The 72,089-nt window shown below is 36.6% G+C and overlaps 1 pseudogene; it reads right to left on the bottom strand.

The window, feature by feature from the left end:
* Positions 1-31,169: 31,169 nt before the first annotated feature.
* On the bottom strand, positions 31,170-32,055 carry LOC101693950 (annotated as a pseudogene).
* Positions 32,056-72,089: the final 40,034 nt, after the last annotated feature.

The following is a 72,089-nucleotide window of genomic DNA, read 5'->3' as shown; positions in this document are numbered from 1 at the left end:
GTTGATTTGTTCTATTGTGTTTTTGGTTTCTATTTTATTGATTTCTGCTCTGATCTTTATGATTTCTCTTCTCCTGCTGGGCTTAGGGTTTCTTTCTTGTTCTTTCTCCAGCTCCTTTAGGTGTAGGGTTATGTTGTGTACCTGAGACCTTTCTTGTTTCTTGAGAAAGGCTTGTACCGCTATATATTTTCCTCTCAGGACTGCTGTTGTTGTGTCCCACAGATTTTGAACCGTTGTATTTTCATTATCATTTGTTTCCATGATTTTTTTTCAATTCTTCTTTAATTTCCCGGTTGACCCATTCATTCTTTGGAAGGATGCTGTTTAGTCTCCATGTATTTGGGTTCTTTTCAAACTTCCTTTTGTGGTTGAGTTCTAGCTTTAGAGAATTGTGGTCTGAAAATATGCAGGGAATGATCCCAATCTTTTGATACCGGTTGAGTCCTGATTTAGGACCAAGGATGTGATCTATTCTGGAGAATGTTCCATGTGCACTAGAGAAGAATGTATATTCTGTTCCTTTGGGATGAAATGTTCTGAATATATCTGTGATGTCCATCTGGTCCAGTGTGTCGTTTAAGGCCTTTATTTCCTTGCTGACCTTTTGCTTGGATGATCTGTCCATTTCAGTGAGGGGAGTGTTAAAGTCCCCTACTATTATTGTATTATTGTTGATGTGTTTCTTTGATTTTGTTATTGATTGGTTTATATAGTTGGCTGCTCCCACGTTGGGGGCATAGATATTTAAAATTGTTAGATCTTCTTGTTGGACAGACCCTTTGAGTATGATATAGTGTCCTTCCTCATCTCTTATTATAGTCTTTGGCTTAAAATCTAATTGATCTGATATAAGGATTGCCACTCATGCTTTCTTCTGATGTCCATTAGCATGGTAAATTCTTTTCCACCCCCTCACTTTAAATCTGGAGGTGTCTTCGGGCTTAAGATGAGTTTCTTGGAGACAACATATAGATGGTTTTGTTTTTTTATCCATTCTGATACCCTGTGTCTTTTGACAGGGGCATTTAGTCCATTAACATTCAGGGTAACTATTGAGAGATATGAATTTAGTGCCATTGTATTGTCTGTAAGGTGACTGTTACTGTATATGGTCTCTGTTCCTTTCTGATCTACCACTTGTAGGCTCTCTCTTTGCTTAGAGGACCCCTTTCAACATTTCCTGTAGAGCTGGTTTGGTGTTTGCAAATTCTTTCAGTTTTTGTTTGTCCTGGAAGCTTTTAATCTCTCCTTCTATTTTCAATTATAGCCTAGCTGGATATAGTATTCTTGGCTGCATGTTTTTCTCATTTAGTGCTCTGAAAATATCATGCCAGCTCTTTCTGGCCTGCCAGGTCTCTGTGGATAAGTCAGCTGCCAATCTAATATTTTTACCATTGTATATTACAGACTTCTTTTCCCAGACTGCTTTCAGGATTTTCTCTTTGTCACTGAGACTTGTGAATTTTACTATTAGGTGACAGGGTGTGGGCCTATTCTTATTGATTTTGAGGTGCATTCTCTGAACCTCCTGAATTTTGATGCCCCTTCCCTTTGCCATATTGGGGAAATTCTCCCCAATAATTCTCTCCAGTATACCTTCTGCTCCCCTCTCTCTTTCTTCTTCTTCTGGAATCCCAATTATTCTAATGTTGTTTTGTCTTATGGTGTCACTTATCTCTCGAATAAGTAGCTGTTTGTACCTCTTTTGCTCAGCTTCTTTATTCTCTGTCATTTGGTCTTCTATAGCAGTAATTCTTTCTTCTGCCTCATTTATCCTAGCAGTGAGAGCCTCCATTTTTGATTGCACCTCATTAATACCTTTTTTGATTTCAACTTGGTTAGATTTTAGTTCTTTTATTTCTCCAGAAAGGGCTTTTATATCTCTCAAGAGGGTTTTTCTAATATCTTCCTTGCCTTTTTCGAGCCTGGCTAGAACCTTGAGAATTGTCATTCTGAACTCTAGGTCTGACATATTACCAATGTCTGTATTGATTAGGTCCCTAGCCTTCGGTACTGCCTCTTGTTCTTTTTCTTGTGTTGAATTTTTCCGTCTTGTCATTTTCTCCAGATAAGAGTATATGAAGGAGCAAGTAAAATACTAAAAGGGTGGCAACAACCCCAGGAAAATATGCTTTAACCAAATTAGAAGATATCCCAAATCGTGAGGGGTGAGAAAGGGGATAAAAAGTGGTTCAAAAAGGAAGAAAGAAAAAAAAAGGTAAAAGAAAAAAAAGAAAAGAAAAGAAAAGAATTTTAAAAAAAGAAAACAAATAAGAAAAATATAAAAAAGAATAAATATATATATTAGATAAACTAGTTAATAAATGTTTAAAAAAAGGTAAAAGTTTAAAAAATATTTTACCAGAAGGCGAGAAAAAAAACATAAAATGAAAAAGAAAAAAAAATAAATTAACTGCAAGACTAAAAAAAATCACAGGAAAAAAGCCATGAGTTCCGTGCTTTGCTTTCTCCTCCTCTGGAATTCTGCTGCTCTCCTTGGTATTGAAACTGCACTCCTTGGTAGGTGAACTTGGTCTCGGCTGGATTTCTTGATCTTCTGTGGGAAGGGCCTGTTGTAGTGATTCTCAAGTGTCTTTGCCTCAGGCGGAATTGCACCGCTCTTATCAGGGGCTGGGGTGAGTAATCCGCTTGGGTTTGCTTTCAGGAGCTTTTGTTTCCTGAGCGCTTTCTGTAGAGTTCCGGAGGACGGGAATACAAATGGCGGCCTCCTGGTCTCTGGCCCGGAGGAGCCGAGAGCCCAGGGCCCCACTCCTCAGTGCGCCCTCAGAGAACAGCGCCCAGTTACTCCCGTCTGCCTGACCTCTGGCTGCGCTCCGAGCTCACCGAGCCTGCGACCGGTTCAAGGTAACACTGAGCTGTGAGCTTACTGTCAGCTCTGTCTCTGTAGCCGGCTTTCCCGTTCCAATACCCACAAGCTCTGCGACACTCAGACACCCCCGATCCTTCTGTGACCCTGCGGGACCTGAGGCCACGCTGACCCCGTGTGGGCTTCGCCCCGGTTTAGCCTCTGGAGCGATGTCCCTCAGTGGAACAGACTTTTAAATGTCCTGATTTTGTGCGCCGTTGCTCCGCCGCTTGCCAGGAGCCGGCCCCTCCCCCCACGGTCTATCTTCCCGTCGCTTTGGATTCACTTCTCTGCCGTTCCTACCTTTCAGAAAGTGGTTGTTTTTCTGTTTCCAGAATTGCTGTTCTTCTTCTCTTCGATCTGCCGATGGATTTTCAGGTGTTTGCAATCTTTAGATAAGTTATCTAGCTGATCTACTGCTAGCTGATGTAGTCTCAGCCTGCTACTTCTCCGCCATCTTGACTCCTCCCCCTCTCACTACACTTTAAAGGAAGTTGTGGTTATCCTCACTTTGAAGCTTAGTGTCTTCATCTGCAAAAGAGGTATAACCAATAACTATTTCCAAAGATTGTTACAAAAATAAAATGTTTTGGAAGGGGTGATGAACCATGAGAGACCATGGATTCTGAAAAACAATCTGAGGGTTTTAAAGGGGCGGGGGATGTGAGGTTAGGGGAGCCTGGTGGTGGGTATTATGGAGGGCACGTATTGCATGAAACACTGGGTGTGGTGCATAAAGAATGAATTTTGTTACACTGAAAAGAAATTAAATTAAAAATATAAATAAAATGTTGTAAAGATCAAATTAGCAATCTTTCAGTCAATGGTCTCTGCTACCATTAATATTCATTCACTTAATCTATTTTTTTAATACTTTCTTCAAGTCAGAGATTCTATTAAGTTTGTTCTATAAGGTAGTAAAGAAGACATACCCATTTCCTCCCTTTATGGAGTTCACAGTCTACTGCAGGATTTATAGTCATAATCATCATCATGTTTTTCATCACTGTCATTGTTATTGTTATTGTTGGTATTATTATTGTTAAAGCTATGTATTAAAAGGATTTAATAGAAGACTGAGAGGAGTAGGACTAAATGCTTCTTATTAGCAGGGTAGTCCAAGCAAAGATAAGGAAAAGTTAACATATTAATTTCAATTCATAGAGGGGTCATGGTAAAAAGTACCTATAGCTAAAAGGAGAGTATGGCGAGAGGGGGGATAAAGAAAAGGGCAAGAAAACAAAACATGTTCTGAAGTATATAAATCATTTTCACAAAGTCACAGAGATTTCTTTCTTGATACATAAAACCTTTTTGATAGGATATAATAGATAATGGGGAAAATAATACATGTGAATTCTCTCTAGCACCTTTATCAACATTTTCTTGGTTCTGGCCTCACTGGAGCTGTGTGTCTAGGGCTGACCCACCTCTTCAGGTTTCAGAAACAAGTTCCATCCTGCTGTGGCTATAAGAGTACTAATTCTACATGAACTGGCTTTCACTTCTCAGTACCTAAATCTCTCTCACACATGAACTATGAATGGCAGACAAAAAAAAAAAAAAATATATATATATATATATATATATATATATATATATATATATATATCTCACCCCCACAACTGCTTGACCCAGTGCTGGAGAAATAAAAGGTAATGCATACTTAGATTGAATATCTGCCTACCCCAATATACACACAGGAACCCTTTGCTTGCATTGACAAATCCCTTAATTAGAAGATGGGATTCACTCTCAATTAGAGAAACCGATTGAAGTGCTTCCTTTGAAGATAAAACCATTGAAAAGGGTGCAGCAACTTGGTAGTGAAAAAGACAATTAGGCGTATCACCTGGAGCCTCCCTGCATTTTTCAGGAGTGAATGCCCAAACAAAACAATTATTTCACTAAAAAGGTACTTTGCCATGGCTCAGAGTGAGAAGGGGATGAATCAACACTGATAAGGATTTAACAAATGTCCTCTGAGATTAACCCCCACTATAAAAAAGATAATCATTCCTAAACACAGTACTTTGGTATACTTTTCCTGAAACCCCACTGAATTTCTATTAAAGAAGATGAAGATCTTACTTAGAACACAGGCAGAAGCAAGCACTTTTCTTTCTTTTTTCTTTAAAGATTTTATTTATTTATTTGACAGACAGAGATCACAAGTAGGCAGAGAGGCAGGGAGAGAGAGAGAGTGGGGAAGAAGCAGGCTCCCTGCTGAGCAGAGAGCCCAATGCGGGACTGGATCCAAGGACCCTGGGATCATGACCCGAGCTGAAGGCAGTGGCTTAACCGACTGAGCCACACAGGCACCCAAAGCAAGCACTTTACTACATCTAAGACTTTATCTATGACTTTACTGCATCTAAGAATATCTACTGATTTACTCAGGTAGGCAGCTATTTTTTGTCATTTCATTCATCCATCCATCCATTCATTCATTCAATGAGTAGCACTTTTTTGTGCCCAACTCTATACTAAGCACACAATTACATTCAAATAGGCAAAAGAATAATCTACTGTACTCCAGCAGCTCATTAGCAACACACTTGGGAATATAGTCCTTTAGACAATCAGAGAAAAATTTAAGTCCATGTGTTAGAAAACTTGTAATGGAGAGTTGGAGAGAGTATATGTGTGCATGTATGTGTACACATTCATGCACATAGGAAAGTCTAAGTATGAGAAAAGTTAGAACATACAGGGCACTTAATAATGCGTTAGCAAAGAACATAATCTAGGCCTTAAAAATGGTATAGGCTTTGAATTTGGTTGCTTGTAGAAGACATCAAATGAGCCAGTTAAAAAGCTGAAAATTCAATTTACATAATTAGACCCTTTTTGTCTATATGATGTCAAATGTACAATGTGATATTTTCACTGAATTAGATTACTTATCTTAATGCACAAGATAATCCCACTTTTTGACCACATCTAATAGATTACAAATGCATATTTTCATCTATAAGTTATTTGTTATGTAGGGCATCCTTGTATATAGGTATAATTTGCTCGCTCACGCTTTACAAAGATCTGTTGTCCAGAATAAATAATTTTTCAATTGCTTTTTTGTTATCTGGTATTTCAAAAAAAAAATAACTTCCATTGCAAAAGAGGAAATAAGGCTTAAAATTGCAATCCAAAAGGAGAGAGAATGTAGGATTTTAAGTACATTCTCATGTGCAGATAAAACCAGCTCAAAGACCTGGAGATTTCACCAATGACCCATCTCAGTGAAGAGGTTTTCCACACTGAGTAGCTCAGGTTTTCTTTAGGCTTAGTAAACCTACATGATGTGGTCCAAATTCTGGACACCAGCAACAAACTACAAGATTTTCCTTCATTCATCAGACCTGACTAACATTTTTAAAGTAATTTAAATTAAACATTTTTTTCAAATATATGGTTTGCTTGAATTTCATTTTTTACTCTGTTATTTAGGTATTATAGACAGGCATACAGGCATCTATAAGATAGAATAAATCAAACATCAGAGGAAAAACAACAGAGGAAAAAATTCAATTCAAGCAAATCATGCATTGGCAAGTTGTATAATCGAAATATATCCAGAAAAATATTTTAGTTATGTTTGATGAATAGGAAAAAAAGTAAGATATAGTTTGTGGATGGTCCATGGAATGTTATATGTCTGTTTTCAGGGGGGGCAAATCAAACATCTTAGAAATTTAAGCATATTGAAGTTATGAAGAAAGTACCAACTCATTTGATAGTTTGTTCATTTTTGTGGATACATACTAGAATTTGAAAATAAAATGTAAATGCCAGAGAAGTTTCTACACATATAATTATTTATGATCAAAAATTACCAGAAAGCCAAGAAAGTTTACTTTGCATTTACTTTTAATATAGTCAACACAAATAACACTTTTCTGTTGAAAATATATCCTGCTGCTATTTATAAGATGCCTTGCTATTAAAAAATCAGTTCTACCTATTGCATGATTGCAAATTTCGGAACACAAGAGATTCCCTTGAGAGCTGTTTATTAACATCTGATTTACAACTTACTTTCTAGTCAAAAGAAAAAGTTTGGCTTTTTTTTTTTCCCCCTGGGGAAAACCCTAACTTTAACAAAGTTTTGTGAACTCATGTCATTGATATTTATTCCTTCTTCTGCAACACTGATTCAGCTGGAGATGTCTATAGTACATAAACAATCTTTACACTGTTGGAGGCTTAATTTTATTTTTCTAGTTGATTTTAACTGTTGTTATCTGAACTCTACACACAGCAATCTGACTCCAAGGCTCTAGATTTTGCAAAATGTGCTCACCCCAGAGGTGCTCTTGGTATAAAATTCCTCCTTCAAATTCTTCACCTATTCAGTTACTAGCCCTTGGCTCTTAGTTTCTTTAAAAATCCTTTTTCCCCCTTTAATCATTTCCTCCACCTCCACTCAGGCTGAGTTGATTATCATTCATCTGGTTCTCTTCACTCTAGGTATACATATATCATTTATTTTTTTATTTTATTTTTTAAGTAGGCTCCTTTCCCAGCAGGGCCCAAGATCATGACTCTGAGATCAAGACCCAAGCTGAAATCAAGAATTGGATGCTTAACCAACTGAACTATAAGGTACCCTCATGTATGCATATATCATTTTTATAGTGTCATATCCTAAGTAAAAAAGGCTAAAATAATAGGCAAAAAGAACTCTAAAAATCCCCTCCTCAGGAGGATGCCCTCCCTGAAAACAGACATATAACATTCCATGGACCATCCACAAACTATATCTTATTTTTTTTTCCTATTCATCAAACATAACTAAAATATTTTTTTCTGGATATATTTTGATTATACAACTTGCCAATGCATGATTTGCTTGAATTGAATTTTTTCCTCTGTTGTGTAGTTAATAAGGACAGTATTTAGAAATTAAGATATGATTAACTCTTTGTGATGTCTAAGGGTGGGTGTAGACATGAAAGGGCTCATACTTAAAGGAGCTTCTATAAATAGACTTAAGGTGTAAAAGAGGAGTGAGTCATATCAGACAGCAAAATAACTGTGTTATTCTCTTTTGGGAGCCCAATAAACTGCATTGGTAATTGGGAGAAGAGGGATAATGACAGTAACTGCATAGAAATCTCTGGAAAGGAGACAGTACCTACAAACTTCCTAACCCAAAGTCTCCCTGATGTAGCCAAACTGGTCTTCTTCTTTCCTGGCACCTAAAGGTCAAGGTTGAATTCTTCCATAAATTCAAATATTAATATCATACAAGATATAATCACTTGTCTCTGCCGCTTTGAAGTTCCTGAAGCCCTCACGGTCTCAGTTATTTGCCTTTGCTACTAGTAATGACATATATGCAGCAATTAGGATAGAGAATATGGGAAAGAAATGTTTTCTTTTTCATCTTCTCTCTCTTTTCTCTTTCTCCATGTGTATTAGGATACACTTTGTCAATCACACTTTGGAGGGGTTTGTCCCATGTGGTAGAGCATATTAATTCACAACGGAGTGAAATTACTGATTTTTTTGAAGAATGTTTCCCTCCCCTCTTCTCATTCAACTTTTCCTTCTGTGGTCTTATGGAGACTTGAAATTTTCTATTACATTGAATTTACTGAAAAAAAAAGTATTTTATAGTTACCCCATATCTAAAAACTCTAATTTTATTCCATATAGCTTTAAGACAGTAAGGACTTTGGTGTAGGACCTCATTTAATCATATTTACTCCAAAGTGGATTTTAAATATAAACAGTATTTTACAAAACTCACAAGAAGATGGAATTTTCCAAATGTGTCTCTGGGGATTATACATAATTATTATTTCTGTTTCATTTTATAACCATTTCAGTGAAAAAGTACAAAATAAAGGCCTATTTCTTGGGTAAATAATGTTGTTTTGAGACCTTAAGTATTGGCAAAGAATAATGCTACTTCATATTAACCTGTGTCATTTTTTTACCCTCTCTAATTGATATATACCAATTAGATTCTTGAAAACTGTTAATTTTCTATATTATATGACAATCCTCAATTCCAAATTCTCAGTACAATCTTTATTATCCTTAATAACACCATAGAGAATTTATTTATTGAAAGCTCACTGATGGTGACCTTGGCTCTGTGCAAGGTGGTAAATATCATATATCATTATGTATATACAAATGAAACAACTGAAGTACAGAATGCTTAAGACACTTGGAGGAAGTCACAAGCCTACCTGGCATTTGAACCCCAGAAAAAAGCCTGACATCAGTTGGGAAATAGTACCACAGCTACCCAAATTTCTAAAGTCACCTAATCCTGATGCTGTATGGTTGCTGCTTTTGCAAGACTGAGTTAACAGCTTCTCTTAGGATCATTAAACCACTACCCCTTAAAATAAGAAAATAAGGATTTGGACTACAAACCTGGAACTTAGCACTTGTATCAATACTATGCAAAAACTGACATTAAATTATATTTTTAAAGTCAGATATTTGACCACTTGTTATTCAGCAGACAATATCAAAGAGTAAATATTCACTTAGAACATCACTGAAATTCTGCAAAAGAGTATGGCAGGATCTTCCTTAAATAAGTTGCATATCTGATTACAGCCCAAACCTACTAGGCTATATCAGTCACAAGTCCCACTTCTATTCATCACCCATCTTGGAAAAGCACTGAGAACCTCCAGACATTATTTGACATTAATAGAAGTATTTCTCCAGGACATTGGCAGATGATTTATGTACTGACTCTGACAGTGACAGTAAGTGTTTCCCAGATCAAAGCAGTCTCCTTCCATAACATCTATACCAACTTACTCAGTCCTACTAAAGTTTCAGAAATATCATGAACACTTAAACTTATTTTTATAAGTTCAATTAGGAGTTCTGTTAGTAAATACTGACAAAAGATGTTGCTGATAGGGTACCTCCCAAAGAGCCAAAGTATAAAAAAGGACATATATCATGCCACTGTAAAGATTCATTGAAAATAAGATAATTTAAGTAAAAAACTTGGTGATATACAGATAACTAGCTTGACTATTTTTTAAAATACTTTAGATATTGACTTTTCTAAGTCAATAAAATTTTATTTTACCTGTAATTTTGATGATAGTATAGATTAAAGTGCCAAACTGAGTACTATAGTACTTGATTTGATACTATCAAGCCACATAATCCCACTCTCAAAGTTTACCTAAATGTTTAAGGTTTTCAAGCCAAAGATTTTCCCTTAAATAGCCTTTAACTGAGATATCATATCAAATGAAGATACTAAATTCATATTGTCCCCCATTGTACATGGAATAACTCATCAAGAAATACTTTAAAATCAACAGATTAATGGATAAAGAAGGTATGATATCTATATACAATGGAATGGAATACTATGCAGCCATCAAACGAGATCGGGCGCATTCGGGGTGGTATGGCCGTAGACTCTATGCAGCCATCAAAAATTGAAATCTTGCCATTTGCAAGGATGTGGATGGAACTAGAAGGTATTATGCTAAGTGAAGTAAATCAATCAGAGAAAGACAATTATCATATGATCCTTCTGATATGAGGAATTTGAGAGGTAGGAAGAGGCAGATGGGACTGGTGAAGGACACAAACCATAAGAGACTCAGGAAACAAACTGAGGGTTGCTGGAGGGGAGGTATGTTGGAGGGATAGGGTGGGTGGGTGATGGACACTGGAAAGGGTATGTGCTATGGTAAATGCTGTGAAATGTGTAAGACTGATGATTCACAAACCTGTACTCCTAAAACAAATAATACATTATATGTTAATAAAAATATTTTAAAACAATCAAGAATTATATCAAGGAAATAATTTATATTTCATATAAAATAATGTAAGATATACTAGTGGAGAGAAAAACAGTAGCATGATTTAGATATATCCAACTCTCCATATTATCTATCATATGTCAAAAAATTCTGGTGTCTATTTGCCTCAACACTGAAAAATCATTTCTAAATCTTAATTATAAATACCTCATAGTTTTATGTGATCAATAATTGACACTTCTTTTACACTATAGAGTTCTGAACCAATTGAGAGCTAAAGAAGCAATAGTGCAGCTTTAGAACTAAATGTTAACATTATTTTTGATGGAGCTACTGAAGAACTTGGATTAGGTGTGTATCAAAAGTGGGATTCTTTTTTTTTTAAGATTTTATTTATTTGACAGACAGAGATCACAAGTAGGCAGAAAGGCAGGCAGAGGGAGAGGGGGAAGCAGGCTCACCACTGAGCAGAGAGCCCGATATGGAGCTTGATCCCAGGCCCCTGAGATCATGACTCGAGCCGAAGGCAGAGGATTAACCCACTGAGCCACCCAGGTACCGCCAAGGTGGGATTCTTAATGCTGAACCCTAGTAATAGTGTATAGTAAACTGTTGGCCTCTCCTTGTAGGAGAATAGTCTGGCTTTGAAAGACTTATGGTACAAAGTAGCTGAGAAAAATGAATGTCCTCTCTAAAGAGACTGAGCTTAAAGAGAAAAGAAGGCTGAAGTCTACATGCTCAGACTTTCTCTTCAATTTGCCAACTGGATAATTAACTCTTCTTCCTCGAAGAGATGGAGTCAATAAGGTAAACACAAAGAAACCATGATTTGAAACTGATGTTCCTACATATAGACATTCAAAATAAATTTCCAGGAGTTTCTTAATCTACTCTACCTCTCTGTAACACATACATCTAAGCAAAATTCATTCTGTGAAAAGAAAATGCTGTATATAGCCAGTATAGGTAGTGGCTAAGAACTAAGGTTCTGGAACCAGAAACAGGTAAATATGATCCAGCTCAACAACTTACTAGTTGTGTGACATGAGACAAGTTAACCTTAGATTTTCCACTTCATCTGTAAATCAGAGTGTAATCATAAAAATCCACAGAGTTATTTTGTGAATACTAACTTAGTTAATTCATGTAAAGCACCTAGTAGATATACAGATAATGAAATACTCAATGAATTTTAGTTTCAAAGGCAAATATGAGTCTGTATAGTATGATTACAAGCATGTTTGAAAACTTCACTTGTCCAAATAATCTGTAATCCAAGTAATACCTTGACATATTTTCCTAAAGTTATTACTGTAATGATGTTTTTGTTATTATTGAGGTTGTAGGTCTCCACAAGAACTATGTGCGAATGTTTAGCCCCTAGAAAGATAACCCAAAAGTACATGACATCACATGATCACAGTAGTGTGGTTTAATTTGTTAGTTTGCTAATTGAAATTAGGGCTCTAATAGGTTAAGGTATGAATACATCAGATTTCAATAAGGAATTGGTTTAGGAAAGTTTGGATGGCAAGCTTGGTTAGAAACAGTCTAAGAGCAGGCATCAGGAAGATAAAAAAAAACATAGTAATTTTTATCCTTTTCATAATTATGCCTTGTGCTATTCCAAAACATATGAGAGATGCATTTGTATCAAATGCAACTGACTCTCCCTGGAAAACTGTAATTTGGGGAGGTAATGGGGTCTATTCTACCAGAATTATTTCTTAACAGCCTTTTGGAAAACAGCTATGGAATATACTTTTAAATATAACTTTTTTTTTTAAACAGGTGACCTTTTGTTTTTATTTTTTTCTTCAAATATAACTTTCAGTGGTTTTCTTACATTTTCTTATATATGACTACTAAATTCTCAGAAATTTGTAAAATTCTAGTACTATAACACAACTGTATTTAACTGTGATTCTAAACACACTTACCTGATTTCCACTGATACTTTTCTACTTCACTTAGCTTCCTAGGAACAGACTGAGTTTATTTTATAGAAGTAAAAGCAGAGCTTACAAAAAAGACATGTGAATCTAACCTAGAACTTTCCTATTCCTTAATGTACTTCTTTTTTTCATTTAACTACTAGCTCTTGGCTGTTCACTTGCCCAAATAGCACTTAGAAAAGAAATGCATGGTTATTGTTAAATACCGATTTGAGAAAACACACACTTAATATTCATTTTAAATTGTAGTTTCTTCAATTTATTAGCCAATCCATTTGTTTCTGATCTTTCTATGGTATAATCATAAAGGCTTCCCATTACTTATGCCCATTCATAATCTATGACTGCTTTTGTGAGCACAAATTAATTCCACTTTCCTGATCCCTTTATCCCTTTCCTAAAATTCTTCACCCATACAGTAGACTCTTCTTTTATTCCACTTTCTTTTTTCCCCATTTCCAGAACAGATTTTTCTTTACCTGGAGATCTTTGAACAGCTCTTTGAGAGACTGCACTGAATTCATCTTTCTCTTTACAATTCCTCTGAAAAAGAAAAATGTAACCTGTTGTGCCTTAATTATAATTTCCTTTAGGAAATCCTATTCATCCATAGTCAGGAAGTTTAACACTTTTTCCTAACAAACCAGATTCATGAGATTGCTTAGTTCCTCCAAATCCTAAAGCATTTTGTAGTCTGAAATTCCATTTCTAACCAGATTTAAGTGGCCTAGGTTACTGGTTTCCTGCCATTTGAGTTTCTCACAATTCCAATCTATTTCCCAGGTTAAAATTGATTTTCTTCACAGATAAAAATTGTCTAAGTTCCATTAGCTTGACTGCATTTGTCACTGACATATTAGATATATTCTACTTTTTCAAATTCAAATAACTTGGAAAGAAGTAAGTCAATGTTAGTAAAGCCTAGATAAAAGAACAGTTTAAACACAGTGGTTTCACTTTAACTTGTGTTAAAAAGAACATATCTGTAAAACAACTCTTAAGAAATGTCTTTCAGACACTTTGTCAAATAAGGGCCAAAGATTTATTTATTTATTTATTTGACAGACAGAGATCACAAGTAGGCAGAGAAGCAGGCAGAGAGAGAGGAGGAAGCAGGCTCCCTGCTGAGCAGAGAGCCTGATGCAAGGCTGGATCCCAGGGTTCTGGGATCATGACCTGAGCCAAAGGCAGAGGCTTTAACCCACTGAGCCACCCAGGCGCCCCAAGTTAAGGCCATTTTAAACTTTTAAATTAATAGAGTGAAAATAACAAATAATTTATGGTGTTAAATAAATATAATTCAAAAGTACTGAAAAAATATATTTTCTTAATTAAAGCAGGTAGATGTTATTTCTCCAAAATACATAGTATTTTATATAATACTTGACATACATTTTAAGTTTTTATTTAAATTCTAGTTAGTTAGCATACAGTGTAATATTAGTTTTAGATGTACAATATGATTCAGCACTTCCATACATCACCCAGGGCTCATCAAAAAGTGTACTCTTTAATCCCCATCACCTATATAACCCATTCTTTCACCCCCTTCCCCTCTGGTAAGCATCAATTCATTCTCCATAGAGTATGTTTCTTGGTTTGTCTCCCTCTTTCTCTCTATTCTTTATTCCCTTTGCTCACTGTTTTCTTTCTTAAATTCCATATATGAGTGAAATCATATGGTATTTGTCTTTCCCTGACTTATTTCTCTTTGCATAATACTGTCTAATTCCATCCACATCATTGCAAATGACAATATTTCCTCATTTTCTTATTTTAATTCCAAGAACTTATAGAGTCAGTGGGGCTTAACTCCAAGAGCTTAAAAATCATCAGAACTTAACTCTGGGAATGCTGGGAGGGAGATAGGAGGCCAATTACCCAACTTGAAAGAGTCAGCAAACTAAATAACTCAGCTTGAGACAACACAGAAGCAGCAGTTTGAAAAGCACCTGGGAATACATGAGATTTATTGACTGATCTTAGAACATGTACTAGAGGAGCAGGGATCCACAGATTTCTTTGGAAACACAAGTGCTAGTAGGTATTTTTCTTTACTTTTCTTGCCCTCCCCAAGTCCAGATAGCTGGATGTTTGTGGAAGTCAATTCTAATACTCTCCACCTACCTCATTAACACCACGTGTCACACCCAGGCATTCCTCTGCTCACCTGTCCCACACAGCCTGCCTTAATTGGAAGAAATCCTTCCAAAGCAGTTCCTTTCCTACCACACCTGGCAGGCAGCCCTGACTAGGACTAGAACTATTCCAAAGTTACTCTTCCCCTGAGGAGGTGGGGAGATAGTCCCAGACACCAGTATGCCTATAGTTCCTGTGACCCAGCCTCTCAAGTCCTGTCTTTTGGCATGTCTGGAGCTGTGATGAGTTAATTGAAGATAGCTAGGCTGAGTGCCAGCCCCATCCAGCAGCAAACCCATTGGAGCTGCACCTAGGTCCCTCAACAGAGTGAAGAGCAAACCCTGCCCAGTGCACCCAAAGTAGGCAAAGCAGGTCATTGTGGTCAGCTGGGCAGCCTGCCCTACCCACAAGCATATTCACAGAAATCACAACACAGTCACAACAAGAGTGTGCAGACCCTCATCAGGAGACACCTCTGGAGTGCTTGGCCCTGGTAACCAGGGAGAATTGCACTATAGTTCATCACAGGACTTTTTCTACACAGGCTACTACTTACAAGCCCAGGAGGCATAGCTGACCTATCTATTACATAGGGAAAAAAGCCACAGAGAGTTAGGCAAAATGAGAAAACAGAGAAGTATGTCTCAAATGAAAGAATAAGACAAAATAACAGAAAAAGAGCTAAATGAAATTTAACCAAGGAGGTAAAATACATTCTGAAAACTATAAATTACTGATGAAATAACTGAATACAACACAAATAGAAAAATATACCATGCCCATGGATTTAAAGAATTAATACTGTTAAAGACATCAACATCACACCATCCCATAGATTTTGGAATCTTTGGGAATACTCTAAAAATATCAGTTGTCCTATCCATCTACATTCTAAACCATTTGATGAAAAAAAAAAAAAAGATAACTCCTTTTTTTTTAAAAGCATTTTGTAACTGAAAAGTTCAAGCAGGAAAATACAACTTCATGTAAAAACTAAAATGAGCCACAATTTCCTTCCCCTTCTCCAGTCTAAAACTTGTAACAGTCAACTTGAGGGGATATTTTAGTTTATATACATAATTGTATATATAGGTCACTACCTTCTACTGATCTTAGAGGAAAAGAACAATCATTTCCCACATTCAGAATTTTGTAATGTTAATCTGCATGTTATTCTATTGCAGAGTGGAATATAACATTAAAAGAAAAAGAAAGAATTTTACATCATACTGTGGCACCTTCAGTGATTCAATTTTGCTAGAATATAAGTACCCAACTAAATAGCCTAGCATACAGCAAAAGTTTGAAATAGTACTGAAGCAATGATAACACCTAAAATAATTTTTTTTCTCACTCAGAGAGAACAATGTAAATGACTGACATAAAGGAAAGCAAGAGTGAGTGAAATCTGATTATCAATGTTTCTTCTGTACAGATGTTGAAGAGATTTGGGAAAAATGCAAGTAACTAAGTGTGCATAATACTTAATCTGTTAACTATATTAACATAGCTGATGTTTCAACTTATATAAAGGGTCACACATTAGATATATCTGTTAAAAGGTGTGGGTCTTCAGAACAGAGACTATGTAATGTCTTCAAAAGTCCAGACACAAGGGGGCATATGTGTGGGTCCATCAGGTAAGTGTCTAACTCTTGATTTTGGCCCAAGTCATAATCTCAGAGTCAGTCATGAGATTGAGTACCATGTGGGACTCCATGCTGGGTGTGGAGACTGCTTAAGATTTTCTCTCTCTGCCTCTCCCTCTACACCTATTCCCTTCTCTCTCTTTCCAAAAAGACAAAACAAAACAAAATGAAACAAAACTCTAAATTCTAGAAAAATTTCTAGTAACACATAAGTGATTAGATCTTAAAGAGATTAAATAAAAAACATTGCTAACATTAGGAACATTTGGTATGGTATTCCAACCAATGAACTACTCAGAGACTGGTAATTTCGTCTTAACCATATTGAAACAAACTATAATTCAAATCAATCTGGTTATGTTCAGTTTTACAGTCATAACTTATATATCTTCCCTTCAAATTTTATACTTATCATTGGAATACTATGCATACTGACTCTAATTTCCTGCAATTTTATATTTATAAAATAAACAAGAGAATCCAAGAATGAAAAACAGACTGCCAGTTTAAACAAGCAGCCAAATGAAAGACATAAAACTCTGGGGAGTATAGCATAATTATTGCCTAAGATCAGAGATTCATGATCAATAGACTTTTTGAGTGTGCAGCAGCATAAATTGAAGGAACGTCACCTTGAAAACTGAAGATTAAAATTGGACTAAAAGATTTTCCTAGGAGCTTACACCCAGAGAAGTGCAATCATGAAATGGTAGTAAATAGCCATCTCTATACTTCAGAGACTTCAATAACTTTCCTTCAGTATCTGCAATACCATAAGGGGTATCTTTACTGATAAATGCAAAGTTTCTTTAAACAGATTATAAAATCATCATTAGTGTGTAGATTACTCAAGAAATTAAAAATAGAACTTCCCTATGACCCTGCAATGGCACTACTGGGTATTTACCCCAAAGATACAGATGTCATGAAAAGAAGGGCCATCTGTACTCCAGTGTTTATAGCAGCAATGGCCACGGTCGCCAAACTGTGGAAAGAACCAAGATGCCCTTCAACGGACAAATGGATAAGGAAGATGTGGTCCATATACACTATGGAGTATTATGCCTCCATCAGAAAGGATGAATACCCAACTTTTGTAGCAGCATGGACGGGACTGGAAGAGATTATGCTGAGTGAAATAAGTCAAGCAGAGAGAGTCAAGCATCATATGGTTTCACTTATTTGTGGAGCATAACAAATAGCATGGAGGACATGGGGAGTTAGAGAGGAGAAGGGAGTTGGGGGAAATTGGAAGGGGAGGTACACCATGAGAGACTATGGACTCTGAAAACAATCTGAGGGTTTTGAAGGGGCGGGGGGTGGGAGGTCGGGGTACCAGGTGGTGGGTATTATAGAAGGCACGGATTGCATGGAGCACTGGGTGTGGTGCAAAAATAATGAATACTGTTATGCTGAAAATAAATAAAAATAAATTAAAAATGTTGAAATTGTACAGCAACTTGATAAGACAGATTATCATGTAACAATTGAAAGTTTGTCTTTTTTTACTTGACAAAAGAGTATATGAGGGTATACAATTTGTCACAGTAAATTTAGATTTCTCAAGAAACATAGTATAATATTTAGAGAACTGGTTTACTTAAATTGATGCAAAAATGATTTCAGATCTGTGGAAGGGTTTATTCTAGCAGATTTTAGAAAACCTTATCACAAAATAAAGCTTTATAAAATCAAGTCTATGGGACAACTAGACAATGTATATCAAAATCATTAAACATATTAATACTCTTTGACAAACTAGTACAGAAAAGAGCTCCTATGAATTAATTCTATCATATAAATTTGTACACAATGATTTACATAAAACAATGTTCATAGTTATGGATGAAACAATTCCTAGAGAAGTAGGAAAGATTTTGTGTATATTTGAATTTCTACATTAAATGTGTAAAGAAAGTAACCAATAAAAGTTAAGTCATAATGGTTAAGGTGAACCCATTATTATCCATGGACCACTGAGACCAAGGAAACCTTGGAATTAGAAGGCAAATACAATGAAAACTAAAATTCTCATATTTTAGAAGGACAATTAATGATATGGGAAAGTTTTCCTAATATAGTTCTATGCATCTAAAAGGATAAGTATCATGTTAACAATGGTCACCTCTGAATAGTAAGAATAAATATGATTTTTCCTTTTTTATTAATTTTTGTTTCTTCCAATTCATAATAATTGTATATTGATAACTAAGAATTCCCTAATATTTACTTTTGTACTTCATTTACTCATCATTTCACAATATATTGAGTATCCTCTGCTATTCCTAAAAACATGATTATCTAATAGATAACACTTGATATTTGAAACTTATTTTATTAAAATTCAATTAATTAACATATACTATTAGTTTCAGAGCTAGAGTTCAGTGATTCATCAGTTGTATATAACACCCAGTGCTCACTTCATTTCATCACATGCCCTCCTTAATGCCGATCACCCAGTAACCCCATCCCCTCACCCACCTCCCCTCCATCAACCCTTAGTTTGTTTCCTAGAGTTAATAGTCTCGTATGGTTTCTATCCTTCTCTTATTTCACATTATTTTATTTTACATTTCTAACAAGCCCAATTAAATCCTTATTCTTAGAGATATGTCCCCCACTCCATGCTAATATTTTATGATACTGTCATCTTAACCACACTTAATTAAATCAGGTGTACCAATGCACAAAAGTTTGAACAGATTATCTCTTTCTAGAATTTGGAATGGGAAGTGTGTGATTTTTGTTTTCAAATGGATTTGTCACTTGAGCTGAGGTGAAATTAATTTTGGAATAGTGGGGTTGATCAGGTTAGATACATACAGGCTGAAACAGAAGGGTTTTCTTTGGTGACAGAAAATAAAGTGAAAGAAAAGTGACAGGAGGTGACATCAGTGAAAACTGCAAAGTATGGACCTCAAAAATTTTCTCTTCCATAAAAGCAATGAGAATGAACACACACATGTGCACACACACACACACACACACGAGGATCAGCATTTTAGAACTCTGGAAATTAACCAGAGGCTTGAATCAATATGGAGAATATTTATTCAAGAAAAATGCCTGAATCTCAGTAAGAACATCAACCTTTGCAGTGTTTTAAAATGACCTTATTCATGGGGCACCTGGTGGCTCAGTTGGTTAAGCATTTGACCCTTGATTTTGGCTCAGGTAATGCTCTCATTGTTGTGAGATCAAGTCTGCCTTGGGCTCTGAGCTGAGCATGGAGCCTGCCTAAGATTATCTCTCTTCCTCTCCCTCTGCTCCATCCCCCTCATCATGTGTGTGCATGTTCTCTCTCTCTCTCTAAATAATAATAATAATAATAATAATAATAATAATAATAAAATGGCCTTATTCTTTTCTCTGAATTTACTTTAAAATATTTATTTATCTACTTTAGAGAAAGAGTTCTGTGAGCAGAGAGAATGACTCTCAAGTAGACCCCCCACTGATCATGGAGCCTGATGTGGGGCTTAATCTCATGACCCTGAGATCATGACCTGAGCTGAAATCAAGAGTCAGTTGCTCAACTGACTGAGTCAACCAGGTGCCTCCAAATGGCTTTACTCTTATAAACATTTCCTGTACCCCATAGTAGCCTTGAAAACAACAGGTACAATCAAGGATAAAAACCAGCAGCCTTGAAATATTGGAGGGAAGAAAATGGGTTAGATTTTCCTTCAAAAACAAATTCCCAGATAACTTTCATTTGATTTGGAAATTCCCTAAAAGACATCACTCACAATTCTACCTTTGTTTGACTTAATTTGGAACCCAGTGTGAATAACCTTTTTTTCCTGGGAGATTTTATTGGAATAAATGATCAGAGGCAATTGTTGAACATCTCTGATGCCCATGGTAGTAAATAATAAATGGAAGAAATACTAGCCTAACCCAAAAGCTTGAAAAGATAAGTTGGGGAATGAGATGTACACAGGGTTTTTAAGAGCTCAGACATATTTATGGGCACAAAGAAGACTACACATATGCCTAAGGCTATACACATTCCCAAGAAGAACTGAAGAATGTCCTATGCTCTCACATCTGGCTGACCTTGAGACTCTGCACAGTCAGGAAGTGAAGAATAAGGCAGAGTTGTAAACTGCCTGGCTAAGTGTTAAAAGTTGCCCAAACACATACACATAGACTGTTGGCAAAGACTGGGAGACTCATTGGTTCCAGGCTTTTAAGGAAATCTATATCCAATCATTAGCTGACCGCTAAGCAAACTGTTCAGTAGCTACAGTAAACGAACAATATAAAATTTGCAAAAGCAGTTTGGATTTTTCTAAACTATCTGAAAAGAGTTTAGGCTTTTCTAAACAATCTAAACTATCTGACACTATCTGAAAATATTTCTCATAGCAATATAGGGTCAATTAATGGTTCCCTATTTGTAATAAATCCTGCTAAGATAAGGAAAATAAATTAATTTAACTTCTTGACTTCTATATGAGGTAGGAGTGCTAGGATTGAAAAATGTATGACTTCTTTCCTTAAGCACTGATTCCAGCAACTAAGTTATGCATGATAAGAGATGACAGTTAATCTTTCATGCAATGCCCACCCAGAAAAATGTACAACCAATAAATCATCCTGTACACATGTTTGTATAAATTATCCTTACTCACAATATAACAATTATAAGCACATATAGGTTATAATGGTTGAAACACGTGTTTAGTATTCCTATCGCTTTATCTGTTTACATACTTTCAGAGATCTAAACAAAATATTGGCAAACCTCATTTACTCTTTTTAAGTGTTAGCTTTTTCATCTCCAAAATCATCTCCAAGATTCTGTTTAAAAGAATTGTGTCTTTATGCCAGTACCATGCTGTCTTGGTGATCACAGCTTTGTAGTAAAGCTTGAAATCAGGTAATGTGATGCCCCCAGCTTTATTTTTGTTTTTCAACATTTCCTTAGCGATTCGGGGTCTCTTCTGATTCCATAAAAATTTTTGGATTATTTGCTCCAACTCTTTGAAGAATACCAGTGGAATTTTGATCAGAATGGCATTAAAAGTATATATTGCTCTAGGCAGTATAGACATATTAACAATGTTTATTCTTCCGATCCAAGAGCATGGAATGGTCTTCCAACTTTTTGTGTCTTCTTCAATTTCTTTCATGAGTGTTCTGTAGTTCCTCAAGTACAGATCCTTTACCTCTTTTGTTAGGTTTATTCCCAGGTATCTTATGGTTCTTGGTGCTATAGTAAATGGAATCGATTCTCTAATTTCCCTTTCTGTATTTTCATTGTTAGTGTATAAGAAAGCCACTGATTTCAGCACATTGACTTTGTATCCTGCCACGTTGCTAAATTGCTGTGTGAGTTCTAGTAGTTTGGGGGTAGAGTCTTTTGGGTTTTCCATATAAAGAATCATGTCATCTGCGAATAGAGAGGGTTTGACTTCTTCATTGCCAGTTTGGATACGTTTTATTTCTCTTTGTTGTCTGATTGCTGTTGCTAGGACTTCTAATACTATGTTGAACAAGAGTGGTGAAAATGGGCATCCTTGTCTTATTCCTGATCTCAACGGGAAGGATGCAAGCTTTTTCCCATTGAGGATGATATTTGCTGTGGGTCTTTCATAGATAGATTTGATGAGGTTCAGGAATGTTCCCTCCATCCTTATACTTTGAAGCGTTTTAATCAGGAACGGATGCTGGATTTTGTCAAATGCTTTTTCTGCATCAATTGAGAGGACCATGTGGTTCTTCTCTCTTCTCATATTAATTTGTTCTATCACACTGATTGATTTGCGAATGTTGAACCATCCTTGTAGCCCAGAAAAAAATCCCACTTGGTCATGACGCATAATCTTTTTAATGTGCTGTTGGATCCTGTTGGCTAGGATCTTGTCGAGAATCTTAGCATCATATTCATCAGTGATATTGGTCTGAAATTCTCCTTTTTGGTAGGGTCTTTGCCTGGTTTGGGGATCAGGGTAATGCTGGCTTCATAGAAAGAGTCTGGAAGTTTTCCTTCTGCTTCAATTTTTTGAAACAGCTTCAGGAGAATAGGTGTTATTTCTTTTTGAAAGTTTGGTAGAATTCCCCAGGGAATCTGTCAGGTCCTGGGCTCTTGTTTTTTGGGAGGTTTTTGATCACTGCTTCAATCTCGTTATTAGATATTGGTCTATTCAGGTTGTCGATTTCTTCCTGGTTCAATTTTGGTAGTTTATAGTTTTCCAAGAATGCATCCATTTCATCTAGGTCAATTAATCTTCGACAAAACAAGAAAAAATATACAGTGGAAAAAAGTCCGTCTCTTCAATAAATGGTGCTGGGAAAACTGGACAGCTATAAGTAGAAGAATGAAACTCGACCATTCTCTTACACCATACATAAAGATAAACTCAAAATGGAAAAAATACCTCAACGTGAGACAGGAATCCATCAGAATACTAGAGGAGAATATAGGCAGTAATCTCTTCGATATTAGCCACAGCAACTTCTTTCAAGATATGTCTCCAAAGGCAAAGGAAACAAAAGCAAAAATAAACTTTTGGACTTAAACAAAATCAAAAGCTTCTGCACAGCAAAGGAAACAGTCAAAAAATCAAAGAGGCAACCCACGGAATGGAAGAAGACATTTGCAAATGACAGTACAGACAAAAGGTTGATATTCAGGATCTATAATGAACTCCTCAAACTTAACACACACGAAACATGCAAAACATATCAAAAAATGGGCAGAAGATATGAACAGACACTTCTCCAAAGAAGATATACAAATGGCTATCAGACACATGAAAAATGTTCATCGTCACTAGCCCTCAGGGAGATTCAAATTAAAACCACATTGAGATATCACCTTACACCAGTTAGAATGGCCAAAATTAACAAAACAGGAAACAACATGTGTTGGAGAGGATGTGGAGAAAGGAGAACCCTCTTCCCCTGTTGGTGGGAATGCAAGTTGGTGCAGCCTCTTTGGAGAACAGTGTGGAGATTCCTCAAGAAATTAAAAATACAGCTTCCCTATGACCCTGCCATTGGACTCCTGGGTATTTACCCCAAAGATACAGATGTAGTGAAAAGAAGGGCCATCTGTACCCCAATGTTTGTAGCAGCAATGGCCACGGTTGCCAAACTGTGGAAAGAATCCATATGCCCTTCAATGGACGAATGGATAAGAAAGATGTGGTCCCTATACACTATGGAGTATTATGCCTCAATCAGAAAGGACGAATACCCAATTTTTGTAGCAACATGGACGGGACTGGAAGAGATTATGTTGAGTGAAATAAGTCAAGCAGAGAGAGTCAATTATATGGTTTCACTTATTTGTGGAGCATAACAAATATCATGGAGGACAAGGGGTGTTAGAGAGGAGAAGGGAGTTGGGGTAAATTGGAAGGGGAGGTGAATCATGAGAGACGATGGACTCTGAAAAACAATCTGAGGGGTTTGAAGTGGGGGGCTTGGGAGGTTGGGTTACCAGGTTGTGGGTATTATAGAAGGCATGGATTGCATGGAGCCCTGGGTGTGGTGAAAAAATAATGAATACTGTTTTTCTGAAAATAAATAAATTTAATTTAAAAAAGTACTGTTTCTTTTTTTTAATTTTATTTTAAAAATATCCTTTCCATAACTCATTGTTTATGCACCACACCCAGTGCTCCATGCAGTACGTGCCCTCCATATTACCCACCACCAGGCTCACCCAACCTCCCAGCCCCCGCCCCCACAAAACACCCTCAGATTGTTTTTCAGAGTCCACAGTCTCTCATGGTTTTTCCCCCCCTCCAATTTCCCCCAAATCCTAAAAGGGCCATGTCTTAAGCTTCATTTTTTGTTTTGCTTGCCCCATAGCATTTAGTATATTACTATCACATAACATCTAATAAAACTTAATTGGTGATTAATTTTATAATCTTTTTATAAGAGTAGAAAAAGTCAAGATAGGTTTACTGTATGGATATGACAGGGAAAGTTATGGACATCCAAGGATTGAACCCAAAATACTATTTGGCCAGGTGGGAATGAAACTGGAAAATCAGTAACTAAAACTACATTTCCTATCTCTCATGATTCATACGTTCCCTCCTCTCTATTTCTGTCTGCATATGCTTAATTCTCTTATTTTTCTTTACTGACTTATTTTCTCTTTATACTCATGGATCTCTAATTTTCTATATTTCCAGCCTTACTATGGTATTAGACTTGTTCTGGAGTTGACTCTGGCCAAAATTTCATATAGCAAAGCATCCTTTGCTTAATTGTTTTACTCTCTTAATGCTTTAATTATAAATTCTAAGTAAAGTATCCACTACCTTGGGTACCAAGATTTTACTGCTTTGAAATAGAATATCAGAATATTAGTTAAGATTACTTAAGTAGACTAAAGAGATAATTTTACTCTGAGAGTAATTAGGAACAAAACCAAGATGAAAAAGAGTCAGGGACTTTGAGTTGTAGCTCTCTAATCTCTAAGTGTTATTTTCCCTTGCCTCAGGTCCAAGTTTATTTATATATATATATATATATATATATATATATATATATATGGAGGGGAGAAAAGGGGAGGAAAGGGGAAAAAGAGAGGGAGAAAGAGAGTGAAAAAATATTGAGTACCTTGGGCCAGTTGTCCATCTCTAATCCTATCAGCTAATGGACATCTAACAGTGGAGCAAGTACTCAGAGAAGACTTTTGCTTAATATGTAATATATTATGAGAGGTACACAAGTTTTGATTGCAAATAAGTACTTCAAAATTTTTCTAAAGAAGCATTTTATTAAGAAGTATGAATAGTCTCTTTCTAATCTTTGTTACTGTATTCATTTTCTTAGAAAATCTTTTTATTTCCCCTGTATAGAGAAAGTAACCCTCTGCACAATATGTATAAATGGTTGCAAATACTAAGATGCAAGTTAATAAATTTGAACTGTTGATCTGATAAGATATTGTGACACTGCAATTCTAAAAATATGAAAAACAAATGGATTGGTAATGCTACAAACACAGGCTGTTATCCATATATAAACAATAAAATAATAATGTGCCAGGGAGCAATATTCAATTAAACTAAGCATAAAACAGATGTGAAATAAGTATGCATCAATAGCATTGAGACTGTAATGTTGATATATTTACATTTCCAATAAATTATACCCTCAAATATTCTGTTGTTTTGCATGTAACCAACATTCCTTGCAGGTAGAAAATAGTACTTTCTTTCATTTTGGCATCTCCTATAGGGATCATGTTAATAATTTCAGAAATCCTTCTAATAACATAGTTTGACTATAAAGTTTATTTTCAGACAACTGACTATCTTGTTCATACCAATATTCTCACCTGTGACCTAGCAATATAATCAACAGTTTAAGTCTCACAATGATATGACAAGAAATTGCACATACAGCTTGTTACCATTTCCCTTTCTTTATCACTGTAAGCAATGGTTGAGGAATAGAACTCAAATCAACTGAGTAGGGAACCTATAAGACTCTTCTTCTTCTACTATAATCAGTCAGCTCCCCCTACGGCAGGGACATAAAGAACCTTTGTTATCAAGAATAAAATGAGAAAAAAAAAGAATAAAAAAAGAATACAATGAGGGGTGCCTGAGTGGCTCAATTGGTTAAACAGTGAAGTGTCTGACTCCTGACTTTGGCTCAGGTCATGATCTAAGGGAGCCCTGTGTCAGTTTTCATGCTCAACAGAGTCTGCTTGACCTTCTCCCTCTGCTCCTCCCCCTGGGCTCACCCTCACTCTCTCTCTCTTTCAAATGAATACATATTTTTAATAAAGAATAAAATGAGAAAAAGGAAGGATCCCTCATCCATCACCCAATGACACCATGGACTGACCTCAACTGTAATCTATAAATATTGTGAAATTATTGTTTAGAAATGATTATTATGTATGAAAATTATAAAATGGGATATTATTGAAATAAAGACCTAAGTTTATCTCTGTTAACAACTAATATGGGAGAAAAGGATACTATATTAGTGTTATAAAGTTGAAGCATAAAATGAAGAGTGAATGGATATAGTGCCCAGAGGACAGTTATTTGAATTGTCAAATAAGAGCCAGTATATGTAGGGCTCCTGGCTGGCTCAGTTGGTTAAGCCTCTGTCTTCAGCTCAGGTCATGATCTCAGGATCCTGGGATCAAGTCCTACATCAGGCTCTCTGCTCAGCAGAGAGCCTGCTTCCCGCTCTCTCTCTGCCTGCCTCTCTGCCTACTTGCGACCTCTCTGTGTCAAATAAATAAATAAAATCTTTTTTTTTTTTTAAAAAAGGCCAGTATATGTAAAGCCAGAGAACCAAGCCACTCAGAACATGGATTAGGAGGTCTTAAAGGGCAAATGAGGAAGACAGGATCCTCATTAAAATTGGAGATTCCCAACTGGGACTAATAGTGCAAGTATCAATAACCTGTTTCCTGGCTTTACACATAGATAATGCCTTTGAACAAGATGTTCCAAAGTGGGATTGCTCCATAAGAGTTACACAAATTTCTTACTTATCTACCAATCCTTTCAAAAGTTTTGCAGACAGGAGCCCCCTACTCTCACTGGTGCCAAGCAAACCAGCACTGATTTGTTCCACCTACACATCTCACCCTCACTATCTCTCTCTATCCCTCTCACTCTCTCTTTCTCTCTCTCTCTCTATCTTCCTTCTCTTCCACTCTTCTCTGTTCTTTTGTTTATTCATTGGTTTGTTTGTTTTAATTTCCACATGGGGTGGGGTAGAGAAACAAAAAAGCCACTTAGAGATTAGAGAGCTACAATTCAGTCACTGCTTCTTCTTTTATCTCAGTTTTGTTCCTAATTACTCTCAGAATAAAATTATCTATCCCAGGCTACATAAATAACCTTAATTAATATCCTGGAATTCTATTATAAAGCAGTAAAATTAGATACTCTTATAGATTCTTTTATAATAAAATAGAAGCAATATAGTATTCAGAGGTGGTTGTTCACTATTTAATATGAGAGAAATTTAGACAATATTTGGAAAGTTTAACTTTTCATACTTGCATACTAGCAAATGCAAACTAATATGGCTGAAAGGAAATGCATATACAAGGGTTCAAAAGTCTAAAATACAAAGAATTGAACATGGTAGTAGTGGGAACAAAGGGTAGAGGCAGCAATAGGTCAATGTTAATCAGGCTATATTCATAGAGAGGTTGAGTTCAGATTTGGACTTGCAGGGGAGAGTGTGTCTTTATTCAGAAACAGAGATGAGCTAGCTTGGAGGAGTCCTCTTCCTTTTTTTCACCTCTTATGTTTCATTGAATTAACTGTTTTTTTTTTTTTTTTCAGGATCTACAAGGGTTTTCTTAAAATTCTCTAGACATCTGCTTTCCTTAAGTTTGTCTCTGGAGCTTTGGTCTGGGTATATTCCAGATTAACTTGATCTAGCAGTCCCTGTGTCCCCTTGTTATAGATTGGAGTTGTTTTTCAGTCTGACCCTTAAGAACTCCAGAGAGAGAGAGATAGGGAGAGAGAGAGAGAGAAATAGAAGGATGATCTTCCCTGATAAGCCATTCTTTTATACTTTGCAAACCAGGTAATGGCCCTGCAGTAGGTCTATGAAGAAGATAATTCTCACTCCTCAGGTCTTTTTTGTTTGTTTGGTCTTCCCTCCAACCTCTCCCTCCACATACACATTTTTCTTCTTGAAACCAAAGGCAAATAATAGTTTTCTTTTTATGAATATTCTTTTCCTGTTTTATATCAGAGAGAAGAATAAAACACTAGAAAATCTGAGATATTTAGGACATTCCTGTACTAAGAAACAACAACAACAACAACAATATATATAGATATAGATATAGATATAGATATAGATATAGATATCTATATCTATATATATATATATCCATTTAATCCTGACATTCATCTTTCTCAAAGGCTTTAGTTGAGGATACACACAACAGGGCAATTTTTTTCACTTCCTCTAAGAACCTGAGCTTTTATCTTCCTCTGACAGGCCACCCCTAAACACATTAATTTAACAAATGTCCAGAGAGAGAGAGAGAGAAAGAGAGAGAGAGAGAGAGAGAGAGAGACTGGGTCAGAAGTAAAATACCACCCTGGACTCCTTTCCTTTCTTTGTGAAGTTTTTGCTTTACAGAGTAATTACTCAATGCAGCTACAGAAAAAGTTTCTGTTGCAAACTGACCTAAGCTAATTTAATCATGCACAACTCTTAGGTTCTTCTCTGTAGATAAGGGTTGTCATAAAGAAGTTTGAGGTGAGTGAGGTTTACTTACTTTCTTCAGGCTTCACTGCCAAGTTATAATGGAAGCAAGTATAAGATCAAATTCTGTCACACATACATTAATTAAACATTAGCAAGCAGACAGAAACTGATCATAAATCTGTTCTGTAAGTTCTGTAAAGGCTTAGCTCTCTGTCATTTTAGGTGCCGTTACCACTACCTTTCTAGAAAAAAAACTCAAGGCAGATACAAGACTCACTATTCCAGAGGCATAAGTTTTTGTCTACAGTCAAAATCAAGCCACAAGATATTTTCTAGAACATAGATTAGTGGCTCAAACTGGGATCCACTTGATGGGAATGCCTCACTGCATTCTAAAACACTCATCAGATCTAAAGATAAATGCTAAAATATTTTAGCCAATGTTTATTTTTGTATCTTGAAGACCTTTAATTTCTCTAGCAAGAGCCCATTTCTAATAATCAATCATGGTAATTAACAATCAATGAATTTCACCAATAGAAGACTATTTCTGACATTCTGTATGATAATTAGCAAAAGCCTTAGGTATTGAGAGAAGTAGAAAAACAGAAGCACTTGAAAAAATCTGGCTGTGGAGTCTAGCCTTTCTGAGAGAAGCTACTTGACAACCTGTGGAATACGGATTAGCCCTGCCCTAGTCTGATCATTGTAGATTTTTAATTTGAAAACCAATCCCCCCCCCAAATTAAAGTACAATCTGGATAACATATACATAATATCATACTATCTATGCTGAGTTATTTTAACGTGTTATAAAAATCACAGCATTTAGCTGCCAAAGGAATAACATACTAAGTTAAAAACCAGAATTCTACCTTCTTTGAAAGGAAAAGGATTTTCTTGACTGGTTAGAGGATGATCTGATAGCTCAGTCTTAGTGGGATTAGAGTAGTGAACCTCAAGACCTTTTCAACCTTACAGTTCTCATGTAAAATTACTGCCCTTAACTATATTGAGAGCTATGTTAACAGAAACTTTGCAGTGGCTCTAAGGAAATAGGATCACAAATATTTCCTAAAAGGCAGCTACCCCACTACACTTTCATTAGGGTAAATTTGAGTTTTTAGTCTAGTGTCAGTGGTAGGTATATATATATTGGTTGTGCAAAAGATTTTGGCGTTCTAGTTGTTTTATCATCTTTGGCCTTTGGCAAGTCTCTGTATTATCAGTGAGTTTAGAGTTAAAATTCAACCATATTTTGTTTTCCTAACAATGCCCAAAAACCACTGGAGGCACCATGGACTTCTTCCTCATTTGCTCTGCTGGCCCATGGTAAGTGTAATCTTCATTGTGGTCACAGAACATTATTTAAATTGTCCTCTCAGAGCCTAGTGCACCTTGTAGTGACAAGTGCAACTTCTTGCTGGTTCTTCCCTCTTTCACCACTAATACTACCATCATCAACAAAACATACAAAAACAATTTAGTACTGCACTGCAGTTAAATTTCAAACACCAAACTGAAGTTTCTTAGCTGAAGTTTATGGTAGACAGTTTCACTCTAAAGCTAGTAATAGTAATAACTATAAAAGTGGAAGTTCATGATTTGACTCAACAAGTACTTTATTGTACCTCCCTCTTTCCTACCTACCAAACCAAGAAAACCACAGACAGATACAAAGGGGGAAATCTATGGTTATGTTGTCAACTCTACACTGGCACACTTACTATTGCAGATTACACTGGCTCATTTACTATTGAAGATAAATGTGTCATCTACACGGGCCAGAAAAGTTCCAACCAACTCTCTTGATAGGTAGTCAGGTAGAATTCCAATGCAAAAGCAATTTTAAAGTTATTCCATCTAAGTGGTTTACTGTAAACTTTTATCCATTCAGTTAGATATATACTTAAGCAGGATCTACACTATTTCCCAACTGTCAGACTCTGTCCAGGGAAAGGCTCTTACCTTCCTATTTGCTCCCAGAGATAACCTGCCCAGATTCTCAATGTCCTGAGTCATTGCCAAGGTACAAGGTTATTACTATTTCTGATAATTTCCTTCTAAGAACTATCTCCACCCTTAATGTAAATGTAGCAGTTTTGTTAGTATCTTCTATTAGCAAATTTTATCTATATCTATCTATAACTTTATATGTTTCCATATGTTGCTGCTAATAGAAATAACTTTATAATTTATAACATTCTCATACAGAAATATATACCCATTAAGAGTATTTTTATAACATTCTTTTTTTCACTTCATTCTTAAATGAAGGAGTTATTACAAATGTTAAACACATAAAGAATGGAGTCTTCAATGAATAAGGATTGTCTCTCAAAGCTCTAACACAAACGTTTTAAACTTTTAAAGAGATTTAAAACAGTTACTGAGGGACGCCTGCATGGCTCAGTTGGTTAAGCAACTGCCTTCGGCTCAGGTCATGATCCCAGCGTCCTGGGATCGAGTCCCACATCAGGCTCCTTGCTCGGTGGGGAGCCTGCTTCTCCCTCTGCCTCTGCCTGCCATTCTGTCTGCCTGTGCTTGTTCTCTCCCCCTCTCTCTCTCTGATAAATAAATAAAATCTTAAAAAAAATAAAAAATAAAACAGTTACTGGAAGCTGAAAGTCAGGGCACAAATCCATTCTATCACTTGATAAGGGGGGAAAAAAAAACTCTTGAATAAGTCCATTCCCCTTTCAATGCACTTTAGCACCTCATCTGGCTGGCTGACTCTACAGATGAGACTTGGTTTGTCCTCTAGCAGATTTGCAGTGACTGATGACATCAAGTACAGTCTAGTTTCTAGGCTTTCTGGATTCCTTGGAAGCCATCCAGAAGAAAACCACCTATTGGCTGTTCAGTTATATCTCGTGCTGACCTCAGCCTCTCCTCCATCACATCTCTACCTCCAATACTCCAATGGTGGCACTTTTCTGAAGAACCTCTGACTCTTCCTGTAGCCATAGATGATTATCAAGGGAAGCAATCAATCAATAGACTTTCTGGCTCTTTTAATGGGAGTGGCTCACAAGACATCTCTCCATCTGAGAGACACTGGAACCAGTCTGTCTGTAGGGCCTGCTGAATTGTCATGAACTTAGAAGTAGGTATTTCCACTCATCATCCAATACCCCACATAGACACATACTTGTTCCTTACATAACCGGTTGGGCAGGGGCTGACTGAATCATGCAGGGAACAGTACGGGAGCAATTTTGGCATGCCTATAAAGTTTCCATTTCCTTCCTTCTATTATGCCAAGGATTCATGGTGTTCTACCAATGAGGACCATATAAGCTGAGCCATAGCAGAAAGCTCATGGATACTATGCAACGTCTGATGGGTCAGGTGTGAGGCAGAGCCGGTCTTCGTGTACAGAGGCAAGTTGGAATGTCCATGGTGTTGTACCCTGTTTTGTCCAGGTTTTTTTTTTTTTAATTTTTCCTAGTTGACAGCAATTAACTAACTACCTTGGTAAGACTCAGCTTCATTCTAAGATTCCTTTAGGTCCTGCACACCTCCCAACTTGTTTTGGTCTTGAGACTCCTTAAACCCCTCATAGGTCTCTAACTAGGCTCAAATCTCCATGGAATGTGGGGATCACACATTGGTGCTATGATTAGTTGGCCCAGGACACACACCTTAATTTGACCACATGATATATGTGTAGCTTGTCTCTCCAGAGCCCACTCAATTGCCTATTATGAGTCGAAAGTTTGTCTAGATGCTTTTGGTCATATAGATTCACTGTGGTCTGCCTTTCAGGCTCATTAATAGTCTGACTACATAATTACTGTAGCCCCATCACTTGGGGAGATTCATTCACCATGTGCTCCCTTGGACAAAGCCCTGGCCATATAACTGGAAGACTAGATTTCAGTTCTACTCAGCTGTGACACTTGGGCAAATCACTTAGCCTCTCCATGCCTATTTCCTTCTGAACAAAGAAGGATAAGCATGGTGGGTAGGACTACATGAACTTCCAAGGTTCTATCCAGCTGTAATGTTAGAGGAACAAAAAGTTTTAGATTACAGTCATAGCCTTCTTGTGTCCTTGTTTACTGATCACTATTGGCCTGATGATAAATGCATTGGTGCCAGCAATCAGGTAACAGTAGAGATATTTGAGAACCTATAAAGATGCATGACCTGTGAACTTTGAAGTGGCTGGTGAATTGGCATCAGCAGATCCTGAGGCTAGAAAGAACTTCCTGTGTTTCCTCTTATTCTATGAGTTTTTCCTGCTCTCACCAAAGGAATGACATTCATGTTGATTGTGTGACAGGTGATTTTTATTTTCTCTAGGCTGTTCTATATTTGTCAGGTTTTCTGTAAGAATACATACACACATAGGTTTTGTAAAAACAGCCAACAGAACGAAAAAAAAATGCCTTTGCTTTTGTAGGAGCATGGGATATATTTGTTTTAAATTCTTAGGTTATATTTTGTTATTTGTTCATTTCAGGGGGCATTACTGGATATTATTTTTAATTATTATGTGGTTACTGTGTTTTTAAGTGTTAAGTATATATTTTTTTCTTTTCTTAATGGTTTAGGAATATCCATGACATTCCTATAATCTCTCCTTCATGAATGCTAAGGGTAGTTATGAAAGACATTTTGTTCTTAAGGATCTGCTGGCTTTGAAATATATTGGATTAGACTTGTTCATATATTTATATTCCTGCTCAATGACAAATTGACTGTTGGAAGAGTATTAATATCCAAGAATCCATATAAAATTTATGAGTTTTATTTATGTTCAAAACACTAAATATTCTGCTCAGCATTGTACATTTCTCTGGGTATTTTTCTTATTAACACATTTTAAAAAATTGGTTTTTTCCCCTTAATGTAAGTCTATTAAAGTCAATAGCCAATAAACACTTTTAATTAAAAAATTAAAAATCGGTTGTTTTTAATTGGGGAGGGAGGGGCAAGATGGTGGAGAAATAGGAGACCCTGTTTCAACCAGTCCCCTAAAGTGAGCTAATTATCTACCAGAACACTGAACACCCACGAAATCAACCTGAGATGTAAGATTATACACTTCTGGATCTCTATGGGGGAAGAAGACACCAGTGGAGAGGTAAAGTGGAGCGGGAATGTTCCAACTGATACTGGAGGATAAGCAGAAGGGGGAGGAAGCCACTAAAAATGACCCATTAGAAAGTAATACCTCAATACAAAAGTACCCTGTGATTGGGGATCATTATTAATTTGGAGTCTGGTTAAAAACACTCAAAAAGACCAAGAGATCTTAAGGGGCAACTGGTGGAATTGGGCAGTCATGAGCACGGGCCTAAGCCCATGGACCCAAGACAGCCACCACCAGTGACCACCCATGCCAGAGATAGTGTGGCGGAGCCCCTGGGATTGCGTGACTGACATCACCACTGGGCTGGGGGCACTCCCACCCCAGCATGAGGAAGTCTGATGATGGTGCCAGCCTGTGTTCTCTAGAGCTATAGCCTTTTGTGCTCTGTGTGCACTGCATGACCAGAGTCTGAACCATGCTCCCTACCTACACCTGAAAGAGCTCTGTGTGGGTGCTAGCAGGTGGTCACTAGGACCAGCCGAGGGTCTGGATGCTCCCAGCCCAGGCATGAAGGAACTCAGCATGAAATCTCTGGTCAGGATCTCTCAGGGAACAGAGACCTGCACAACCCTGAGGTCTGGACTCCAGAGAGTAGTCCTGGCAAAGGAAGCCACCAGAAAAGGGCTCCCTGGACCAACATACCTCACAGCTTGAGTGGCACAGGGGTGCAGAGATAAGTGGGCACTTTGGGCAACCCCTGAGAAGGTGGGTGGGGATGAGCACTGCCATTGGGAGGTTGTATGCTTCAGCAGAGTTTGCAGAGGGGGAATCTGTCTGTTCTGGACCACCCAGAGGGCAGACTGAGGCTTCTCTCTGAGACAGGGGCCTGGGTGCAGTTTGCTTTCCACTAAACCTCTGAAAAGCCGCAAAAAGTCACACACACACACACACACACACACACACACACACCCTCCAGAAAATAAAATCCTGAAAAACCAGTTTCCACAGAGACCAGCCCCTTGACAGGGAGCAGAAGGATTCAACCTAAGCAAGACTGCCTGGAAAACAACATGGCAGGCTTCTCCCTCAGAGGGCCAGCCAAAAGTATGACAGGACAACCACCACAGGATCCCCATAAAACTGTAAAACCCCAATATCAGGGGAAAACAATACATTAAGCTTCCGGTATTGCCCTAAAACCTGTATATTTCATAGATAGAACTCTTATTTTTAATTCATTATCACTTTTATTATTCTTTTTAATTTTTTAACCTACTTACCAATACAACTAGAGGTTTAATACAACACAACATAATAACCTTTTAACTTGAACTTTTTTCACACATATACCTGTGTTTTTCTTTTTCTTTTCTATTTTTTAATATACATATAGATATAAGCTTCAAGGTAATCCTCTTTCCCTAATCAATACTACCCCTATATATAAACAAGTTTTAATCTCCCTTTATCTCTGGAAAGTTGAGTGCTTTAAAAAAGATATCAAGATACACCCAAGAAGAATCAAAATAAATGTCCTCGCCCATATCCAGGATTTATAACCACCCTCCCATCTTTTGCTTCTGTCAGTGTTTCTGTGAATTTGTTTTTGTTCTGGTATTATATAAATCTTACCCTTTGGGTTCATTTTGCCTGGGTTCTTTTTTGTTTCTTTCCATTTATTTTGTGAGTATTTTTGTTTGTATACCTTATAAATCTTACCATTGGGGCCCATTCTAACTGGGTCATCTCTCTCTTTTTTTCTCTCTCTCTTTTTTCTTTTTTTTTCCTTTCTTTTTAGGAGTGACTTTTGACTTCTCAGAAGCGTTCCAGGATTCACATTGCCTAGATCATGGTTGATATATTCATCTATACATTCCCTCAACTACCTTTCAACAAAATGGTTAGGAGGAGGAATACCCTACAGAGGAAAAATTCAGAGACCATGCCCTTTCCATCAGAACTATTGGATATGGACATAAACAGTATGTCAGAAAGGGAATTCAGGGTAATAATTATCCAGGCAATGGCTAGATTGGAGAAAACCATTAGTGACAACATAGAATCCCTAAGGACAGAAGTGAAAGCCACACATGAAGAAGTTAAAAATGCTATCAATGAGATACAGTCTAATCTAAATACTCTAACAGCTAGGGTAACTGAGGCAGAATATAGAATTAGTGATCTAGAGGACAAACAGATAGAGAAAAAGGATCAGTAGGAGGTATGGAAGAAATAGCTTAGAAACCATGAAAACAGAATCAGGGAAATAAATTATGACATGAAACATTCCAATGTCAGACTCCTGAGGGGGTGGAGGAAGAGAGAAGACTAGAAGATATAGTTGAATAAATTTTGTATGAAAATTTCCCCCTCTGGGGAATGGAACAAGTTTTTGTGTCCTAAAAGCAGAAAGACCATCCCCCATTATCAAAAAAAATCTAGAAATATCTCAGGACACTTGGTTGTGAGACTGAAAAATCATAATCTTAGACAAGAGCTCCTGAGGGCAACTAGGGGGAAGAGATTCCTTATGGACAGTGGAAGATTCATCAGAATAACATCATACCTATCTACAGAAATCTGACAAGTCAGAAAGGGCTATCAAGACATAATCAGGGCACTAATTGAGAAGAACATGGAGCCAATAATACTTTAATCAGCAAGGTTGACATTCAAAATGGATGGAGAAATAAAGAGTTTTCAACACAGCAAGGTTTAAAAGAGTATATGACCACCAAAACAGCACTACAAGAAATATTAAGGAGGTTCTATAAAAGAAGAAAGAACCCAAGAGTAACATAGAACAGAAATTTACACAGATAATCCATAGAAACAATGATTTCACAGGCAACATGATGTCAATAAAAACGTGTCATCCAATAATTACTTTCAACAAGAATGGCCTAAATGCTCCCATTATACGGCACAGAGTTGCACATTGGATAAAATGACAGGATCCACCCATGTACTGTCAACAAGAGACCCATTTGGAACCTAAAGATACATCCAGACTGAAAGTGAAGGGATGGAGAAGCATCTTTCATGCCAATGGGCCTCAAAAGAAGGCTGGAGTAGTGGTTCTCATATCAGATGAATTAGATTTTAAACTAAAGACTGTAGTCAGAGATACAGGTCACTACATAATTCTTAAAAAGACTATCCACCAAGAAAACCTAACAATTGTAAATATTTCTTCCCCCAATATGGGAGCAGCCAACTACATAAGAAAACTGTTAATCAAGATAAAGAGTCATAATGACAGGAATACATTAATTGTAGGAGATTGTAACATGCCACTCTCAGTTATAGACAGATCATACAAGCAGAAAATCAATAAAGAAACAATAGAATTGAATGACACATTGGACCAGATGGACCTCATAGATATATACAGAACGTTCCACCCTAAAATAATAGAACACTCATTCTTCTCTAGTGCACATGGAACCTTCTCTAGAATAGACCACATACTGGGTCAAAAAATCAGGACTCAACTGATACCAAAAGATTGAGATTATTCCCTCCATATTCTCAGACTACAATGCTTTGAAAATGGAACTCAACCACAAGAAAAATCTTGGAAGGAATTCGAACATCTGGAAGCTAAAGACCACCCTGCTTAAGAATGTATGTATAAACCAGGAAATCAAAGAACCTAAACAACTCATGGAAACCAGTGAGAATGAAGATACTTCAGTCCAAAACCTATGGGATAGAGCAAAGGCTGTCCTAAGGGGGGAATACATAGCCATCCAGCCTCCCTCAAAAAAATTGAAAAATCCAGAATACACCAGCTCTCTTTACACCTTAAAGAACTGAAAAATCGACAAAAAATTAAGCAAACCCCATGCATAAGAAGGGAAATAATCAAGATTAGAGCAGAGATCAATGATTTAGAAACTAGAGATACAATAGAACACATCAAAAAAAAAAAAAAAACTAGTGCTGGTTTTTGGAAAGAATAAATAAGATTGATAAACCACTGGCCAAACTAATCCAAAAGTAGAGAGAGGAGACCCAAATTAATAAAATTATGAATGAAAGGGGAGAGATGATGACAAGCACCAAGGAAATAGAAACAGTTATCAGAAACTATTACCAACAGTAATAGGCCACTTATTTAAGCAACCTAGAAGAAATGGATGCATTCCTGTAAATGTATAAACTTCCAAAACTGAATCAGGAAGAAATTAACACCCTGAATAGATGAATATCTAGTAACGAGATTGAAGCAGTGATCAAAAACCTCCCCCCAAAAAACAAGAACCCAGGACCTGAGAGATTCCCTGGAGAATTCTACTGAATATTCAAAGAAGAAATAATACCTATTTTCCTGAAGCAGTTTCAAAAAATAGAAACAGAAGGAAAACTTTCAGACTCTTTTTATGGAGCCAGCATTACCATGATTCCCAAACCAGGCAAAGACCCCACCAAAAAGGAGAATTTCAGACCAGTATCCCTGATGAATATGGATGCTAAGATTCTCAACAAGATCCTAGCCAACAGGATACACCAGTACATTAAAAAGATTATCCACCATGACCAGGTGGGATTTATCCCTGGGAGGCAAGGGTGGTTTCGCATTCGTGAATCAATCAATATGATAGAACAAATAAATAAGAGAAGAGAGAAAAACCACATGGTACTCTCAATTGATGCAGAAAAAGTATTTGACAAGATGCAGCATCAATTCTTGATTAAAACTCTTCAAAGTATAGGGATAGAGAGAACATTCCTCAACTTCATAAAATCTATCTATGAGAAACCCACAGTGAATATCATCCTCAATGGGGAAAAGCTGACAGTCTTCCCTTTGAGATCAGGAACACAACAAGGATGTCCATTCTCACCACTATCAATCAACATAGTACTAGAAGTCCTAGCAACGGCAATGAGACAACAAAAAGAAACAAAAGATATTCACATTGGCAAAGAAGAAGTTAAACTCTCTCTCTTCACCAATAACATGATATTTTATATAGAAAACCCAAAAGACTCCACCCCAAAACTACTAGAACTCATACAGCAATTCAGTAATGTGGCAGGATACAAAGTCAATACACAGAAATCAGTTGTTTTCTTATACACTAACAATGAAAATACAGAAAGAAAAATTAGAGAATCTATTTCATTTACTATAGCACAAAGAATCATAAGATACCTGGGAATAAGCTTAACCAAAGAGGTTAAGGATTTGTTCTTGAAGAACTACTGAATACTCATGAAAGAAATTGAAGACAAAAAAAAAAAAAAAGATCCATGCTCATGGATCAAAAGAATAAACATTGTTAAAATGTCTACACTGTCTAGAGAAATCTATACTTCCAATGCCATCCTGATCAAAATCCCACCATCATTTTTTTCAAAGAGCTGAAACAAATAATTCTAAAATTTGTGTGGAACCAGAAGAGACTCTGAATTGCTAAGGAAATGTTCAAAAAAAAAAAAAACAAAATTGGGGGCATCATGTTGGCTGATTTCAAGCTTTACTACAAAGCTGTGATCACCAAGACAGCATAGTACTGGCACAAAACCAGACACACAGACCAGTGGAACAGAGTAGAGAGCCCAGATATGGACCTGCAACTCTATGGTCAACTAATCTTTGACATAGCAGGAACAAAAAATCCAGTGGAAAAAAGACAGTCTCTTCCATACATGGTGCTGGGAAAATCTGATGGCTATGGATAGAAGAATGAAACCCAACCATTCTCATACCGTACACAAAGATAAGCTTGAAATAGATAAAAGTCCTCAATGTGAGGCAGGAATCTATCAAAATCCTGGAGGAGAACATAGGCAGTAACCTCTTTGACACCAGCCACAGCAACTTCTTTCAAGACATGTCTCCAAAGGCAAAGGAATCAAAAGTGAAAATGAACTTTTGGGACTTGATCTAGATCAAAAAACTTCTGCACAGCAAAGAAAACAGTCAACAAAACAAAGAGGCAACCCATATAATGGGAGAAGATATTCACAAATGACACTACCGACAAAGGGCTGATTTCCGAGATCTTTAAAAAACATCTCAAACTCAACATCCAAAGAACAGATAATCAAGTAAAAAAATTAACAGAAAGCATGAGCAGACACTTTTCCAAAGAAGACATACAAATGTCTAACAGGCACATGAAAAAGGGTTCATCAAGCCAAACTATGGAAAGAACCTAGATGTCCATCAACAGATGAATGGATAAAGAAGATGTGGTATATATACACAATGGAATATTATGCAGCCATCAAAAGAAATGAAATCTTGCCATTTGCGACGATGTGGATGAAACTAGAGGGTATCATACTTAGTGAAATAAGTCAATCAGAGAAAGACAACCATCATATGATCTCCCTGATATGAGGAAGTGGAGATGCAACATGGGGGGTTAAGAGGGTAGGAGAAGAATGAATGAAACAAGGTGGGATTGGGAGGGAGACAAACCATAAGTGCCTCTTAGTCTCACAAAACAGAGGGTTGCTGGGGGGAGGGGATTTGGGAGAGGGGTGTGGATTATGGACATTGGGGAGAGTATGTGCTATAGTGAGTGCTGTGAAGTGTGAAAACCTGGCAATTCACAGACCTGTACCCCTGGGGATAAAAATATATGTTTATAAAAAATTTTTTTTAAAAGTGCAAAAAAAAATAAATAAAATATCTAACTTGCTAAAAAAAAAACAAAAAAAACAAAAAACAAAAAAATACATTATATGTTCATTATAAATGAATTAAATAAATAAATAAATAAATAACGTGTTCATCAACATTGGCCATCAGGGAAATTGAAATCTAAACCATATTGTGCCAGTGAGAATGGCAAAAATTGACAAGACAAGAAACAACAAATGGTGTAGAAGTTGTGGAGAAAGGGGAAAGTTCTTACACCATTGGTGGGAATGCAAATTGGTGCATCCACTTTGGAAAACAGTGTGGAGGTTCCTCAAGTAATTAAAAATAGAGCTATCCTATGACCCAGCAATTGCACTACTGGGTATTTATCCCAAAGATACAGATGTTGTTGAAAGAAAGACCATGTGCACCACAGTGTTATAGCTGCAATGTCCACAATAGCCAAAATGTGGAAAGAGCCAAGATGTCCTTCAACAAATGAATGTATAAAGAAAATGAGGTCCATATATGTAATGGAATATTACTCAGCCATCAAAAAGGATAAGTACCCAACTTTTGCATCAACATGGATGGGACTGGAAGAGATAATGCTGAGTGAAATAAGTCAAACAGAGAAAGCCAATTATAATATGTTTTCACTTACTTCTGGAATATAAGGAATAACATGGAGAGCATTAGGAGAAGGGAAAAATGAAGGGGGAGAAATTGGAGTGGGAGAACCATGAGAAGCTATGGACTCCAGGAAACAAACTGAGGGTATTAGAAGGGAGGGGGTGTGTGGGATGGGTGAACATGATGAGGGGTATTAAGGAGGGCATGGATTGCATGAAGCATTGTTATATACAGTGAATCATGGAACACTACATCAAAAACTAATGATGTACTGTATGATGACTAACATAATACAATAAAAAAAAAGTGAAAGAAACTTTAAAATTTTATGAAGTACTGGTCCTATAACTAAAAACACAATATATGTTACCCAAAGGAGGATAATTAAGTCTGCACAGTGCATGAAGCTTGGTCATTTTTTAACACGTGCAATAAAAGCTTCTGGACACTTAAGGGAATGGAGAGTATGCAGAAAACCTGGAAAAAAGTAAATCTTATTTTCAATAAGAATGGTCTACTAATTAAAGTGTCCATGGTAATTGCAGATTCATACTTCTCTGTGAATGTTATTTCTTTATAGTGACTATAAGATGTGAATCAAGCTTTGCTATAGAATTTATGTTCAAAATACATTTTCCTAATGTGTCATCTGACATTTGTTATTACTTGGCCATGGACTGGCTTTGCATGTCTTATGAAATATTTATGACAGTAAGGGATGTGAGAATCATATGAGCAAAGTATATACAAGGAGATAAATATTACTGACAACCAACAAGGCAAGATCAGTAATCAGCCTTCATTTTCCATTCATTCATGTTTAAGTGTGTTTGATTCATGTATTTTAGTCCCAAGTTACACCCTGTTTAAAGAAATTTTCTTAATATTCATGGAATGGCAAGTTCAAATAAACTCTGCATTTTATTAGAACCTTTATAAATCAACTCTCCTGAACCAGAGAAACCTATAACATTTGGTCCCAATAAATAATTTGATATTTCTCTTCTGTGATTGACAGCAGATGTCAAAATGTGGGAGGAATGAATCTCAGACTAGAAGCTGACAAATGGGCCTAAAGAGGAGAAGTAAAATGCAATATGGAATGTAGGTAGGATTACAGAATGAGGATATGTGAATTCTGTCCTGAAAACACTAAATATTATGTGTATGTTAAGCCACCAGCAGGGCTTTCCACTATTTCAAACTTCCAAAATTATCTTGATGTTAGTATAAGGTTACATGCCAACATGTGGCAAAGTTGGGATTCAACCCTAGTTCTTCATATGCCAGGATATGTGCCTTTTTTTTCTGTTGCAGCTATTACATCTTATGACTGGTATTTTCATCAAGTTGATAACAGAAGGCTACAGGTGTGAAACTCTTCCTTCATACTTATTTTTCACGTCTTACAGTCTTCTGTGATAACAGCTACACTTTCTTGTACTATTCTGCTGGCAACAAGTCTGTGTCATTTGGCATAATTATCATCTTTAAACAAAAGAAACTCTGAACTCAATTCCTTAAAAAAGTAGGGCTTATTCTTTTTCATAAAACAAATGGTCTGGGAGTAAGATATTAGTAGTAAAATGACTGACATTGATTCAATAGTTCAGTGATGTCAAGGACACTGTTCATGAAATTTTCTTGGTATTTCCTTCAGGATCACAAGATGGATATTGCTTGGGTCAAGGTTCTCCAGAGGCAAAAAATACTTGCAGTTTCTCCAGACAACCGAGTTTTATAATGAGGGCATCAGGAACTAAAAGCAGCTGGAGAAAACTATTACATAAGGGAATTCAAAAATCCTGGAGCCCAACCTCAACCTTTTGCAATTTTGCAAAGATTCAGGTCTGCTTCTAAAGTACTAATGGATTGGAAATCTGAAGCTAGTATAAATATGCTGGTTTGCCTTTAAGTGGGTACATGAAAAAGTAGAGTCTAGAAAATATTTCACATTGCCCTAGAGAGGCATTTGAAAGCTGAAAAAAGCAGTGTTATTTGCTTGCTGAATTTTGAGTGATAAAAATCACATACTTTTGGCAGACAAGTGGCGAAAGGCCTTTTTTAAATCTCAAAGCAACTGTTATTGTTGCTGAGAAAGTATATCTTTTACCTTTAAATATACAAGTAAGGCAAGAAATCTGAATTTTCACAATTTCCCCCATGCTAATTTAGAAGGGAGAATTTGTTTAATGTACTTCAGATGTACTTCAGTGTATCTCATGTAATTAAAAACAATTAAAACATTTAAAATCCCAGAGCAGAGAGCAGTAGGTGAATACAAGTATACAATTGTACCAATTCTCTTTCTCTTTCTCTCTCTCTCTCTCTCTCTCTCTCTCTCTCACACACACACACACACACACACACACACACACATTCAGGAGATGACTTGTCACCAGTGGATTACAGAGCCATACAATGAATGTATACAGGAAATGATTTCTAGATTCAGTAGTTAGGATTCAGCAAACAGCAAGCTCCATTAATCAGATATACTAATATACTTTAATTTTATATTGAGGAAAATAAACATGAGAGGATCAACTTCAGTTAAACAAAACATCTACACCTATATGTCCTTGTAATATTAACAGGTTTTCTGAGCATGTTACTAGGTTCTGAGGATTCAGGCATGAAAGTGTCTGCCTTCAGTTAGCTCACAGTCTTGTGGGCTCCTTTTATTATTTAAAACAATTAAGCTCTTTATTTAAAATAGCCACAGCTTTGATTATTTTTGTCTATAAGAGATCAAGTTATCCCTTAATTAAATATAGTTTTAAAGACTATATCTAATCATTTCCTATAACCCACAGGATGAAGTCCAAACTCCTTAGTATGTTATTAAACATTTCCCACAATGTGTTTCAGAATTACTTTGCCAGCTATTCTCTCAAGGATCCTATTCTGCAACCAAACTGAACTAATGTAAAACCTGGTGGCAATAAAGCAAATGGGTTGAACTTGATGGACTACTGGCTCCCACCTTCTGTGTAGGTTCAGTTGAAAATTCAGTGAAATCAAAGTTCTTACCTTGGGCCAAGAAAGTCAGAGGCAAGATGTGAAGGAGAGTATTGACCTGACTTGGGAATAAGCTAGCAATCAAATTTGGGGAAGCAAAGAGATATAGGCCATAGCCCATGCTGCCGTCTTTATCCAATCGCCCTATATCTGTCCAATGAGACATGTGCCAAGTATTGGGATATTCTTATAGTTACTATTTCTGTCCTGGAAGACCCTTGATAGTGAGTCACCTGTCAGGTGTTGCCAAACTGCAGCCAGGACCTGAATACATTTGAACTCTTTAACCAGATCCCTGACAAGCTAGCTGAATAGGCCAGCCCTGGTCCTTCTATTAATCTCTCAGAAACAAAACTCTCATATTTTACACAGTTAAACTTTTTTTTTTCTTTTAAGGGATGCTACCATTGTGTATTACAGATTTACTCTGATTTCTTTTCCATTAACAAGCACATCAGAATTTTCCCACATTACTGCCTTTACTCAGACTATCTCCTGCTTGTAATGTCCTTATAATTTTTCAAGTCAGTCTCAAATACCATTTTTCTTGGTCATAGGCCATATACTAAATTTCAGGCTTTGTGTGCCATATGTTCTGTGTCATAACTGCTGAACTCTGCTGTCATAGTGTGAAAGTTACCACAGACAATATGTAAATGAGTGAGTGTGGCTATGTTCTATTAAACCTTATTTATAAAAACAAGCAGCAGGCCATGTTTAACAGTAGGACAATAGTTTATCTACCCATAGTCTTGGACATTTCCTTCCCTAATGCTCTACTAGAATTAATCTCCCCTTTGGAATGCACGGTATTTCACTTAAACATTTCTCTTTTAAAAAATATTTATCTTGGGGTGCCTGGGTGGCTCAGTGGGATAAAGCCTCTGCTATCATCTCAGGTCATGATTAGGGATTGAACCCCACATCAGGCTCTCTGCTCAGCAGGGAGCCTGCTTCCCCCCACTCCCTGTCTGCCTCTCTGCCCACTTGTGATCTCTGTCAAATAAATAAATAAATAAAATCTTTAAAAACATATTTATTTATTTGTGAGAAAGAGAGAGCACAAATGGTGGGGAGGGGCAGAGGGAGAAGGAGAGAATCTCCAGCAAACTCACCATGGAGGGCAGAAACCTGGGGCGGGGGGTGGTGTTTGATGAAAGAGGGGTGCTCTATCTTACAATCCTGTGATCATGACCTATGCAGAAATTATGAGTCAGATGCTTAAGTGACTGAGCCACCCAGGAGCCCCTCACTTAAACATTTCTGATAATGCTTATCACATTCTGTGTTTTAGTTTGGTTTTTTGAAGATTGAAAATTACCTTATTCATTTTAGGTGCTAAATAAGCTATTATTGAACTGAACCCAACAAAAAACCAACAGCAAATATTCTTATTTGTATTTTATAATTTGTAGTATAATGGAAAAAAATCTCTCTTCATCCTATATGTTAAGTGTTAGAGATAGTAAAGACTCCTCATTTGCTTAATTTCAGTTTTACTCCAGTTTCCTAATTACTTGACTACTGATTTTTAGCCAGAAATGTAGCTGCCTGGAATGATGACTATAATTTTCAGTTTCCTTTTAAGTCATATGTGGATATGTGACCATGTTCTGGGAACAGGCATACAAAAGCAAGTGTGACATGTGACTTCTGAAAAGTATCTTTAATGGAAGTGAGTTTATCTTTCTTATCCCATTGAGTTGAATAGTCATCTTGGACCAAGTGATATAAAGTTCACATGGAGGAAAGCAGAACAAAAGATGGAATGAGCCCAGGTTTTTCATGAATGTGCAGTTGACATACTAATGCTGAACATTCAAATTTCTTTACAGAGAAGAGAAACAGATTCTCTTTTATTTAAGCTAGTTATATTTTGAGTATCCATGGCCAGACCTAATATTCACTGTCATGACTAACAGCTCCCTACTTAATGAAATCAAAGTTATGGCCTGATTTTGAGTGACTTCCCAGGGTCAGAGGCCTGCCTGGGCTGGTCTCATTGATTGTACAATTCTTTATAATGACAAGACAACAAGAACAAGGAAACCAGTCACTTTGACACACTTCTTCATCCTTGGAAGTTACACCTATCAATTACATCAATCAATTAGACCTATCAATTACACAGCATTGACACTGCTCTGCTTAAGAAAGGCCACCTTGTACTTTTATCCCTAAATTCTCCCCGGCATAAAACTTGGTGTCATTCAGTGTAGCCTGGCTCCAACTGAGACCTTGCTGACATATTTCTTCTTGTTTGTTTCTGTTCATTTCTCACTAAATAATTCCACTGCATAAGTATAAGCCTCAATTTGCTATTTTTTTCTTACACCCCTATTCCTTGACTGTTTCTCCCCTAAGTCATAAGCAATAAGTATATATGTAAAAGATTAGGCTACCCCTTTTCCTTGCTCTTCTATTTAACAGTCATAATCCCTCATAACTACTTTTATTTCAGAAGGGGCATAGCTACCAGCTTTGTTAGATTCTTTTTTTTTAATACACTCTTTTTAAATTTAATTTCTTTTCAGTGTAACAGATTTCATTGTTTATGCACCACACCCAGTGCTCCATGCAATACCTCCCCTCCATAAAACCCACTACCAGGTTAGATTCTAATCTCCCTCTGCCTTCCCACTTCTCTCAACTCTCTTTCCTCCCTGTTTTCTAATGAATAGCTAATTAACTCTGAAAGGATTAAGCTAAACTACATTCTATAACCCTTATCCCTCCTAGAATTTTCAAACCTACTTCTTCCTGATTTTATCTTGAAGGGGCCTGAACTCCTCTATTTCCTTAGAACACTCAAAGCGTTTTCAAATGTAAGAAAGCAATGTTTTTTTTTTTAAGATTTTATTTATTTATTTGACAGAGAGAGATCACAAGTAGACAGAGAGGCAGGCAGAGAGAGAGAGGAGGAAGCAGGCTCCCTGCTGAGCAAAGAGCCCGATGTGGGATTCGATCCCAGGACCCTGAGATCATGACCTGAGCCGAAGGCAGCGGCTTAACCCACTGAGCCACCCAGGTGCCCCGAAAGCAATGGTTTTAACACAGTATTTCTCCACAGAATACATGAGAAAATCATGTCTTTTATGTATTTGTCCCTTTAATATTTTTCTCTTCTCTTTCCTTCAGCCTATCTGTTGTATAAGAGAATGTAAACACTTAAATGCATTTGGGAGGTCTCCTAAATAAAGAAACCAGAAATATATATATATGTGTGTATATATATATACACATTATATATGTGTTTATATGTATACACGTTTATATATACACATATATATATTTTATAAACTGAAGGATCTTGGGTTTTTTTACAAAATATTTTATTTATTTATTTGAGGGGGGACATGAGCAGAGGGAGGGGCAGAGGGAGAAGCAGACTCCCCTCTGAGCAGGGAGCCCAGTGGGTTCCCACGATTCTGAGATCTGAGCCCTGAGCTGAAAGCAGATACTTAACTGATTGAGCCACCTAGGCACCCCCGAAGGATCCTTTTGGTATTATGAATGATCAACACAACTTCTGTTTCAACACTTGGATTTCAACTTACTTTTTCTAAATTTCTACCCATGTTGTTCCCACTGATTGTCTTTCTTACTTTCCTTGCTTTTAGTTATAGGAAGCAAACTATGTAGCATCAAAGTTCCATGTTTCAAAATTTCTCTCCACTGATCTGAGTTGTTTGTAGTAAATGCAGTAAAGATGAGCAACCAAAGAAATAAACAAGGATCTTTTTTTTAAATTTTTTTTATTTTTAATAAACATATATTTCTATCCCCAGGGGTACAGGTCTGTGAATCACCAGGTTTACACACTTCACAGCACTCACCAAAGCACATACCCTCCCCAATGTCCATAATCCCACCCCCTCTCCCAAACCCCCTCCCCCCAGCAACCCTCAGTTTGTTTTGTGAGATTAAGAGTCACTTATGGTTTGTCTCCCTCCCAATTCCATCTTGTTTCATTTATTCTTCTCCTACCACTTAAGCCCCCATGTTGCATCACCACTTCCTCATATCAGGGAGATAATATGATAGTTGTCTTTCTCTGCTTGACTTATTTCGCTAAGCATGATACCCTCTAGTTCCATCCACGTCATCGCAAATGGCAAGATTTCATTTCTTTTGATGGCTGCATAGTATTCCATTGTGTATATATACCACATCTTGAGGAGTTCTTTATAGGTCCTGGATATCAACCTTTTGTCTGTACTGTCATTTGCAAATATCTTCTCCCATTCCGTGGGTTGCCTCTTTGTTTTCTTGACTATTTCCTTTGCTGTGCAGAAGCTTTTGATCTTGATGAAGTCCCAAAAGTTTATTTTTGCTTTTGTTTCCTTTGCCTTTGGAGACATATCTTGAAAGAAGTTGCTGTGGCTGATATCGAAGAGATTACTGCCTATGTTCTCCTCTAGGATTCTGATGGATTCCTTGACTATTTCCTTTGCTATGCAGAAGCTTTTGATCTTGATGAAGTCCCAAAAGTTTATTTTTGCCTTTGTTTCCTTTGCCTTTGGAGACATATCTTGAAAGAAGTTGCTGTGGCTGATATCAAAGAGATTACTGCCTATGTTCTCCTCTAGGATTCTGATGGATTCCTTGACTATTTCCTTTGCTATGCAGAAGCTTTTGATCTTGATGAAGTCCCAAAAGTTTATTTTTGCCTTTGTTTCCTTTGCCTTTGGAGACATATCTTGAAAGAAGTTGCTGTGGCTGATATCAAAGAGATTACTGCCTATGTTCTCCTCTAGGATTCTGATGGATTCCTGTCTCACGTTGAGGTCTTTTATCCATTTTGAGTTTATCTTTATGTATGGTGTAAGAGAATGGTCGAGTTTCATTCTTCTACATATAGCTGTCCTTTTTTCCCAGCACCATTTATTGAAGAGACTTTTTTCCACTGTATATTTTTCCTGGTTTGTCAAAGATTATTTGCCCATAGAATTGAGGGTCCCTATCTGGGCTCTCTACTCTGTTCCACTGGTCTATGTGTCTGTTTTTATGCCAGTACCATGCTGTCTTGGTGATCACAGCTTTGTACTAAAGCTTGAAATCAGGTAGTGTGATGCCCCCAGTTTTATTTTTGTTTTTCAGCATTTTTTTAGCGATTCAGGGTATCTTCTGATTCCATACAAATTTTTGGATTATTTTCTCTAACTCTTTGAAGAATATCAGTGGAATTTTTATCGGAATGGCATTAAAAGTAGATTGCTCTAGGCAGTATAGACATTTTAACAATGTTTATTCTTCCAATCCAAGAGCATGGAATCCTCTTCCATCAAAGTTCTTATGGTGGTACAAGAAAGTAAACAATGACCTAGGATCCTTGTATATTTCTGTTTCACCAATCTTTGTATATGACTTTATCTCTGAATACATTTCATGGTCTAATATGGTTATTAAAAATCCAGATAATATGTCCATACTCAAAGGCATAAGAAGTAATTTTTTTTAATCAGGGAGGGGTTACTTTCCTTATCTACTTGATCCCTGTTTTAGGAGCTTTCCCAGAAATCCTTCCCCATAAATTTTATGGCAATATAACTTTTCAGAACTTTACCAGATGGTAATACCAAACTGTAAAAATGCCTGAATATAACAGAATAGATGATGAAACTGTTTCATTCAATAAAGCCAAAGGGGAGACTCAAACAGCAATAAAAGTGCTTTCTCACTCCTTGTCTAGGGTGGATGTTGCTGATTCATGGACAGCTCTCTTCCACATGATGATTCTAGAATCCAGGCTCCTTCCATCTTGTGATATTGTCATTCCCTAAAGTCTCATCACCCATACTGCATCTTGCAGGTGGAAAGGGTAAAGAATCTGGGGATATACAATTTTTTATTAAATGCCAAGGCCCAAGACACCTGAGTGACTCAGTCAGTTAAGCAGTTGCCTTCAGCTCAGGTCATGATCCCAGAGTCCTGGGATTGAACCCCACATTGGCCTCCCTGTTAAGTGGGGAGTCTGTTTCTCCCTCTGCCCCCCCTTCTTCTTGTGCTCTCTCTCACTCTCTCTCAAATAAATGAATAAAATCTCAAATAAAATTAATAGAATTATAAAATCTAAAATAAATAAAATAAGTCAAGCAGAGAGAGTCAATTATCACATGGTTTCACTTATTTGTGGAGCATAACAAATAGCATGGAGGACAAGGGGAGATGGAGAGGAGAAGGGAGTTAAGGGAAATTGGAAGGGGAGGTGAACGACGAGAGACTATGGACTCTGAAAAACTATCTGAGGGTTTTGAAGGGGCGGGAGTGGGAGGTTGGGGGAACCAGGTGGTGGGTATTAGAGAGGGCATGGATTTCATGGAGCACTGGGTGTGGTGCAAAAATAATGAATACTGTTATGCTGAAAAGATATAAAAAATTAATATATATAATATAAATATATATATTATATATTTATGCTGAAAAGATATAAAAATTAATATATATAATATATATTATATTATATTATACATATATTACATTTATATTATATTATATATTTATGCTGAAAAGAAAGAAAAAATTAATATATATATTTACTTTTTATTTCTTATACATTATATATAATATATATTAGTTTTTATTTCTTTTCAGTGTAACAGTATTCATTGTTTTTGCACCACACCCAGTGGTATATATATATATCTCAAGGCCCAAAAGAGGTAGGAATTCCTTCTATGAACATTCCATGCACTATGCACATTCCTTCTATGCACATCTTTGGCTATAACTCAACCAGCATGATCAAAACTAATAGCATGGAAGGCTGGAACATATAGTCTAGCTGTGTGACTTAAGACAAAAGGAAGTGAATTTTTTAAAAATAGTTTTAAATAATAATAATAAAAAAATAATAATATAATATAAATAATATAAATGATGTTAATAAATAATAAATAATATTTTTTTAAAAAATTATTTATTTGAGAGAGAGAGAGAAAGTGCATGAGCACATGAGCAGGGGGAGGGGCAGAGGGAAATGGAGAGGGAGAAGCAGACTGATCTTAGGGACCCAAGCCCAAGTGAGAAGCTTGACTGACTGAACTACCCAGGCACCCCAGGAAATGAAGTTTTGATGAAGCATCTCCTATACACTAGGAATTATAATCTTATAGCTGAATATATGATGATAACTAATAATATAAGAGTTTTACTGTTAAATAAGATGGGATAAATGGATGTAGGATAAGTAAGTAGCAGTCTCTGCCATCTTACTTCTTTTTTTTTTTTAAATTTCCAGAGTACAATACAGAATTTCTAGTTCATATTAAAAGTGAAAGAAAAATCCTGAACCAGATTCAAGATGATCTGGTTCTCATCTAAAATGTTTTTTTAGTATTGAACTGTGTGATCAGGGGACTATCACTTAAGCATTTTACTTTAATTTCCTTATCTGTAAACTAGGAGTGTTTGCCTCTATTTGACCTATACCTGAGAAGTGTTGTGATAATCCAATGAGAATACCGGTATCAAAATACCTAAAAATGCAACACAAACATATGACTGCCAGGAAATAGGTTTTCCTTTTTAGGTTATTTGTATAATGTGGAAAGTATCTCAGAGTCTGTAAGTCAAGACAGATTTCAGGGAAGATCTATGAAAACTGACTCAAGCTTCAAGCCAAGGGGGAAAAAAGCCAACAAAGAAACTTGTCATTATAGAGCTTTAACTCGGAATACAAACACCAATCTGTCACTTGGTTTTGCAACAACATGTTGGTTTGTGACAGTAATCGTCTTTGTAGAATAAAATGGATGGTAATGAACATTGGTAAAAGGTGGCAAATGCAGAGTGGCAACTAATGTGACAAGAGAAAATTACCCTAAAGGGCAGAAATGCAGCATTTCCTCAGGTCACAGTTCAAGAGGGTGTATACATTATATTTGAGCAAGATAAGTGAGAGAACCACTGTGTTCATTCCCTCCTACAAAGAACAGTCACACTTCTAAAGCAAAAATGTGTTGTTCCTTCTTTGACTGATAAACTCATTCAAGTATCTAAGAAAAAAAAAATTTACACCTCTTTTGGGGGAGATAAGAGGCAATATCTTTACTAGAGTGAAAGGAATGACATCCAGAGGAGGAAAAGAAATGAAGAGGCCTGGCTTGAAAAATTAATCCATTCCTCTAAGAGTAAATTGTCTGGTTAAAGAAGTTTGATGGTGTTTACTGCCCAGAATGCCAGCTGTACATTGAGGTGGTCAATGTAGAAGTGTTTGGGATAAGGGGAAGAAGCTAAGGGAGCTGTGGAAAGGGTTGTATTGAGGTACCATCCCTTGATCCACTAAGTCTATCACCCAACCTCCTCGTAACCAAAGCCCTGCTGTATGAAAAGTCTAGCTTATTTTAGTCTCTCTGGGTAAAATGTATCTTTTCAGGAGCATAGAAAGATTCTACTTACAAGACCCATATTTTGTGTTTCTTTTCCATCATCCTAAGTACAAAGAAGTCTAGCTCGATGTTATATACAAGACAGGTACTTACTGCATACCTATGTATTTAACTCTGAAATACATGGGCTTTTCAAGGGATAAAAGTCATCATTATAATCATGCTCTAATTTATTACTTCCCAGAAACTAGAAATTACTTCCCAGTTACTAGTGAACTAGTAACAAATTGGCACCTGGTTGTGCAGATTCCTGGGCCTACCACAAGATCTACTAAATCAGAATCTGAGGATGGGTAAGGGATTTATTTATATGTTTTTGAAAAGTACCTTTGGTAATCCTGCATCCTAAAGTGAATAAAACAGCAGTAATTAACCCAGAATGCAGAGAAGAACCATCTGAAAGGCTTTTAATTTTTTTAATGAAAATATTCTCACCCTGAATATTCTTCTGCAGTAGTTCTGAGATAAAATTTGGTGATTGTGTTTTGTAACACCTGAAGTAATTATTTTATCCATACCTAGTTAAGGAAGACTGCTCTGGACTAATGTTTACCAGCCTTTTTTTTTTTTTAAGCATAACAGTATTCATTGTTTTTGCACCACACCCAGTGATCCATGCAATCTGTGCCCTCTCCAATACCCACCACCTGGTTCTCCCAACCTCCCACCCCTTTCCCCTTCAAAACCCTCAAGTTGTTTTTCAGAGTCCCTAGTCTCTCATGTTTACCAGCCCTTTAAACAAAAAATTATTCTCAACATCTCTGCTATCATTCCCCACTGGCCACACACACATCCTCCAGAGAGAATCCAAATATCTTTTCATAATTTTATCACTAACCAGTCTCCACAAGGCCTCAGGCTCCCCAGGTGCCATCCCTATAGCCAGAACTCCAGAGAAAAAAAAATTCAGGCTCAGTGATGCACAATTTAATGACCCACATTGTTTAAGATTTACAACTGTTTTGATCATCCCACAAGGAGGTGGGAGGAGGGAATTTACTCAGGGTTCCTTGTAATACATTTGTTTATCAAACTACAGCCCAGGCATATTCATTCTGACAGTTTGTTTGGAGTTTATGTGTCTCTTGATGCAAATATATAATTCGTACCACTGTTGATGGGAATTGCTGCTTTCCAAAGAGCGGGAAAGAAACACCCAAGAATCTTGTAATGTTGGCCCAGGAGAGTGTACTAACAACATAAATGTTAGCATAATTATGTAGTCTCCATCTGCTTCCTAGTCTGTTGTGTTTAGGTGTCCTATCTATTTAACAAGTGAATCTGCATTCACATATTTGGGAAGGCTGTTGTAGAAGTAGGTGTTTCTATCAGGTATTTTTAACTGGGAACACAACAGGTTTGGCCTTTTTTGGATATTAGGGCACTATAATCAAAGTTGTCTTCCTCTCATTGTTTCTAAGGTTGATTCTAGGCAATATCAAAAAGCAAAATTACACAAAGTGCAATCAACATATAATATCTATTTAAACCTCTCCAACTTCACTCTATTGAAATTGAACCTGTAAACAAGAACTAGATAGTTAATAATAAAAGGTATTTTGCACTTACCATGCATTTTTTAAAGTTTTTATGTAAACTTTATATTTAATATGATTCTCACAATATTATGAAAAAGGTGGAACATTACCATTATCTTCACCATTCACATTTTATAGGTAAGGAAACTGAAGCACAAAAAATTTATTTTTCCCACACTCAGCAAGTCTGCATCAGACTAGACTGCAAACATAGGCAATATAGATTCAGACTCAGAGCTCTTAGCCATAGTATTACTTCTTCCAAAATAAGCTTGTTATAAAAAACCCACAGAGAATATCATTCTTAATGGGGAAAAACTGAGAGCTCTTCCCCTAAGGTCAGTTACACAGCAGGGATGTCCACTATCACCATTGCAATTTAACATAATACTAGAAGTCCTAGCTTCAGCAATCAGACAACAACAATGACAACAACAACAAAAAAAGGCATCCAAATTGGCAAAGAAATCAAACTCTTACTCTGCAGATGATATGATACCTTATGTGGAAAACCCAAAGACTCCACTCCAAAACAGGTAGAACTCATATATGAATTCAGTAAAGTGTCAGGATATAAAATCAATGCACAGAAATCAGTTGCATTTCTATACACCAACAGTAAGACAGAAGAAAGAAAAATGAAAGAGTCAAACCCATTCACAACTGCACCCAAAACCATAAGATACCTATGAATATATCTAACGAAACAGGCAAAGAAGCTGTACTCAGAATACTACAGAGTACTCATGAAAGAAATTGAGGAAGACACAAAGAAATGGAATAACATGCCATGTTCATTGATTGGAAGAACAAATATTGTGAAAATGTCTATGCTACCTAGAGAAATCTGCACATTTAACACAATCCCTATCAAAATATCATCAACTTTTTTTTCAAAGAAATGGAACAAATAATCCTAAAATTTATATGAAAGCAGAAAAGACCTGAATAGCCAGAAAAATGTTGAAAAAGAAAACCAAAGTTGGCGACATTACAATTCCAGACTTCAAGCTCTATTACAAAGCTGTAATCATCAAGACAGTATGGTACTGGTACAAAAGCAGACACATAGATCAATGGAACACAATAAGGAGCCCAGAAATGGACCCTAACTCCATGGCCAATTAATCTGACAAAGCAGAAAAGAATGTCCAATGGAAAAAGGACAGTATCCTCAATAAATGGTGTTGGGAAAATTGGGCAGCCACATGAAGAAGAATGAAACTGTTCTATTTTCTTACCCCACACACAAAAATAGATTCAAAATGGTTGAAAGGCCTCAGTGTGAGACAGGAATCCATTAAAACCCTTTAGGATAACACAGGCAGCAATCTCTTCAATGTCAACCACAGCAACTTCTTCCTAGAAACATCACCAAAGGCAAGGGAATCAAGGGGAAAAGTGAACAACTGGGGCTTCATCAAGATAAAAATCTTTTGCATAGCAAAGGAAAAAGTCAAAAAAACTAAAAGACAACTGACTGAATGGGAGAATATTTATAAATGGCCTATCAGACAAAGGGCTAATATCCAAAATCAATAAAGAACTTATAAAACTCAACACCCAAAGAACAAATAATCCATCAAGAAATGGGCAGAAGATATGAACATACATTTCTGCAAGGACCTCCAAATGGCCAACAGACACATGAAAAAGTGCTCAACACCACTCAGCATCAGGAAATACAAATCAAAACCACAGTGAGAAACCCTCACACCAGACAGAATTACTAAAATTAACAAGTCAGGAAAAGGCAGTGGAGTGGATGCAGAGAAATGGTAACCCTACTACACTGTTGGTGGGAATGCAAGCTGGTGAAACCCCTCTGAAAAATAGTATGGAGGCTCCTCAAAAAGTTGAAAACAGAGTTATCCTACGACCCAGCAATTGCACTACTGGATATTTACCCTAAAGATACAAATGTAGTGATCTGAAGGGACACATGCACCCAAATGTTTATAGCAGCAATGCCCACAATATCCAAACTTTGGAAAGAGCCTAGGTGTCCATGAACAGATGAAAGATGTGATATATAAATATATATATATATATATATATATATATATTTATATTTATATATATATATATTTATATATATATAATTATGCAGCCATCAAAAAATGAAATTTTGCCATTTGCAAAGACATGGATGGAACTAGAGGGTATTATGCTAAGCAAAAAAAAAAAATCAGAAAAAAGACGATTGTCATATGATCTCACTGATATGAGGAATTTGAGAAGCAAGTCAGAAGATCATAGGGGAAGGGAGTGAAAAATGAAACAAGATGAAACCAGAGAGGGAGACAAACCATAAAAGACTCTTAATCTCAGGAAACAAACTGAGGGTTGCTGGAAGGGAGGAGGGTGTGAGGGATGGGGTGGTTGGGTGATGGACATTGGGGAGGGTATGTGCTATGGGGAGTACTGTGAATTGTGTAAGACTGATGAATCACAGACCTGCACCCTTGAAACAAATAATACATTGTATGTTAATTAAAAAAAAAAAAGCTTGTTATAGTAGAAACAGAACGTGCTTTGCAATCAGGGTAGAACATACTTCCATCACTTCCAAGCTGTGTGATCTGTTTTCCTCATCTGTAAATGATAATAATAACGGTATAATAGAACCACATTATATTTTCTACAAGCTAACTTTAAGAAACTAACACCTCAATTACCCTCAAGGAACAATTATACTGTATTGTGTAAATCTCATACCAAATAAAACTGATAGTACATGATAAGATTATGGAGGTCAAACATAAAAATGATGTAAAGTAAAATGTGCAGACCATCAGCAATGTTAGAATTTTCTCCTTCCTCCAATGTTAGAAATTTCATCCTCCCTTCTCTTCTAGTAATTTGATAATTATCCAAAAGCAGTATGATTTGAATTTTTTGGCACCAGCACACAATGTTTCCTTTTGTTTTTGTTCTTTCCTTCAGTTCAGCTCAAGGACTCTCAAACTTTAGTGTGCATAAGAAATATTATAGAGCAGTACATACACAAAACCATGAAAATTTTTCAATTGCAATTTAAGGAAGTTTGATGGATAACTTTAACTTGGTACAATCTTTACATATTTGTATGAATTATGAATACCTAAGTATCCATACCTCTGTCCCTACCTCAGAGATGGTTTGAAGACTGACATAACATTTCTGAATATATAACCTAGTATCTGGTATGCAGTAGATATTAAAAATATCTAAAATGTATGTATCAGTATGAAAAGAATGCAGAATAAATTAATCATAGTATCATGGTATAATTGTTAACAACATGAGGTCTAGGTACAGACTTCTTTCAGTTTATATCTTCCTTCTTCACTTACTAGCTATGCAACATGAATTATTTATTTAGTTTCCCTGTGACTAGTTACCTTCTGAATAATAAGCAAGAATAGCAATAGCCTTGTAATATCACTGAAAGAATCAAGTGGCTTAATATATAGAAATATTTAGGACAGGAACTGCCATAGAGTAAATGCAAATCATGATCACTATTTATTCACAGAGGCAATTTCTGCACTAGCTCTTGAAGAAAGCTATGGCAAGTAATTGTTGGAAGAAATAGGAATGATCCATTCTTGGATTATAGTAAACACAGAGGTCAAACTAAGTAAGGTGAAGAAAGCCTGACTGGCTATTGTTAGGGGCACTTAGATATAAAGATAAGTAGTCATCCACTGCATTTCTGTGTTCTTCGGAGACAACTCCCTTTGGATATGTCAGAAGTGTGTGTAGCCCAGAGCAGGCCTATTTGTAGCAGCTTGTTAGGTGTTCAAGATTTCCAGTTTTAATTAGTTTAGTGATACTGCATCTTGCAGTCAATAGCTATAATAGTTACTGTTTTCTTTTTAACTAGGATATAAAAAACATCACTTTCTATCTTTGCATGTTTATTGAAACATTTCTGGTGTGCAACAAATAACAGTCATAAAGACTTTAAGGTTGAAAATTGCTTTATTTTTTCTTATGTATCCATAAATGGGGAAAAGACTAGAATTTCTGAGTTTAGCTTTAGATACAATATGAAATATAATAATTTAATAGTCTGAAATTAAATAATTAAATATATTTATAAGAGCTATTTTTGCTGCTTGAATAATCTTTGTGAGATTCAGAATGTGAAGTAATATCACTAAAGACTGTGAGTGTTCTAGGTATCTCCTTTCTGAAGTTCATTATAAGCACTAAAACCTTGAGATCATTTCTATGATGACAAAAGGGAAAAAAACACAGGGTTTTCACATTTTTTCATGAAAAGTATGAGAGGTAGACTATACACAAATTAAAATGAAAATGCATGCTATTAAAGTCATTGATTGCAAGATGTAATATCACTAAAGTAATTGGGTGCCAACTGCCTGGACAGCTTTTAAGTTAGAAGTATAAATTACCTAACAGAGCTCTACCCTCTAAGAGTCTACTTGATGAGGTGTCACATTTTATGCCTTAGGATTGCAATGCAGGATAGTATATGTTTAAGTACCAACAGCATGGTAAGAATATGTCAGTGTTATAGAAGTTCAGGGAAGTTAAAGATCTTTTAGAATTGGGATAGTTAAAGAAAATCCCATGGTAGAAGGCACTGAGGGGCTGGTATCTTATGTGATAATTTATTAATTCTATAGTTTAATGAGAAAATTTCTTGGTGCTTTTTATCCCCACTGAAGAGAGTAGAATCTTAGAGTTATGGGGTCTCCTTAACTCCAGAGGAGGAATATATAAGATTTTATATTTTAGAGCAAGTGAGGAGGAATTGACACCCTGAAGATAACCTTGTTTGGGGGAGGAAACCACACAAAGGGAATGACGAATTGTTATAAGTTAAAATGTGTCCACCTCTGTTCAAATGTTGAAATCCAGAACCCCAGTACCTCAGAATATGACTATATTTGGACATAGTGTCTTTAAAAAGGTAATTAAATTAAAATCCAATATAACTGCTGTCCTTACAAGAAGAGGAGCTTAGGACACAAACATGCTCAGAGAGAAAACCACATGGAGACAAAAGGAGAACACAGCCATCCACAAGCCAGAGAAAGAGGCCTCAGAAGAAAAAACTTTATTGACTCCTTGATCTCAGACTTCTAGCCTCCAGAACTGTGAGAAAATAACTTTCTCTTGTTTAATCACCCAGTCTGTTGTACTTTGTTATGGCTATCATACAAACCTAATACAATAAACTCAAACAATAGCTATTATTAGCTCATAATTCTGCCAGGTACTTTTGCGATGGGTTGGCTCAGCTAATCTTGATTGTCCTCACTAATACATCTACATTTGCTCATCAGGTAAAAAGTAGATGATCCAGGATGATCTCATTCACTTATCTGGAGGCACAGTCTTTTGGCCATGATACCTCACTTTTCCTCCTCATTGTTTTCTAATTCTCCAGAAGGCTCACTTGGGCTTCTTTACATGGTAACTGCTGCATGCCAAGAACAGAAAGACAAATCAAGGTCCAAAATTCAAATACTTTTCAGGCCTCTTGCTTGTGACACATTTACTGATATTGTATTAGCCAATATGGGTCACATGAACAAGCCTAGAATTTAAGCAGCAGAGAAAATACCCTCTTGATGGAAGAAATATAAAAGTCAGTTTGCCAGGGGATATATATAGAAAGGTGAAAATAATTTGTAGCCAAGTTTGCAATTTACCACAGAGAGAATAGTAGTTTGGTGGTTCAAAGACTTAAGGGAAGTAGATTCATGTCCTTATGCACCTTGATCTCTAGAGATCGGTGAAAGGACTGTGACAGAAGTATACCTTTTGAGTTTTGATGCTTCCTTGTGGCCAAGTTTGGCAGAACTGAGTAAAATTACTATCAGAGCTTCCTGCTTTCAAGGGACCATTTTGGATAAATCATGAAGTCTAGAAGTTAAGAAATACTTTAGGGAGCCATGGCATATGATAGATTGTTGAGAACTAGAGTCAGAGCAGTAATAGGTGACTATAAAAAGAAGGAATAGGCAAAGGTGACTGTGAAGGGGGAACTAAAAAATCCCTTGAAACTCTGATTCAATCATAAGGAGGGAGAAGGCACTCCCATACAAAATACCAAATGAAGGACTTTGAACTTTTCATCAACCTTGAAGAATGGTTGCTCAAACTTAATTTAATTTTATTTAAAACAAACAAAATAAATGTGACTATTATTGCACCCCAAATATTGTGGTAAAATATTTTGATACCTATAAGTAGGAATCAATATGATGGAGAAGAGCATCCCAAACAAGGTAAAACGTCATTAAAGAACACTATGAAGAAAGTGGAGGGTATGTTGGGGGGTGGGGGAAAAGAGGCAATAGTGGTAGAAAAAGAGCCCCAAAAATACCTGAGCAGAGGACATGCTACATATTATGGATCACCTTGAATACAGGACCAGGAGATTTAGATTTGATCTTGTAAGCCATAGGGAGGAACTAAACAAGAGAAATGTGTTTTTTAAAAGCATTATTTGGGGAGGATGGAAAGAAAACCAAGAATATGGGTATTCTTAGGAGTATCATAAAATTCTCATTAAAATGCTGAAACTAAAATTTATTTTAATTCCCTTTCATTTAAAACAATAACACCCAGCATTTGGCACCCCCACTTCATGATATGGCATGAATTCAGAAGCATGCTTACAGAGCTGAGCTGGCTTAAGTTTCTTACCGAGCAGCAATGCATCCAGTCTCAGTTGTAATTATTACTTGGCAGTCAGTGCCTACTATGTGCCAAGAAGTGTGTTAGTTTCTTGATCAATCATGCAGCATAAGTTATTTAAAAAGTGTGGGCTCAAAATCAAATAGGACTGCTCTCTAGTCCTATCCTTAGTGCTGACTATGACACGTGGACTGTTTTTGATCTTTTTATGCTCCATATTTCTCATATGAAAAATGGAAAAGAGATAACAACAGTATATATCTCATAAGTATATATCCCTCAAAAGTATATATCTCTCTATTTTGATTAATAAATAAGAAAAATGTACCTAAAGTGCTTAGTATGGGCACTGCTGGTAATTGGTATTTACTAAGGGTTAAAGCTAGACAAAGAATAAAACAATATCCCCATCTATTCTTTTTGTTGTTGTTGTTTTCTTTTTTCATTTCATTTTATTTTATTTTTCAGTGTTTCAAAATTAATTGTTTATGCACCACACCCAGTGCTCCATGAAATACATGCCCTCAATGATACCCATCATAGCCTCACCCAACTCCCCACCACCCCCCTTCGAAACCCTTAGTGTGTTTCTCAGAGTCCACAGTCTCTCATGGTTTGTCTCCCCCTCCAATTTCCCCCAACTCATTTCTCTCCATCTCCCAATGTCCTCCGTGTTATTCGTTATGCTCCACAAATAAGCGAAACCATATGATAATTGACTCTCTCTGCTTGACTTATTTCACTCAGCATAATGTTTTCTTTTCTTAATATCTTCCAGTCCCGTCCATGTTGCTACAAAAGTTGGGTATTCATCCTTTCTGATGTAGGAATAATACTCCATTGTATATATGGACCATAGTCTCTTTATCCATTTTCTATTGAAGGGCATCTTGGCTCTTTCCAAAGTTTGGCAACTGTGGGAATTGCTGCTATGAACAGTGGGGAACAGATGGCCCTTCCTTTCACTACATCTGTATCTTTGGGGTAAATACCCAGTAGTGCAATTGCAGGGTCATAGGGTAGCTCTATTTTTACTTTCTGAAGGAACCTCTACACTGTCTTCCAAAGTGGCTGCACCAACTTGCATTCCCTCCAATAGTGTAAGAGGGTTCCTCTTCCTCTTTCTCCACACCCTCTCCAACACTTGTTGTTTACTGTCTTGTTAATTTTGGCCAATCTAACTGGTGTAAGTTGGTATCTCAATGTGGTTTTTATTTATATCTCCCTGATTGCTAATGATGATGAATATTTTTTTCACGTTTCTGTTAGCCATATATATGCCTTCTTTGGAGAAGTGTCTGTTCATGTCTTCTGCCCATTTATTGACATAATTATCTGTTTTGTGTGTGTTGAGATTGAGGAGTTCTTTATACATCTTTATAGATCTTTGTAGTGTCATTTGAGAATATCTTCTCCCACTCCATGGGTTTCCTCTTTGTCTTGTTGACTGTTTCCTTTGTTGTGCAGAAGCTTTTTATCTTGATGTAGTCCCAAAAGTTCATTTTTGCTTTTGTTTCCTTTGCCTTTGGAGACATATCTTGAAAAGAAGTTGGTGTGGCCAGTGTCGAAGAGGTCACTGCCTATGTTCTCCTCTAGGATTTTGATAGATTCCTGGCTCAAGTTAAGGTCTTTTATCCATTTCGAGTTCATCTTTGGTATGATGTAAGAGAATGGTCAAGTTTCATTCTTATCACTGTCCTTAGGAGGGCATAGCCTTACATGACTTCTCATATTAGTAATCATTGAAGGAATTCAGAGCAAGCAAAGTGCCCAAATGGACAGTGAGAACTTAGATTCTGTTTTCGTTCATTTTCCACACCGAAAGAAAAGATTTAAAAAAGCAGTTGTGGGAATATGTTTCTTCTCCAAAAGATAAGGTTTTTTGAGACCCTTTTCCAAAAACCATTCAGTCTGTGTCCTTGAGACAGTTACTGAGATATGCTAATTTGGGATAAATATGTCTGCTATGAATCCCTGATAAGAAAACCACTGCTTACTTACTTTCTTTACTTTCTAGGAAGAAAGAGTTTGAAGATAATAAAATATGATAATATATAAGACACTGCCTTGAAGAAAACAATTTAAAATAACTATAATTGCTTGTCAAGTCAAGCTCTAATAGAAAAGATGACTAGATCACACCAAGCAAGAAAGATGGCTCTTAAAATTCCAGTGGATGAGACCCAGGAAATGCAGACAAAGAAGTTACAATGCCAAAGACAAAATATAGCTGAATGGAGTTGGAAAAGACCATGTTTGCCTCAATTGAACCATTGTAACACAAGGGAGGGGGGCCTACTTCTAACCATGGCTTATGGACCCAAGTTAATCTCATCCTTGGGAAACATGTCAGAGAAGGATGAAATGAGGTTTTAGTTTTACTTTTGTTTTCTCTCTCTCTTTTCCCCTTTGTGTCTGTCCCTTTCTACACAAACACACACACAAGCATGCACACACAATTGGTTCTGTTTCTTTTAAGAATGGGGACTAACATACTACCTTACTTTCTTTTAGGACTTAGTTGCCTAGTGCATATTTTCCATAATTTTATCTTTTAATTTCAACTTTTCTCTATTATTTTTTTTAATTTTTTATTTTTTATATAAACATATATTTTTATCCCCAGGGGTACATGTCTGTGAATCACCAGGTTTACACACTTCACAGCACTCACCAAAGCACATACCCTCCCCAATGTCCATAATCCCACCCCCTTCTCCCAAACCCCCTCCCCCCAGCAACCCTCAGTTTGTTTTGTGAGATTAAGAGTCACTTATGGTTTGTCTCCCTCCCAATCCCATCTTGTTTCTTTGATTCTTCTCCTACCCACTTAAGCTCCCATGTTGCATTACCACTTCCTCATATCAGGGAGATCAGAATAGCCAAAGGGATATTGAAAAAGAAAGCCAACGTTGGTGGCATCACAATTCCGGACTTCAAGCTCTATTACAAAGCTGTCATCATCAAGACAGCATGGTACTGGCACAAAAACAGACACATAGATCAATGGAACAGAATAGAGAGCCCAGAAATAGACCCTCAACTCTACAGTCAACTAGTCTTCGACAAAGCAGGAACGAATGTCCAATGGAAAAAAGACAGCCTCTTCAATAAATGGTGCTGGGAAAATTGGACAGCCACATGCAGAAAAATGAAATTGGACCATTTCCTTACACCACACACAAAAATAGACTCAAAATGGATGAAGGACCTCAATGTGCAAAAGGAATCCATCAAAATCCTTGAGGAGAACACAGGCAGCAACCTCTTCGACCTCAGCCGCAGCAACATCTTCCTAGGAACAACTTTTCTCTATTATTTTCAGTGTGTCCTTGTAGACAATGTTATTGACTTTTTAGGTATCAGTTTCAGAATTTGTTTTTATATTGGTAAGTTTAGACCACTCATATTTATTGTAAATATTATTATGGTAGAAATTTCCCTATCCCATTTTTCCTATCCATTTAGAGTCATATTTTCATTTATTTTTATGGTGTTCTTTATTAATATTTTCATTCCACAAACTTGTTCTTTTAATGATTTTATATATTTATTTGACAGAGAGAGAGACAATGAGAGAACAAAAACACAAGCAGTGGGAGTGGAAGAGGGAAAAGCAGACTCCCTGCCTGATGTGGGGTTCAATCCCAGGATCCTGGGATCATGATCTGAGTCAAAGGTAAGTGCTTAATGACTGTGCCACCCAGGCACCTCTCCACATTCATGTTTTTTAATAGGCTTCATGTTTCTATTCATAAAGTTAGTATTCTCCTTTATTGCTTTGAGAATCTTTATTATTTTAAATTCTTGGTCTCTTATTCATGTGTTGTTTTGTTCAGTTACTTTCTTCCTTTTATGTTGCTTGTGCTCCTCATGTGTAGCTGTTTTGATCTTCAAGTTCTTGGTCCTATAGAAGTATCATGTACCCTGTCTGGTTACGTGTATTGGGGAAGGGTCAAATTTTAAGCCAGTGTATCCCATCTGTTCCATTAGATGGTAGGGGATATGTCCCAAGAGATAGTGCCTGCACCATAGGCACCACAGAAAAACTATTAAATATATCTATTTGCTGTCACTTCACCACACAATCACTCTGGCTTGGGGAATAAGCAGCACTGAAAATGGCAGTCTCCTTCGTCTATAATCCGTGAGCTCTTAAATTTGGTGATGAATATGTTGAAGGAATAAATGACCTAGAGTGGCTGGTCAGTCTGCATTTGTTCACACCAGTTTCTTTTTTTTTTATTTTTTAAATTTATTTTCAGCATAACAGTATTCATTGTTTTTGTACCACACCCAGTGCTCCATGCAATCCATGCCCTCTATAATACCCCCACCACCTGGTACCCCGACCTCCCACCCCCCGCCCCTTGGATTGTTTTTCAGAGTCCATAGTCTCTCATGGTTCACCTCCAGTTTCTTAAACACCAATGAGTCTTTACAGTGCCCTAGTATTATTAACGCACTGGCAGTAGATGATCTGGGATGTTACTGCCAATTTCTGTGCCAACAAAATAAGCAATGATCATTCTAAAGCAATGTAAAGAAGAGTGATAGAATATAAAAGCTCTCACACAAACTATTTCTCTAGTGTTTTATCTGGCTAATCCATGCATTGAGCTAAAAAAAAAATTTGCTCCTGTGTACACACATGGATACACACACACACACACACACACACAGTTCTTGACAACCTATGGTCTCCTCAAGGTTTTCCCACATATTTTATGTTAATACCTCCAATCCATGCTTCCAACTTTGTTTCTGTGATCTCTATAAAAAGGAAACCCAAAGCTCTGTTCACAATTTTTTTCAGAAATTAAATGTTATTCTCTTTTATTATTTTTCCACTGATGCAAAATACAATAATATTATATATACAAAATAATATATAAAATGATTCTGTACAGTTTAAAAGATAATGATAAAATGAACTTTGATTTATCTACTATCCAGGTTAAGAAATATATTATCAGTGTTTCAGAAAGGCATGATGTTCCATTCTCATGTAGCATAATAGTTAAGAATATAGGCTCATGCCTCAGACCACCTGAGTTCAATTCCCAAGCTCATTACTTGCTATCTTCATGAACTGATGAATATAACAAATCTGCCCTGTGCTTCATTTTCCAATCTACAAAATGGGGGTGATAATAGTAGCATTTGCCAGATAAGTTTTTTTCCATTATTAAGTATTCATACATACAAAGTATTTAGATAATGACTTGACACATAGAGTTAGCTGTTATTGTAAGCATTACTATTACCAACCTCATTCTTTAAACTGTAAGGGTAAGCAATATTCTGATTTTTGTGTTAAATATATAAATATGTATAATTTTATATAGTATACCACACATATCTGTCCCTACATAATACATTAATTTGTATTTTGTTAAATTTCTAAAAATGGAGCTATACTCTTTGTATTCTTGTGGGTCTTGCTCTGTTTCCTAAACTTGGTAGATTTTCAGATTCATATATATTCATATATATAATGATTCCTTTATTTTCACTTCTGTCTAGTTTCTCATTCAAATTCTCATAGAGATTAAATTTGTTTTCTGCTACCATGGGCAATATTGTTATTCTTATACAATATTCTTATATATGTATACTGATGAACAATTCAAGAATTCTTCTAGAGTATAAATACAAGAGTGGAATTTCTGAATCATAGGGTATAGGAAGTCAGGGTAGTCTGGGTTCTGTTATGGTAACAATGACAGCTCAAAATCTCAGTGACTTTTAGTTTGATGAAGTTCCAGTATTTCATTTTTGGTTTTGTTTCCCTTGCCTCAGGAGATATATCTAGAAAGTAGTAGTTATGGCTGAAGTTAAAGAGATTACTGACTGTGTTCTCCTCTAAGAATTTTATGGTTTAAGGTCTTACATTTAGGTCTTTAATCGATTTCGAATTTATTTCTGTGTATGATGTAAGAAAGTAGTCCAGTTTCATTCTTTTGCATGTTGTTGTCCAGTTTTCCTAACACAATTTGTTGAAGAGACTCTTTTTTACATTGGATATTTTCTCCTGCTTTTTCAAAGATTAATTGACATACAGTTGTAGGTTCATTTCTGAATTTTCCTTCTTCTTCCCCTTCTTCTTCCTTTCCTTCGCTTCCTTCTCCTTCTCCTTCTTCTTCCTCCTCCTCCTCCTCCTTCTCCTCCTCTTCTTCTTCTTCTTTGAGGGAGAGAGAAAATTCATAAGCAGGTTCCATTGTCAACATGGAACCCAAAGCAGGGATCAATATCAAAACCCTGAGATCATGACCTGAGCCAAAATCAAGAGGTGGGTGCTTAAGTGACTGAGCCATCCATGCATCTCTCATTTCTGGGCTGTCTATTCTGTTCTATTGATCTTTGTGTCTATTGCTGTGCCAGGATCATACTCTTTTGATCACTACAGCTTTGTACTATAACTTGAAATCTGGAATTGTAATACCTCCAGGTTTACTTTTCTTTTACAAGGTTTATTTGGCTGTTCATAGTCTTTTCTGATTCCATACAAATTTTAGAATCATTTGTTCTACCTCTGGAAAAAAATGCTATTTGTATTTGGTAGGGATTGCAGAAAATGTATAGATTGGTTTGGGTAGTATAGACATTTTAACAATATTTGTTCCTCTAATCCATAAACATGGGATATTTATGCATTTCTTTGTGTCTTCTTGAATTTTTTTCATGAGTGTTTTATAGCTTTCAGAGTATAGATCTTTTACATCTTTGTTTAGGGTTATTACTAGGTATCTTATGGCTTTTGGTGTAATTGTAAATGGGATTCATTCCTTGATATCCCTTTCTCCTGCTTCATTATTGGTGTATAGAAATGCAACACATGTCTGAGTGTTGATTTTTTATCCTGTGACTTTACTAAACTCATTTCCCAAAATAAAAAGCTTCTGCATAGCAAAGGATACAATCAGCAAAACTAAATGCCCACCTACAGACTGGGAGAAGATATTTGTTAATGACATATCCAATAAAGATACTTTCTCTCACACAAAGTTCATTACAGGCCAAAAACTTTTCCTCCATTTGTAGAAATAATGACCAGAACTTCTTTTATTTGTGATGTTACTACTGCAACACATGGTCACTGAAGTAGGGAAAGAACAAATGGAAAACTTATACCTACTTTTAAATGTTTCAATCCAAAAGTAACATGTCACTTCTAATCCCATCACTTAAAAATATTTTTTAAAGATTGTATTTATTTATTTGATAGAGAGTGAGAGAGAAAGAGAGAGCAGGGGAAGGGGCAGAGGGATTGGAAAAAACAGCCTCCCCGCTGAGCAGGGAGCCTGATGTGGGACTCAATCACAGAACCTTGTGATCATGACCTGAGCTGAAGGTAGACATTTAACTGACTGAGCCACTCAGGTGCCCACTTCTACTCACATCTTATTATCCAAACTAATTTCGTGGTATCGCATAACAGGAAGGTATTTAGGGCATGTTGGAGAACACGTGTATATTTGGACAATAGTAAATGTCTCAGTCATGTTTACTAGTTTACTAAGAAATGAAAAACTGTTTTTCCAATGTTTTACCATTTTACCCCACAAGCAGTGGGTTAGTGTTCCCATTGTCCTTATCTTTACCAACGCTTGGAATAGCCTGCCTTTTTCATTATTGCTAATATTTATTTATTTGATAGAGTATTTATTGAACATGCACAATGTGCCAAACACCCTAAGCCTTAGGGATCCATGGTGAATAACCAAATTTCCTATCCCCATGGATCTTAGTGATGATGGAATGGACATTTAATAAATAATTTCCCAAATAAACACATAATTATAAAATTTATTCACAATTTAATGCTACAAAGGAAATATAAAGGAGTAGGAATAATATGATAACAAAAGTAGCTAATTTGGATTGAGAGAAAGTCAAAGAAATCTTTTCCAAAAGTGTTCCACTAAAGATATGTCCTGAATAATTACTGAAAGTTAACCAGATGAGAAGATTCCACAGTAAGGGAAAAGCATATATGAAGTCACTAAGGTATGACAGAGCTTGATGCTTTCAAGGAACTTGGTGATTATGATTTAAGTATAGCTGTCAAGGAGGTAATGGTGAGAGATATCAAAAGATCCTAAGACTGCTGTGTGAATTAACAATTAGAAAGAGTAAGTTTAGAAGCAGGGAGACCCAGTTAGGAAAATATTCCTAATCTGGCTTGGAATTTCTCTTCTCTCACTTAACATCAGCTGCAGATTGAGCCTTCATCACTTATATCACAACATTTGGAAGAGATTCAGAAAAGGAGAACTCTAGTAATTCTGAGCAAGAGGAGAATGACAAAGCTTTAAAGTCAGAGAATGTTTTACTAATTACTATATTCTTAATGGTTGGAGTACAACACTCAGTGATAGTTTAGAGAAGTGAGCTAAACAGAACAAACCTAGAGAATGTGAATGCATAATTATTGACCAGACTAAAATATAAGGCCTAAAAGAATTTGGTCTGGCTACATGCTTCCCAAACTTTCATGTGTATAAAGAATCACCTGAGGATCTTGTTAAAAATGCAGATTGCCATTCAATAGTTTGGGGAAGTGGGCCTTTGATTTTGCAGTTCTAACAAGCTCCCAAGTGATCTCTGATGTTTTTAGTCCCATGACCGCACTATGAGTAGCATTCAACAAGGGCCCATATGATTTATATGCATGTTGACATTTAAGAATCACTGATCTCAGTGACCTCTAATTAGGTTTCTTCAACCCTTCAATTTGGTCATTCTAGTAAGTACTTTTAACACAAAATGAAAAACTTGGGATTTTTTTTTTTCCTAAAGTAGTATCTGAAAACAAAAATTAGTTCAAGATGAATTTAGGAAAATTCAAAGAATGACAGATTCACACATAATGGGCTGTTAAGAGAAGCTGAAAACATTCTACAGATACCTAACATTTTTGGTTTTGGCATAAATGGCTGCTTATGATTGGACATAGCACAGTTCTAAATTAATGGTGAAATATTTGTTTTGTCTCTTGTTAACTTACAATGATTCCTTTAAGTGCAAACACAGCTTTCTGTTCCATTCCTATGAGGTGCTCACATAGAATTCCCTGTGAGCCCAGTTCTGCTGCAGTCACTGGTGGCTAGGTGGTGATGCAGTGAGGCAGCCAGAAGAGGACAGACATGATTTTCCTAGCTGTCACTCATCTGCATAAAATCAACTTTAGATGTCTGGGCTAAGGCAGATACCTATCTTTTACCTCTAGGACTAAGCAAACTCATCCATTTTCTGTTCTATATCATGCTCTGCTCTGACATAGGGAAAGGGGGAGAGAGAATCTTAAGCAGGCTCCATGCTCAGTGGAGCACTGCACACATGGGGCTCTACCTCACAACCTTGAGATCATAACCTGAGCTGAAATCAAGAGTCTGATGCTTAACCAAATGAGTCACCAAGGAGCACCTGGAGGACCTTGTTCTTTGATTACTTTATTTCTCTGCAGGACTTGATATTAGCTTAAAATTAGTTTCTCCATCAATAAATTCGATCTTAAAAAATAGTTGTCCCTAGATTAAAATAACATTTTTATGTGTTTATTTGTTGGGGAGGGCTAGGAGGGCTGCTGGAATATAGAGTATGGTCCAAAGTAGTCTCTAAGACTCTCTGTGGTCTGGCAGCAGCATTAGCTGTTACTCAATTCATATCTTTAATTTCCCTCCCTGGAAAATCCATAGTCCAGCACATAAGCCATGCTTTCTTGACCTGCATAATGTCAAGCTCCTAAAAAAACTAACTTTTCAGTGCCCATTTCTTAAAGGGAGATATCCAGAACTGTAATTCTTCAACTTTCCAGTACATTAGAATCATAGTAATAGTTTTTAAATATCCCAATACCCAGATCATACCCCAAAAGTAAGGATATCAGGGAGAAATGTCACCCAGACAACAGCACATTGTAAAGATCTACAAGTGATCCAAGTGTGTATGCAGACAAGGTTGAGAATCAATAGTGTCTTATCCCTTCCCTAAAACGTGTCTGTACTTTTAACAGTTGCTATGTGGATACAAACTCTCAAACTAATTTTGTTATTGCATCTGTGGTAATTAGCAATGGGGAAGCAGCAAGGGAAAGGAGATAGTCTTAAAACAGCTGAGGTAATTTTGTCTCTCAGGAATATACAGCAATACCTAGAGACATTTTTGTTTGCTGCAAGTGGAAAGGGCAGGGGTACTACTGGTGTCTAGCAGATTAAGTTCAGGATGCTGCTAAACATTGGACCCATATCTTAACAGTGTGGAAGTAGAGAAACCCTGCCTTAAATAAGCACAGACTAGTAGTGTCCCACAAATACCACCTCATGAACAATTTCCAAACTGATAAAAAATTAGTGCCTGGCCTGAAAAAGAATGACCAAATCCCATCCAAATAGATCCAATTGGCTTGGCTTTAGGGGTATTTCTAATGTTCATTATATACTTACTACAACCCATCTCTAGTGTGTGTGGGTGTGGATGCACGTGTGTGTGTGTGTGTGTGTGTGTGTGTGAGAGAGAGAGAGAGAGAGAGAGAGAGACAGAATGAATAGGTTATTAGTGGAGGTTATTAGTGATTTAGATAGAGGTTATTAGTGATTTGGATAGAAGAGTGTAACAGTGGTACTTGGAACAGGCAGGAGAATCCACCACTGATCTAAAATCTCATTTCTATTAACAAAACAGAATTTGTGAAAAGATGAGTTGTATATCTTTCTTTTAGTTCTCTCTTCTTTACTGAAATTTTAGTGGCAGATTACATAACTCCCCCAGGCTACAAATAAGTTACACTCAAAAAAGCGATGCGTGTGAGCTGTCATACAATAGAGGTAAAGATTTCTTTCTCTGAAAATATATAGCTTCATGGAGAGGCATAATCTGCCTGAACTTGTGCAATATTATGAACATTCTGTAAGTAATAGAAAACAGGCCTGTAATCAGCTTTATAAATGAGTACCAAGGAGTTCCTAATAACTAATGCAAACTACATGCAGAAAAACTCTCTTGAGGCATGGTTCTTGGAATCATATATTCATTATTAATTGCCAGGGAAATTTTCTTAAGTGGTAAATGGAATATTAGACTCAAACATCTAACATTAGCAGTGCATGTACACAACTAGCTTAAAGACATGGTCACTACACTATTATACAGTCATTGAGCTCCCAGCAGAGAACTCCTCAATACCTCAATACCTTCTAACTAGATGTGTTGGGTGAAGAGGGAGTGACCACAGAGAAAATAACAAAACTGAGGAGCACAGAGGGAAGGGGGAAAGAGAGGTGCCACACTCCAGCTGTGCTTACCACAATTTTGCCAAGGGCTGGCCCTAATATAGCTTATAGTTAACATGTATTGGGTTATTTTATGTGTTATTAACTGTACAAAGCACTTTGCATGTGCTACCTCATAATTACATTGTGGGAAAGGTATTATTATACCCATTTTACCAATAAATAAAAAATAAATTTAGGGTGGCCAAATGACTTGCCCAAGATTATGTAACTATAGAGTGACAGAATTGTTCCTCTAACCTAGATCTATCAGAGTTCAAAATTCATATGCATGAGAATGTGCTATACTGGCACTATAAAGACAGTAAGAATTTTGGAGAATCATAGAATTATTTTTTATTATGTTATGTTAG

The sequence above is a fragment of the Mustela putorius genome, unplaced genomic scaffold (assembly GCF_011764305.1).
Source record: "Mustela putorius furo isolate JIRA1106 unplaced genomic scaffold, ASM1176430v1.1 tig00003901_pilon_pilon_pilon, whole genome shotgun sequence".
Lineage (NCBI taxonomy): Eukaryota > Metazoa > Chordata > Mammalia > Carnivora > Mustelidae > Mustela > Mustela putorius.
Note: the sequence above shows the minus strand (reverse complement) of the source record. Positions and strands in the feature narration are given on the sequence as shown.